Below are 71442 nucleotides of genomic sequence, written 5' to 3'. Positions count from 1 at the left end.
TGCTAAGAGCTCAGAGCCTGGAGGCTGCTTCAGATTCTGTATCTGTCTCTCTCCCCCTCCCCTGCTCATGCTCTGCCTCTCTCTGTCTCTCAAAAATAAATAAATGTTAAAAAAATTAAAAAGAAAAAAGGATCAGCCAAACACAGCCCAGATGAGGTGAACTGCTTTAATGCACAGATTAATTAAATGGTTGTTGCTATATGCCCCTGAGCTTTCTGCGTCAGCTTTCTGAGACAACACACTCACAATAGGCAACTAACACATTGTCACAATAGGCAACTAACACATAGTTATCAATATTTCTACTGCTAAACAACAAACTGCCAAAGAGAAACCTTGGGAGTCTCTGCAGTCCCCACATCCCCCTCCAACTCCTGTCTCCAAAGTTCCTCACTCAGTTAAGTCTACTTTCCTAACCTCTCTGACGCGGGAAACCCCTCTTCTATCTCATTGCCCCTATGTGAATTCAGACACCTCCCCACCCCATAACTACATGTTTGTTCTAGGTTTGCTCACCTTGCATATACCTTCCCTTAGAGCAGTCAAAGCAAAACTCTTACCCAAAACACCTCCTTCCACTGCTCTGTTGAAAATTTCCTCAGCTCTGCATCCAAACTCCATGAAACAGAACACAAAGCCTTGGGAGGTCTGCCATTGCCCTCGCAAACCGTCTTCTTTAATATTTAGTTACAACTAGCAGTTGGGGGATCACCAGACCTTTCCTACAGCCAGGGCCTCCACCAATAACCATCTGTCCTGATGGAGACACAGCAGGGCTCCCAGAGGCTCTTGCCCACCCAAGGGAGATGCAGGAAGGGGGATGGGGACACACTTACCTGCAGACCCCCCAGCAGGCAACTGGAAGAAGAGAAGCAGGGAGGTGAGACAGGAGAGCAAAGAGCCTCTGCGGCAATCCTCCATTTCCTCAGGGCTGGGAAGACACAGGGCAGGAGGCAGGAGAACACCTACAGAGATGAGGAGGGCCAGTCCACAGCTCTGGGCTTCAGAACAGACAGAGGGGCTCAGAGCTGATAATAATCCCCAGAACAAGAAGAGTTTTTGCTACTAGTCATTATGCTGATGGGGCTGGGGGCCCCAGGAGGAAGGCTGCTCAGGACAAAGGATCTGGCCTTACTCCCAACAGAGGGCTCCATCAATTCCCCATGAAAAGTTGATCCTCATCCTCTACATCTCTGAGGAGTTTCTGCCTCAGGACAAAGGAATCCAGGAGGGGGCTGCCTGGGTAGCTTAGCTGGTTAAATATCTGACCCTTAATTCCAGCTCAGGACTTGATCTCAAGTCATGAGTTCAAGCCCCACTTTGGCATGGGGTTGAAGCCTACTTAAAAAAAAAAAATAAGAGGATCCCAGGAGAGAGAGAGCAGAGAAATGATAAAATGTGTCCTGGTCAGACAAAAAAGGGCTTCAAACCACCTAGTGCTGGGTGGAGTGGGGATCCGGCAGCAAATAGTACTGAGAAGAACAGATGCTGGAGGTGACTGCTGACTTCTCTAGTGTCCAGATTCAGCCACTCTCTAGGCAACCACCTTAGGCTAGTTTCTTGACCTGTTCTGCCCCAGTTTCCTCAATGTCAAGTGGGGATAGTAACGGGATCTCACCCCAACATGCAGGGATGTAGTGCTACACAAATGTCAATAAGTGAATGAAGTGCAGGCATCACTGTATTTGTCCTGGGTCTTCTCAGAGCCTCATTATTACCCAGCACCACCACCCTCACCACAAGCTCAGCCACTTCCTCAAAGCCAGCTGCTCCCACCTTTCCTTTTATTGGCCAAAAGCATCTTCAGAAGCAACTTACCTGCTTAGAAAGCTGAGACTTCTGGAATGTCTCTAACTCAGTAGTGTGAGATCTCAGCAGACCCCATATCTGCTCTCAGAGATTGCACTTGCATTTAGCTGCTCTGAGCCCCAAACCCTGCTTCCAAATCCAACGTTGGGTGCCATAGGGTCTTCTTGCCTGAGAGGCAGGTGGTTCCCAGGTGAGTGGGGAAGCAGAACCTGAACGGGTTACAGGAGTCTGAGCCAAAACAGGGTCCTGGGCCCCCAGAGAGCACTCCCAGACAGGAGAGTCCACCCTTCTCTGACTCCTGCACCATTTGAAAGTGAAAGCTTACAAAAAACAATCCCAGCAGACTCTGCCCTATCTTCTGGATATGCACCACCATTATCAGGAATGAAACAGCATGACCAGAACCAGAAATACAGGACAAACCCACCGTGCATGAGGACAAACAGAGGCCCAGATTCAGCATTCCTTTGTTGAAGCACTGCTACTCTCCACTTTGGCTAACTTCTAGACCAAAAGCAGGGAGTGTGTGTGGCAGAGCCAAGATTAATACCTATCCCTGTGCATGGGGCTCTCTGTCCTGGCTCTTCACTACCTAGATGATTACATGTCTATTTGTGAATCACATGTGGCCAGAGCCATTGAGGAGTCCCAGTGTAGTTGCTATGTGTATTTTTCACCAGGAGACCACCAAGGTGCTCTTCACAACTTGGCAGCAGAGAGGTTAAGACTGAGCAACAGGAGCTTCCAGAATCAACTCCAGGACCCTGGCCCTGACCAAATGAATCGACACTGACCTATCGCTTGTTAGTATTTTGTTCTCACACAAGGCTTCGGTACAACAATTCAGCCCTCTCCCTGCCAGGCCACAGTGTGCACAAAAAAAGGCAGATTCTATGGTCTCCGAAAGAAACCCAGGGAGCACCGGGGCTTCCTCACCAGCCCCTCCCAACCTGCAGGTTCCCATCTCAATAAAGGATAACTGGGTGAACCCAGTTATCTCTGCCAGAAACTGGAGGGACATTCCACTACACACTCCATTTTAAACACGCTTAAACACGCTTTTAAACTATTAAACACGCTTTTTAAAAACCCGTAATAAAGTAAAGCTTAACTTATGTTATTTTAATTTTTTATTAATTTTTTTATTTGAGTATAGTAGCCACACTATGTTACATGAGTTTCAGATGTACAACCTAGTGACTCAGCAAGTTTAAACATTATGCTAGTTGTGCTCTGTGTTTACAGGTCTGATTCTGCTTTTTTGCTCGCTTGTTTATTCATTTCTTTCTTTTTTTTTTTTTTTTTTTTAGATTCCACATAGGAGTTAACTCATATGGCATTTGTCTTTCTCAGTCTGACTTATTTCGCTTAGCATAATACCCTCTAGGTCCATTCATATTATCACAAATAGCACAATCTCATCCTTTTTTATATCTGGGTAATATTCGATTATGTATATAAACCAACTTTTCCTTATCCATTCCTCAATCAGTGAACTCTGAAGTTGCTTCATACTTGGCTTTTGTAAATAATGCTCCAACAAACATAGGGATGCATACATCACTTCAAATTAGTGTTTTCATTTTCTTTGTGTAAATACCTAATAGTGATATTAATCAATCATTCATTTATTACTATTACTATTTTGCAATACTATTTTTACTTTTTTGAGGAAACTCTATACTGTTTTCCACAGTGGCTGCACCAGGTTGCATTCCCACCAGCAGTGCAAGAAGGTTCCCCTTTCTCCACATCCTCACCAACTTCTTATTTCTTGTCTTTTTGATTTTAGCCATTCTGACAGGGGTCAAGTAATATCTCATTGTGGTTTTGATTTGCATTTCCCTGATGATGAGTGAGGTCAAGCATCTTTTCATGTGTCTATTGGTGATCTGTATGTCTTCTTTGGAAAAATATCTATTAGGTCCTCTTCCCCTCCCCCATTTTTTTAATGTTTATTTATATTTGAGAGAGAGAGAGACAGAGCATGAGCAGGGAGGGGCAGAGAGAGGGAGACACAGAATCTGAAGCAGGCTCCAGGCTCTGAGCTGTCAGCACATAGCCTGATGTGTGGCTTGAACCCACGAACTGTGAGATCATGACCTGAGCTGAAGTTGGACGCTTAACCCACTGAGCCACTCAGGCACTCCACCTTTGGACTTGGAAGTAATGAGAGGCAGTACACAGATTCTGGAAACCGTGCTCATAGTCAAAGCTTTCTGAAATTCACCCAGCGTCTGAAAATTCTCTTCCTCATTCGTATCTTTATTCTGGTAGTAGTTCTCTTCTTTCCAACTGGAGTTGACACACAAGAAGAACCAGATCCTTCTTCTTAATTCCTGAATTAACAAAGCACTGGTATTTCACGGAATAACAGACATTGATTAAGGTTGGTAAGATAAGTGTGCTTCCACCATCCCAGAATAGGAGGTATACAGTAGAATATTAGACTGCTTTCCTCTTGAACATCAATCAGCCATTCATTTCTCCAGAAATTTTTGGATGGCCAGTGTCTCTAATCAGAGTGCACATTTCCCAAAATAGAACTGGTGACCCACCCATAGCCTCTGGGTTCATCTGCACAAATCAAGTTGGATAAAATATACACCTTTTAATTCTGCAGTCATTCAGCCCTCATCTCCTTCATATCCAAGCAGAATAAAGACTGAAATAATTTTCATTACCAAAAGAAACATTACTTCCAATAGTTAAATTCAGCCTACCCCAAACAAGCTCAGTCAACTATTATCTTCTGCTGCCTGAGTATAAGGCATGAACTGACTGTTCTCATAGCCATACCCCAGGAGACTGCATCCAAAGCAAGAGGGCAAGACACCAAGTCATCCAGGACTAACCTCAGAGGCTTTTGTCTCAAGGAATGTGAAGCTCCAGAAAGAGCCACCATAAGGAGTCTGGGGTCCTATGGTCACATAGCCTCAGGGCCATCAGGGAGTAATGGAGAGCCGGCCCCTGGGAGAGCACCATCAACAGCACAGCCTGAGCTGAACTCATCCCCTGAGAGGCTTACAGGTTCCTCCAAAGAAGAAGGAGGATTGTTAAGGGGCACAGGGGTCTCTGTAGGCACACCCACCACAGAGCAGATGGTCAGGGACACATCCCCTGACTTAATCATGAAGTATGGAAACAGAGTCCCAGTGGAGGAAGTTAGAGGGAAGGAAAAAATGTGAGATCCATGAGTCATGTTATAGAAGGAAACATCCCCTTCTTTGAGGTCTAAGAAAACACCCACCCTGTGGGGAACTTCATCACGGATTTCCTGAAGCTCAGGGAGGAGAAGGGCACAGAATTTACCTCCGTACCACCCCAGAACCCAGAACCCGTTTTCTGGGTGTTCTCTGTACCAGTCTTTCCTCTCCACATCTCCCCTACAGACCCCCAGACCCCACTCGCTTCTGTTTCCATTCCTGATCTCCACCTCCCAGTAACAGCGCCCTGATGTGATGGCCTCCTGGCCCAAGATGCTACAGGGTCCTCCTGGGTCCACAGTTGTGTCCTCCAAGGTCACACTAGTCTGTCCACCAGAGACAGCAAGGTGGTGATGTGCAGACGCTGGATCCAGAGTGACAGACACTGCAGAGAGAGTTGCCAATCATGCAAGACCTTCCCCTGCCCCATAACAAGGGCACACAACCACCACCGCCAGCACCACCCTCAGACACCTAGTTGCATATGGGAAGGGCTAAGCCTCCTGAGATGAGAGTCTTCTGACTCAAGTACACAGCTCTCCAAGCAGGAGAAGTAAGCGTAAGACTGATCTGAGGGTTAGATGCGTCACAGGGAACTTGAGGACTAGTCTGGACTCTAGGACTGAAAGATATCTATTTAGAATCCAACATCAGTCACATCCACTAAGCTCAGCTATGTGACTTTCACTGCCCATCCCACTGCACAACCGTTGATGGTGCCAGCATTTGTATCACCACAGCAAGCTAAAGGAGACATCAGAAGCCATGGGGCAGCAGTAGGAGTACCCAGAAAGAATGTGAAGTAACTCACAGGCCTGGAACTTCTCCTTCCGCCAGTCTACAAGAGAACCATATTTCACAAGTGTAACAACAAATCAGAGATTTGAGGAGACTGTACATATCAGTGTCGATATCTTTTGGAAAATCATTTGGAAACATTCAGCTGAAGCATTTATTTCTTTACACACACACACACACACACACACACACACACACACAGCCATCATGCTACAGCCTTCCCATGAAAGCCAAGCTATAAAACTTAACCACTGAGAGGCTGGATAACAACCTGAAAAGAAAGCTCTAGACCCAGATTTCACCATCATATTATGCTTTCTCAAGAATCCTTAGCCACACATCTATCCTGAAAGCTAGGTTTTCTTGAGAAGAATTGGGGAGATAAAAAATTCTGAGGCCTCCATTTATTTCTAAACAATTGATTAAACTGAACTTGGAGGTTGAATCTAAGCCATGGTAGAGACCATACAACCTGGCAGAGCTGAACTTGGAAGACAACTACAAGCCCTGGGCGAGGAGAATTCAGGACACAGCATCAGAGAAATTGTCCCTAGTCAGAAGGCAATGGAGAGGTTTCAAGGAAAGGAGAGACAGAAGTTCAAGCAGGAAAGACATACATCCAGTGAAAGGACAGACACTATGAACTTGTTTCCCCTTTTCGTGGGTTATTGGGAGGAAAAATATCCTTATATGTAAGGGGAAATCAAAAATATCGGGTCTAGTCATCTGCTTCCCCCCTTAATTCCTCAGAGAGATCGAAATCACCAGGAGAAACCCCACGTGGTAGGTACCCAAATATGGTCATGTCCTAGACCCCTTATTCATGACACTGAAAAATTATTTTTCAATTTTTAAATATGATGCTTTCAGACATTAGTTCACCTCACGCTATGAGCCAATCAATATGCAAATATTTATTCTACTGTGATGGTATCTGTCCTTACAAAATAAAAAGGTATACAAGGTTATACATTAAAACACATGCACTTCAATCCATCAGAGAAGGGGGAATGCTAAAAGAAGACTATTTGATCCTTATTTTTAATAACTAAATCCCAAGAATCAGTGAGACTCTCTAAGGGGGTTTCCTCACACATCTAGCCCCAGGTCTCCTGCATCCCTGGCTCCCCCTTCTCTGCTCTCATAGTCCATGTCCATGATCATGAACAAAACAGCTGGGACAAACACCCGTGCATGCACACACACACATACACACCTCACACAGGTTCAAAGGACCCAGATTCTTAACTCACACTGGTGCTAAGTGGTGTTCTGGATAACCTTTCACTGCTTTAGGATCCCCCTCACCACACTCTTGCCCCAACTGCTACTGGAAGGTTGAGATGGTCTCAGATCAGAAGCAAACTCAGTCAGAAAAGTACTTCAAAACTGCTCAAAATACTGTAAGTCTTTTCAGAAATCTCTCAAAGAGGTATCAGGGAGTTTATTACTTCTTGTGCACCCAAAAACTTTGCACACCCTCCGTGTACTTTACACTCAAACCACCGTGATTATGATTTGTGGTCTCTCTTCCACCACTCTGACCTACCCAAAATCTCTCCAAGAGGAATCACAGGATTTCTACTCCCTTCTCATCTCCTCTCTTCCTCACTGCTTTTCTTTCCCTGATTTGTTCCCAACCTTTCTGATAAACAATTTTCACTCCTCTAACTTTCTCCTATCATATCTTCACACATTGCCCTGATAAATCAAACCAGTAACAAGCCCATCAGGTAAACATGCAATTCTCCTAAAGGAGAGATAATGGTTGTGAACAATTATAAGTTACAGTTCTTTCAAAAAAAAAATCTTTTTAAGTTCTTCCTCTGTTACACAAACATACACATAGGATTTTGTATATAATTGCAGGTAGCTCTCAGACCCACCACCAGGAGTCCATAAATATCCTGGAAGCTCTGGATCTCAGATTCAGAACAGGCAATTTAAAGCAATTACTTTCACAGCAAGCAGGGAAGTTTAGAGGAAGAAACCCAACTTGGACAAGGAGCATGAGGAAACAAATGATGACCACCATTCCAGGGGACCAAGACAAAAACAGGAAAATCAAAAGTAGATCTGCAAGATGTAGGAATTTCAGGATAAAATGGATTCAGAACCAAGGATCCCCTTAGGAATACCTGAATCGTAAGCAAGCAAGAATGATATCTGAAATCTTCTAGAGACAGCAATTTCTGGTCTACAAAGCCATTACTGTGTTCCAACTGTCCTTATAAATGAGCACTCTTTCGTCACTGCTCCAGCAAAAGCATCAGTTGAACAAGGTGTGTTCAGATGAAGTTGCTAAGCCTAATAGTGACCTACAGTAGAAGACATGTCAGAATAGAGGCAGATCTGTGTTTCCCAGAAGAGTCCCTGAAGTCTTCACAAGGAAACGACAAACATGACAAGGAGAACAGGGACACCCACCCTGTCCTGGTATGAGGTCCACTGACAGAGAAGGGGGAAGAGTTGAGGCTGAAGGGCTAAGGGCACAGAAAACTGAGTTACTCACCTGCATACAACTGCGCCTTCCTCCAGCCTGAAAAGGGACACACTCTAGTGAAATATGAGCCAGAACAAGAATGCTTAGCATTGATCTACTGGCCTGGCCTCCTCTCTGTACTACAGGTGACACTCCCAACAGAGTAGGGAGGCTGGAGAGGAGATATCCTCCTGCAATGTGCAGACAACAGGGTATTGGGGGAAATTCCCTGGATCACAGGTCAGGAAGCCTGAATTGCAGGCTGAGTTCCACCCCAGCCTGCTGCAGCTGTGTGACCTTTTGCAAAGCCATTTAGTATCCTGTGCCTTAAAAACCTCAAATATTCTTATTCTATCTCCATTCAGTTTTGCTTCTATGAAAATATTTTAGGGAATAAAATATAAATTACTCCATAATTATAAACAGAAATCATTATTACATCCAATGTTTTCCAGCAAAGAGATATTTGGGAAAGAACACAAAAGGGGACATGAATTAAGGACAGGGATTAGGTGGGATCTGGGGTAAAAAGGGCCAAACTTTCTCAGAAAACACATCACTGTTCTGGAGCATTGACAGCTAACCCCACCACATTCCCACCCATGGTCTGCCCAGTCCTCTACCCATCACTTTGTGACCAGCACCTCCAGGAACTGGAGAGAAAAGACTCTCCCTGGATGGTGTTATATGGAGGGGACACACTCCTAAACTTAATGACCCCATTTATTTACATGGCTTCTTTACCAAAATCTCAGAGCATCCAGTTTGAATGAGAACTAGTTGCATTGAAGGCTAAAAAGTTAGCAAGATGGTGGGAAGATGGGCACTGGAATAAACCCAAGATGCGTGACAGACTCCAGGGACCACCATCACCCCAGGTTCCCAAGCACTGGGTGGGAAATAGCACCCCAGATAGGGAAAGTCCATGGAGCAGGGTCCTGCCCCCCACCAGCTTCCACTTCTGTCCCAGGGAAGGGTCCATATGTCTGTGCCTGAAACAAGGAGAAGGGACACCTTAGCTTAGGTAGGACAGGAGACCCAAAGACAACTGGAGAGTCACTCACCACCCAGGTAAATGGATTTCCTCCTGCCTGAAAGACAACACAGGAAACTGGTGAGCTAATAACCAGAGTGACTGGGGACTCAGGAACTTCTGGGGAAAGAACAGAATTTACCGAGATCTTCTTGGAGTTCATCTGAAAGAGAGCGAAAAATAAGTCTGAACTCCCATCCTTAAGAAAGGAAAGACTGCACCTAAAGAACCCATAAAAGGACTTCTCGGTATCCTGAAGATCTAACTCCAGACCCGCCTCCACAGCTCCAGCTGTCCTCTCTGGACCTGTTCAGCCACCTGCTTCCAGCCAAGCCCCTTGCTGTCAGCTTGTCCTCTGCACCACCTTCCACACTTGCCTGCCTTGGCTCCTGACCTGCCTTACCTCTGGCCTTCAATGCCTCCTCCTTTGTCCGCCGGGCCTCCTCCTTGCCCCTTCGCAGTCTCTCCCATTCCTGCATCTCCTGCCTCTTTACAGTATGTTCTGTCTTGATGTAATAGGCAGCCCCAAGGAGTGAGAGCATCAGCACCACGAGGCTCACTATGAAAGCTGGCTTCCAGGGAGAGGCCTGGGGGAAGAAGGGCTCTGTGGCCAGCCAGGGACCCCATCAGCGGCACAGACCAGAGCAGCCCAGCCCAAACTCACAGAAACCCTAGGCCACTCCCTCTGGCCCTGCTGGGAATGTGAAGTAGTGCTGACCTGGGATGAAAATGGCCATCGCCTTCTTCTGGTCCAGGACGGGGTTGAGGACTGAGCAGGTCATGTTCCCTGAAGAGCTGTCCCTCACCACCAGAGCAGACTCCACGCTGAACAGCCCTTCAGTGTCTTGGGCATGGGTCTCAGAGAATGTCAGGAACTTTTCCCCATTAGCAGCTCTCCACTGTATCTGGGGCTTTGGGAACCATCCCGAGGCCGTGCACACCACTCGGACCCCATCCTCCTCTGGCCCTGTGATGTGCACTTGAGGGACAGAGCCCACACCTGTGAGAGAGAAGCTGGAGAGCTCAAGGAGGCCTTCCAGAATCCAGGGATGCCAGCAGAGCCTTCCTCTGCACAACTCTGGTGTAGCATTGCATTCCAGGGCTCCCTGGGGAGTGGTCTCTGCAAGGATTAGAGCAGGGGTCCTGCCACAGGGAACAGAAGGAAGGAGCATGGGGACCTGCAGAGGGCAGGGCTCTTCTCCCATCCATGAAGCTGGGAAGTCCATCACCCAGAGTAACACAAAGGAATTTCATCCCAAGTTCTATCCTTCTCTGCTCTTCTCAGCTCACACACTCTCCAGGGCATCGGCTAGCACACTCACTGCCCTGTGGTAAATCATTTCCATCCTTGACAACCTTACCTACTTCCTGAGCTCCCCCTGCTAATATCCACATGTTAGCTCTGCCAGGATTCCTCACAGATGCTTCAAACTCAAACCCTGAACTGATTCATATTTGGCTTCTCTGTGATAGGCTGATGATGAAAATATTCCCAATCCTTAAGCCTGTTTCACATCCAGCTCACCTTCTGCCTATGAAGGCATATATTTAACGCCTTCACACTCTGCTTCCGGGTTCCATCATGGGACTTATCTGGGCCACTGAGAGTTCAGGGAATGTGACTCCAGCAGAGTTGGAAAGTACTTGTGCCATTGCCTTGCCCTCTGCCACAGGAAGGACATGCTTGGGCTAGAGCAGTCCTTCCAGCCAAAGCTGTCCTAGATCAGCCAACAGCCCAATGAACTTCACCCGTGTGAGTAAACCCAGTCAAGGTCGACTGTCAGGACAAAATATATTAAAAGGGAGAGGCTTCTTGTCCCTGTTGAAAGTAAGGTCCCTTCCCATCCTTTTCTTATGCCATTTACTTGAGGAAATTTGTGATTGTGGGGGCTTTCTCTCCTCTTTGAAATGTATATACGTCATCTGCGAAAACTACATAGGCCTTTTGTCAGGGTTGTGATCCAGGAATGTGTTTCTCAAGACCTTGGGAGCCCTCTTTCTGCACTGTTAACACCAAGGTGGACAGCACCCCTCTCTCCCAGTTACTGGGGGAGTGTAGGAGCCTAACCTCATTGGGGACCAGGGCCCAAGTGCAAAACCACTTCCTGTCATAAAGATGGGAGAAGCGGTAAAAACAAACTGTTTTAACTTTTATTTGTCTGGAAAACTCTTCATCTTTCCTTCCATTCTGAATGACAGCCTTGCTGCATGTTTTTTCCTTTAGGTACTCTGAATATATCCTGCCACTCCCTCCTGGCCTGACAAGTTTCTGTTGAAATCTCTACTGAGTAACAGGAGGAAGTGTTGAACCACTATATTGCACTATATTGAGCCACTATATAAAACTACATGTTAACTACACTGGAATTTAAAAAGCTTTTTTTTGGGGGGGCGCCTGGGTGGCGCAGTCGGTTAAGCATCCGACTTCAGCCAGGTCACCATCTCGCGGTCCGTGAGTTCGAGCCCCGCATCAGGCTCTGGGCTGATGGCTCGGAGCCTGGAGCCTGTTTCTGATTCTGTGTCTCCCTCTCTCTCTGCCGCTCCCCCGTTCATGCTCTGTCTCCCTCTGTCCCAAAAATAAAATAAAACGTTGAAAAAAAATTTTTAAAAAAATAAAAAGCTTTTTTTTTAACTTTTAAGATTGGGGAATTTGTTTTTCCTTGGGATAAAGCCAATCAGCTAACATAGATGGTCGCCCCAATTACCAAGTACATTTAGGGTGTGCTGCCCATGACAAATGATACTGTCAAGTCCATTTACTTGAGGGCTAGTAACTGTCTATCCAGAGAACATGTATGTAACAAGTTGCGTCTGCATGGCTATGTAAAAAGGTGAGATTTCTTCTGTCTTTGCAACCCCTTGGTAGATTCTCTGGGATGCACATCACTTACTGGTTAATGCTAATGACATAATAATAATAAACATAATAAAAATGTTTTCTTTCCCTACTACCTTTGTGAAGACGATTTCTGGATTCGGAGACTTTGTGTTTAATTATATTTCCCCTACACTTAAGATGTATGAGTAAGCACCATTAAGATTTGTCAAACACAGCTCAGGTGAGCTGAACTCCCCTAATGCTCAACAGTAAATAAAAGGTTGTTACTATGTGCAACTGAGATTTCTGTCTGTGTTGCACAGCATTATGACAGCAATCAACAACTAACACAAAATAGCACTACTTCTAAATACTACTACTAAACAACAAATTGCCAAAAAACATGCAAACAAACAACAATTAAAACAAAACAAAACAAAAAAAAACCTTGGGAGTCTCCAGTCCCTTCTCTCCAACCCCCAAACTCTTTGCTTCCCCAAATCCACCCACTCAGTTGGGTCTACTTTCCAAACATCTCTGACACTGGAACCCCTTCTCTTCTCCCACCCCACTGCTCTGACATCAATTCAGGGAACCATCGTCCCCACCCTGTAACTACATGTCTTTCTCCAGTCTTGCTCACCTTCTATGTACCCTCTCTCACAGCTGTCAAAGCAAACCTCCTCCCAAAAACACCTCCCTTCACTGCTCTGTTTAAAATTTCCTCAGCTCTTCTTCCCAACTCGGTAATACACCACACAAAGCCTTCTATGGTCTGGCATCGCCCCTAACCTCAAAACCCCTCACCACTTCTTCCCAAGTTCTCCCACCCGGGCCACTCCAGCCCCAGGACTATTTGGTTAGCTGTTGAACTGCTCATAACCACAATCACCATGCTCTCTGTGCCCTTCATCAACCACCAGGGCTCTTTGGAACACTTTCTGGATTCACTCAAGTACCTGCTCAAGTGTGTACTCCTCATGCACTGTTCAAGATCAATCCCTTCTCTCTGCCCGTGGACCAGGATTGTCACTTCTCACCAACCTCCCATCCACCTGTCTCACCAACCACATGGCTTCCTTGTCTGCCCAGACACACCAGCCACACTCCAACCTTGGTTGTTTCACATGAGTATTCCTCTGCTTGGAACTCTCACCCCCAGATACCCACTTAGCTAAGTCTCTACTCACCACCATCTAACATCCTCTATAACCCATCTGTCTGTCTAGTTACTGTCTTTAACATAAACTCTGCAGGACAGGGATCTCTATTTGGTTCACTGATGTATTCAGGTGCCCAGAAGGGGACCTGGCACTTAGTAGGGATTCTATATATCTTAAAAGGGTATAAAGAATTAAGTAGGTTGGGAATGCAAGCCGGTGCAGCCACTCTGGAAAATACTATGAAGGTTCCCCAAAAAAACTACAAATAGAACTACCTTACGACCCAGCAATTGAACTACTAGGCATTTATCCAAGGGATACAGTTGTGCTGTTTCAAAGGGACACATGCACCCCCATGTTTATAGCAGCACTTACAACATTAGCCAAAGTATGGAAAGAGCCCAACTGTTCATCGATGGATGAATGGATAAAAAAGAGGTGGTATATATATACAATAGAGTATTACTCGGCAATCAAAAAGAATGAAATCTTGCCATCTGCAAGTACGTGGATGGAACTAGAGGGTATTATGCTAAGTGAAATTAGTCAGTCAGAGAAAGACAAAAATCATATGACTTCACTCATATGAGGATTTTAAGAGACAAAACAGATGAACATAAAGGAAGGGAAACAAAAATAATATAAAAACAGGGAGGGGGACAAAACAGAAGAGACTCATAAACATGGAGAACAAACTGAGGGTTACTGGAAGGGTTGAGGGAGGGGGATGGGCTAAATGCGTAAGAGGCACTAAAGAATCTACTCCTGAAATCATTGTTGTACTATATGCTAACTAATTTGGATGTAAATTTTTAAAAATTAAAAAAATAATTAAATACATAAATAAATAAAGTTCAGTGTGGGGAAAAAAAGATACTGGTATATTGTTAGGACAGACAAATTAATGCAAAAATGGGGGCAAGGGGTGTTGAGTAACAGATAATTAGCCAGTCCTTAGAGGAAAAATTTTAAAAGAATGTACTCATGAACTTGCATGCATTGATGACAGAGTTGTAAATCAAAAGAAATACTTCTGATTTACTTTTCATCAATTTAACAAAAATGTGATATTATACTCGAGTCGTAATACTTTCTTTTATGAAAGAAAACTTAAAAATAAACTGATGATTGGGGCACCTGGGTGGCTCAGTCGGTTGAGCGTCTGACTTCAGGTCACGTCATGATCTCGCAGCTCGTGAGTTGGAGCCCCGTGTCGGGCTCTTTGCTGACAGCTCAGAGCCTGGAGCCTGCTTCAGATTCTGTGTCTCCCTCTCTCTCTGCCCCAACCCACTCGCATTCTGTCTCTTTCTCTCTCAAAAATAAATAAACATTTAAAAAAAGAAATAAACTGATGATGTTTCTAACAACAAAAAAAAAGAATTAAGTGAGTGATGGGCATTGAGGAGGGCACCTGTTGGGATGAGCACTGGGTGTTGTATGGAAACCAATTAGACAATAAATTATATAATAAATAAATAAATAAACATTAAAAAATAAAAAAAAGAATTATAAGGATTCCTATTGAACTAAGCAATAAGTGAAAATCACTCCTTTCTTCATTTCTAAAATGAGGGGACTGATTCACTTGGCCCCTGAGGTCGCTCCCAACTCCAACACTCAGGACACTAAATATAGATCAACCACTCACCTGCCACCATCAGCTCCAAACTGGCCTCTTCATAGAAACTTCCCTTTCTGAAGAAGCAGGTATACAGCCCGTTGTCGGAAGCCTGGACCTTGTGGATACGCACAGTGGCCTCCCCCTGGCTGAGGAAGTCCTTCACCAGCGAGGTCCGCCCTGTGTACTGAGCCAGCTGCTCTTCTTTCTGTTCCTGCTGGTTTTCATAGATGAACACTGCTTCTGAGAACTTGGAGCGGAACCACCGCAGCTCCATGTTTTCCACATCCATGGCTGGGGACACATGACAGGGCAGCGTGACGTTCCCACCCAGCACTGCCACGATGGGGTCCGAGGGGCCAATCACCACAAACTCCTCTGTGGACACAGACACAGGAGTGAGAAAGTGGAGAGACACAGGTAGGGAGGCATGGAACACATACTGTCAGGTGGGGGACCCAGGCAGGCAGGGGTGAGTAGCAGGTGGGAGGCTCTGACCTGACAGACTGAGCTGTGACCACTCTGAATTGGGACAAGATCATCTTACCACACCTTTGAAACCCGGAAATGATATCAAAGAGACTCCCTCAGCAGCCTGTGTTCCTGGTTTCCAGCCCTCCATGAAGGACTCTCTAACTCAGGGGTTCTAACCTTCCACAAGCATTACAATCACCAGGAAGGCTTGTAAAACACTGACAGCTGGGCTCCACCCCCAGAGCTTCTGGCTCAGTATATCTGGGGTGGATCCAACGATGCACATTGCTAAGGGGTTCCCAGGGATGCTGAGACTGATGTTCCAGGGACCATACTCTGAGATCACAGCTCCAGCTTGGCTCCTCTTAGAACAGGACTGAAAACTGGTTGAAGTTTATTATTTCTGCCCATGTGTTTCTCCTCTGCTGAATTACGTGTGCATTAAAAACTACAGCCCACAGTTATTTCCATTAAAACCTGCCCTCACTCCATCACACAAGCACCCAAATCACCACCACTTTTCACAGGCCTTGGTCTTCTGAGACGTGGTGGACACGTCATGACATGACACTTCTGCAGAAAGAACCCTGTTGGATCTCCAAAGAGTGACTTCTCATCTCCTGTGCTACTCGACTTTGGCTGAGTCACTATCTGTCTCACCTGAGGAATGACAGTGACTAGTGTCCCTGGGACTATCCTCTTCCCGGCCCCATTTGTGTGACCCTTTTAACCTGCAAGTAAAACCATGTCCCCTTTCTATCCAAGCCCTCCAATGCCTCTCTGGTTCCCGAAGTGACCTGCAAGCCCAATAAGGATGATCCCTCAGTGCTCTCTGACATCCAACTCTTGTTTCTCTTTCTTGCTCACTCTGTTCCACCCAACACGTGCCTCCTCTGCTCCTTCAACACCCAGGCACACTGCCTGCTTTGCTCTGGCTGCTCCCCACTCTGGACCCTCTTTCCTTGGCGATCTGGACAGGATGGTACTCCACATGTTCATTCCCATCTCACTGCCTACACCGACCACCTTATGGAGCACTGCTGCCCGCCCACACACCCTCCTGCACTGCTGACTGCCCACCTTGCTCTACTTCCTTCTCCCATACTGTCCACTCCTCTAACAGACATAGATTCCATGGAGTGGAGGTAGTTAGTACTCGCTGTCTCCTGCCAGAATGTAAGCTCTGTGGAGACAGGGACTCTGGTTTGTACATAGATCAGCACCTTACACAAACTTCATATCCTGTAAATATTTATGGAATGTAATGAATTAATAACCGAATAACTACTTAGATACCAATAGAGCCAGCAAACAAAAAATAAAAGAAATTTATTTTCACACTTTTCATAGTGAAATTCACATTTTTTTTTACTTTGTAAGACATAAACTCCTCATTAGACAACTGTCTTGGTCCCCTTCCTTATTTTATGGTCCTGGGACTTTTACCTTTTTTAAAAAATTTATTTTATTTACATTCAAATTAGTTAACATACAGTGTAGTATTGGTTTCAAGTGTAGGACCCAGTGATTCATCACTTGTATATGACACCCAGTGCTCATCCCAACAAGTGCCCTCCTTAATGCCCATCACACATTTAGCCCATCCCCTACCCACCTCTCCTCTAGCAGTCCTCAGTTTGTTCTCTGTATTTAAGAGTCTCTAATGGTTTGCCTCCCTCTCTGTTTTTATCTTACTTTTCCTTTCCCTCCGCTGTTTTGTTTCTTAAATTCTACAGATGAGTGAAATCATATGGTATTCATCTCTCTCTGACTCATCTCGCTTAGCATAACACCCTCAGGTTCCATCCACATTGTTGCAAATGGCAAGATTTCATTCTTTTTGCTCACCGAGTAGTATTCCATTGTACGTCTATACTGCTTCTTATTTATCCATTAATCAGTCAATGGACATTTGGGCTCTTTCCAATACTTTGGCTATTCTTGATAGTGCTATTATAAACATTGGGGTGCATGTGCCCCTTTAATAAGCACTTTGTTTCCTTTGGATAAATACCTAGCAGTGCAACTGTTGAGTTGTCGGGTGGTTTTACTGTTAATGTTTCGAGGAACCTCCATACTGTCTTCTAGAGTGGCTGCACCAGGTTGCATTTGGTTCTGGGACTCTTCTTAAATGTTTAATTATAACTAGCGGCTGGGGGATCACCAGACCTTTCCTACAGCCAGGGCCTCCACCAATTACCATGTCCTGATGGAGACACAGGAGGGCTCCCAGAGGCTCTCACACGCCCATGGGAGATGCAGGAAGGGGAATGAGGACACACTTACCTGCAGACCCCCCAGCAGGCAACTGGAAGAAGAGAAGCAGGGAGGTGAGAGGGGAGAGCAAAGAGCCTCTGCAGCAATCGTCCATTTCCTCAGGGCTGGGGAGACACAGGGCAGGAGGCAGGAGAACACCTACAGAGATGAGGAGAGCCAGCCCACAGCTCTGGGCCTCAGAACACACAGAAGGGCTCAAGACTGATAATAATCCCCAGAACAAGAAGACTCATTATGCTGATGGGGCTGGGGGCCCCCACAAGCCTGGTACCAAGAAAGCCCTCCCAGTCCCTCGGAAAGCTTTCGCAGACTGCTCTGCTCATAGGACCAGAACCCTCCTGCCTTAGCACAGGGCCTCCTCCAAGTCTGTATGAGTCGCAGACCACCAGAGATGCCCAGGGACACGGGCCCAGACTCAGGCCCCTGCCCATGAAGGACCCGCCAGGTCCTGTGTGCTGTTCTTCTGCTGCCCCCTAATTATGACCAGGGAACCACTCAGAAGCATGAGAGTCAGACGACATCTTCCTCAAGGACATTGAGGTTCTCACCACACGCATCCTGTATTGAAGCCCTTTGCTTATTGAGTTCACCCAAATTTCAGCTCTCACCTCCCCCCACATGTTGTTGCTCAGGACAAAGGACCTGGCCTTACTCCCAATAGAGGGCTCCATCAATTCCCTATGAAAAGTTGATCCTCATCCTCTATAACTCTGAGGAGTTTCTGCCTCAGGACAAAGGAATCCAGGAGGAGGCTGCCTGGGTAGCTTAGTCGGTTAAATATCTGACCCTTAATTGCAGCTCAGGTCTTGATCACAAGTCATGAGTTCAAGCCCCACGTTGGCACAGGGTGTGAAGCCTACTAAAAAAAAAAAAAAAAAAAAAAAAAAAGAGGCTCCCAGGAGAGAGAGAGCACAGAAACGATAAAATGCATCCTGGTCAGACAAAAAAGGGCTTCAAACCACCTACTGCTGGGTGGAGTGGGGATCCGGCAGCAAATAGTACTGAGAAGAACAGATTCTGGAGGTGACTGCTGACTTCTCCAGATTCAGCCACTCTCTAGGCAACCAGCTTAGGCTAGTTTATTGACCTGTTCTGCCTCAGTTTCCTCAATGTCAAATGGGGATAGTAACAGGATCTCACCCCAACATGCAGGGATGTAGTGCTACACAAATGTCAGTAAGTGAATGAAGTGCAGGCATCACTGTATTTGTCCTGGGTCTTCTCAGAGCCTCATTATTACCCAGCACCACCACCCTCACCACAAGCTCAGCCACTTCCTCAAAGCCAGCTGCTCCCACCTTTCCTTTTATTGGCCAAAAGCATCTTCAGAACCAACTTACCTGCTTAGAAAGCTGAGACTTCTGGAATGTCTCTAACTCAGTAGTGTGAGATCTCAGCAGACCCCAAATCTGCTCTCAGAGATTGCACTTGCAGTTAGCTGCTCTGAGCCCCAAAACCTGCTTCCAATTCCAACGTTGGGTGCCATAGGGTCTTCTTGCCTGAGAGGCAGGTGGTTCCCAGATGAGTGGGGAAGCAGAACCTGAACAGGTTACAGGAGTCTGAGCCCAAACAGGGTCCTGGGCCCCCAGAGAGCACTCCCAAACAGGAGAATCGACCCTTCTCTGTCTCCTGCACCATTTGAAAGTGAAAGCTTACAAAAAACAATCCCAGCAGACTCTGCCCTGCCCTCTGGATGGTGTACCCCAGTTATCAGTAAGGAAGCAACATGATCAGAGCCACAGAAACAGGGCAGGTCCAGGTACAGTGACCCACCCTGCAGGGAGTCACACAGAGGTACAGACTCAGCATTAGTATGATGAACAACTGCTACTCTCCAGGTTGGCTAACTTCTAAACCATAAGCAGAGAGTGTGTATGGCACAGCCAAGACTAATACCTAGCCCTATGCATGGCTGTTCACTACTGAGACTACTCATGACAGTTGGTGAATACCAACAGGCAAGAGTCTTTGAAAAGCCCCTGGTGTAGCTGCTTTGCTTTTCTTCACCCGGAGACCACATAGGTGTGGCAACAGAGAGGTTACTACTGGGCATCAGGAGCTTCCAGGACCAGTTCCAGGACTCTGGCCCTGCCCAAGCTGAATGGGCAGCACCCTGTGGCTTGTTAGTATTTTACAAGTATGCATGGCCTGGATACACCATTCAGTCCCCTCCCTGCCAGGCTGCAGTGTGCCCTAGGAAAGATGGATGTTATGGTCTCTGAAGGAAAACCCTGGAGCACTGGGGCTTCCTCCAGCCCCTCCCTACCTGTATGTTCCCATCTCAGCAGGACACCTTGGTTCACTCAGTTACATCTGCCAGAAACTGGAGGGTCATTCCACTACACAGTCCATGTTCCCACCCAGTCTACCTCCAATGCACCAGAAATGTTCAAGACTTTTCTCAAATCCATATCTGTGGCCAGGACCTAGTTCCTGGCCACCCCCATTTCTCCCCTGGCCCAAGCAGGGTGTCCCTGCTTCCCCATGAGTGTCCCCTGCCCACCTCCAGCCTGACCTCCTCAAGTTCATTTTCCTTCCAAGGTCATGATCCTCTCAAGTCAGATCTGCCTTATCTGTTCAAGGGATCCCCCTATAAACCTCTTGTCTGTGATTCCCAGGGCACAGCTTCCTCTCCGACCTCTTTCCATCACTCTGCCAGTTGTCCCTCACTGGCCTGAGTTAGTTCCTCCAGTGACTTCCTCCGTTCCGAAGCCTCGGGCCTTCTCACAAGTCATTGTATGATCTTGCTCTCTCATTCTCTCTCTCTCTCTTTCTCATCCCCCAAACCCCTTAACGACTCATTCTTGCCTAATGTGACCTTCCCCAGAGGAACCCTAGCCCACCTGCTCATCCCCATACGTGCCCCATCCACGTACTTGTTGGAGTTTTACTGGCACCCTGTCCTCCAGCACAGCTCTGACATTGGTTCTTCTGTGGAATGTCTGTGGCATCCACAAAGGGAGGCACTGTGTGCCCTGCTCACATGCCCAGGACACAGTAAACAATAAACTTTGCTTGAGCTCATTTGCAGAGGACTCACTGCAGCAGCCCATTGGCTACTCAGCCTTGTCCAAATTTGGAAAACATTTCATTCCACTGAGAAACACAAAGACGGTTAACTCTGACCAAAACAAGTCAGCCCAGCCCCTTGGTGGATACAACCCCACCATCTTTCCTGCTCGTTTTTTCTTCCTGTCCCAAATATATATGCTTCACCGAAACATCCCCAGGCTAGAAACTCAGATTCAACCACTTTTGCTTACTCCCTCAAGCCTGCCCAGTGCTCAGGTGTTCATGAGTTAAGTGACTGGTGTTAAGACACTAGCTTGGGCTACAGCTTCCCTGGTCACATTTCTGCCAGGTTGTTGTCATTTATCTTCATTCTACAGGAGAGGAAACCAAATCTATCAAAGTTTTGCAACCACACACCCAGCAAAGCCTCACCCAGCCTTCATTCACTCTTGATTGTTCTGAATAATTCACTGGATTTTCCTTTGTTTTCATGAAACAAGGCCTGACTGGCTCATGATGCATGGGCTTGATAGGTTTCTGCCTGCATTTCTGGTCTGAGATATTAAAACCTTGCACAAATCCAAGACCTCTGAGTATATCTGAACACATCCCAGGTTGTCATCCGCAAAGGTCTATTCTGCCAATATCCACTTAGACTTGGGACTATTGGGAAAATGTATCTTAACGGAAAAATAACAAATGAGGGGAGGCTGGGTGACTCAGTCCATTAAGCATTTGACTCTTGATTTTGGCTCAGGTCACGATCTCACAGTTTGTGGGATCAAGTCCCTTGTTGGGCTCTGTGCTGAGAGAGGAGCCTGCTTGGGATTCTTTCTCTCCCTCTCTTTTTGTCCCTCGCCCACTCACGTGGGTGCGCACACTCACTCTCTCTCAAAAATAAATAAACTTTTTAAAAAGTCAATATTTTTTTAAAAAAAAGAAAGAAAAATAACAAATGAGATAAGAACCAATATCAGCTTCCAGGTCCACCCCCCCCCACCCATGCCACCACCAATCCCTGCCCAACGGGGAGACTCCTCAATGCCTAAGACACATTAGGGAAATTTGATGAAAAGACTGTGGGAAGAATTTGACTGAGTTCCTACTAAGTGCCGGGAACTGGGCTACACAAGTTGTATTTATGACACTTCATTTTCACACATGCACACAGAGATGAAGGAAGACATGAGCCCTGCCCTCTATTAACCTTTAATCCAGGAACTTTCTAGAGGAGGGAAGGCTGGACCTGCAAGGTGCACCCCTCCTTACTGCCCCACATGACCCAGTCCACGAGCCCAGCCCAGCCCCTAGCTCCACACAGCTCTGGGTGAAACAGGAGCAGGAAGAGGACCTTGAACTCAGCAACGGACCAGGATGATATGGCCAGAAAGCTTATCTCCCTTGAAGGCCAGTCCTTCGATCCCACGATGGGAGGAAGGGGAGAGGAAGGAATGACAAAGCACAGGGAAGATGTTCCTGAAGGACACTGGAAGGACACCTGGGGACACTGCAGGAAGGACACCACACAGCAAACTTCACCGTCCTCCCCCAGCTCTCAGACTCATGTTCCAGCTGTTCGTCAACAAATACTGTCCACTGGCCATGAATGATTTTTCTTGCTCAATATAAGTGATCCCGATGCTAGTGTGTTAATATTATACTTTCTCCTTTAACAGCCATGTAATGCCTCTTATCTTTAGTTGTTTCAAGTACTTTTGAAACACTTTTCAGATAAATATTAAGCCATAAATCAATGGCTAATATAAAAAGAAGTGTAATTTTAAAATGTGACATTTGGTGGAAAGGACTAAACCTCATCTTTAAAAATCTGCAATCTGGTGAATCTTAATTTATTTTGACGCTGTGAAGGTGAAGGTTCACTGGGTTATCTTCCACTGAAGGAAAAAAGTTTATACAAGTGTTTCCTGCTTGTTTGGTATCTGGAAAAACTGAAAAATAACAGGAAACACACACACACATACACACATGCGCATACACACACACACAAGGCGATAGTTTCCGTGTAGACTTCTAAATGTTCCTTCCTTTTCTAACCAGCATGACCCTGCTGGTGGGCTGAGCTCTGCCCTGGGAGTCTGCTGAGGACAAGACCAAGGGCTCAGTGGGGATGATCAGTATCCCCTGAGTCTGCACACCTGCCCCTCTGGTGAGCACAGCCCTTCCTAATGGAGGCTGTCTTCCCATATCTGAACCATCCAACCAAAGATGCCACAGAAAATTCCTTAGACCCTTACTCATTCCAAGGAGTGGGGCCTGCCCAGGCCTCTCAGAGGTCGACGGCAAAGCCCAACTGGCCAGGGCACCTGCCCCGGCACCCTCTGCATGGGCAAGTCCCTTTGCTTCCAAAGTCTGAGATTCCTGGGGACATGAAGAGGCATCACTCCCACCCCTCTGAGCTATATAAAGGCAAAGGACTGAGACCAGGGAGAAAGACATTCTCATAGAAATTTTAATAAATTTTATTACGCCATCAATTAGCAAAAGATAAATAAGAAATTGAAAGAAAGCCAAGAGAAAAATGGGGTAAGAATGGAAAGAACAGGGGAAAAAAAGACTGGAAAGAGCAAGAAGAAAGAAGTGAAGGAGGGAGAGGAAAAGGGAGAACAGAATCATGGAGGGAGGGAAGGGCAAGCAGGGAGGAAAGGAAAGGGAAAAGAGAAGGTGCAAGCCCCACCTTGCTTTCAGCCCTGATATATCTGGGGACAAGACACCTGAATGGGACACAGGTATGCCCACAGTGTCTCAAGTACATTCACTAGTCACTGAGATGTCAGTGAATGTTTTGCAGTGAGTGAATACAAGTACCGCCCACATATAGGTGACCCAGTCATAACCTGGGAAGCATTTACTCACTCTCCCAATCCCATGTAGATCAGGCCCATCCACAGTCAAGGCTGAAACAGTTAAGTCCTTGTAGCAGGGTGAGTGCCAAGTTATGGGAAAAGGGCCTGGAGATCTGCTACTTTAGCCTCTGACCTTGAAAGAATCAGAGGAGAGAGGCCCGAGGCAGAAAAGTCTGGAGGGGCCTGGCCAAGCTTGAGAGGCTGATTCTAACAGTCCCCAGCATGCCCAACACCCTGTTCCTCCATGTCAGGGAGACTTGCCTCCACAGGCTGAGCTGTAGGCTGAAGCCCTGAGGCCAGGCCCCACCTCACTACTGACTTTCACCAAATACTCAGGCCCACCATTTATCTAGTGCTATTTCACTCTGGTCTTTATGTACTTTGTTTCAATAAATGACTTACTCTAATCCTCAGAGGAGAGTCTTTCCTCACTTTAAAGCTGAGAGACAGAAGCTGAAGAATACACGGGGACACGGAGACCTGACCAGGGCCAAACCCTACTTGAGGCAGGTCCACCCCAAAACTCAGGGGAGCCCTAAACAGAGGGCACCAGATTGGAGGCCCTGGGCCCAGAAATCCTCTCTAAAGTAGCAGGTCTCAGAGACAGAAGCAGGAGGACTATGCTGCAGCAGCTGCCTGGGAGGCAGCCAGACAGAGGGTGCTGTGAGGGGAGAGTAACCCTGGAGACCCTACCAAGTCTCCCAGATTCCATCAGGCTTTGCTGCCCCCTTGTGGCCAGCACGCACAGCACCGAAGGAGCGCTTCCCTGAGGGAGGACAGAGGGACAGAATACAATCTTATAAATGTGGATGGGAGCACAGGAATCCAGGCACAAAAGACCGCAGGCTACAGGACTCCTGATAGATGAAATTAGAGAACAGGCAAAACGGAAGGTAAAACGGATCCGCGGTGGCAGAAAGCCGATGTCCTCATAGGGGGTAGAGGGTTCCGGGGCACTAAGGGGTAGTTAGGACAGGAAAGGACCCCACATAGTTATCCTGGGGTGGTAGGGCTTAACTGATACTTATCGACTTACTGAAGGTAGCTTATTCATTTTATTTATTATTTTTATTTTATGTATATATTGTACTTAAATATTATTCATTTTTAAAGAACAAAACTGAGTTCCCACAGGAAAGTGCTGGGACAGATGTCAGCATCTCTGTCCAGCTAAGTCTCCACACATTGGTTTGGCTCCCCATTCTCACTGTTCCTCTAAAGCCTTGTAGGGTGAGGATCCCCTTTCACAGACACCCCCATACACACACACACACACACACACACACACACACACACACATCACTACATCCTGTCTTTGCAAAAGGTCCACACTGCCAGACCTTGGTTCTGCCATTTCCCCAAACCAAAAGCTGTCTTCTCCACCTGCCCCCTCCCCTTTCACCCCTCACTGTGCCCCTAGTGAAAGGTCATAGGACACAATCTCTACACTCACTTGTTCAGTGGGCATCTATTGACAGCTGGCTTCAAGCATCTGGGGGAGACAAAGAAAGTCTCTTGCCCCAGACATTCTCACAACCTGGCCACTTAATATGACACATGGCAAAGCAGAGAAACCGCAAGGCAATGTGAGCAAGAAGCGTGGACCCTCAGATACACTAAAGATACGATACACCTAAGGGAGGCCCTGGGCAGACTTGCTGGAGAAGTGCCCTAGGTTTGCAATGTTGACTCCCCTTGAGAAACTCCAAATTCCCTGGAACAAAGCTGGAAGTGGCTAGTCCAAGTGTGACACCTCTGAGAAGACAGCTTCCTTGCTGAGGAGACACTGACTCAGAGTTGGAAACAGAGATTCAAGGTAGAGGGAGGGAGTTAAAGACTGAATCCCAAGAGGGTGAGCGATGGAAAGGAAGCTGAAGATTCTGCCTTACACTTTGTGGTGAGAAAAGCACAGCGCTGAGTGAGGAGAGAGGGTCTCCCACCACATGGAAACTCAGTTCTTAGCCAGCCCACCTGAGGCCAGAGTGTGAGAGAAGAGAGGTGGAGGGCCCCAGAAGGAAGCAGAATTCCATTAGATGGTTCAGTTACAAAGTTGTAAAGAAGTAATTTATCTGGGGGTAGGTGGGACAGGGGAACAGCAGGGGCTTCTGAGGCACCTGAGAGCCTTTATTCCCCCTCCCAGCCTTAAAGGGACAGGGAAGAGGAGCCCAGATACTGGCAGGGAGGGAGGGAGAATACCCCACCTACTCTCCCTCCACCAAAGCCTCCCTCTAGTCCTTCCCATTGGCTGTACCCAGTGAGAAGCCACCAGCAAGTCCCTAAGCCCTCGCTCCCTGTGATCAATCCAGGGAGTCAGTGTCCCCAGTTACAGAGTGAGGCAGGGAAAGGTGAGAAAAGACAAGGAAGAGGGGGCAGACAAGGAGTAACACAACAAAGGACAAAGGGACCCAGGGGAAGAGGTTAACATGAGAATCCCCACCTGATCCATCTCTGCCACAAGCACCTTCCCAAGTGATCCAACTACTGCTTCTGCCAGATGACAACACTCCCCCCAACAAAGATAAGGACACCAGTGACAAGCCCACTGAGTGGGGAATCTGGGTGCATATACAGGTGGGAGAGGTAGGGAGGCCTGCCAGGCAGCTCTGGAGTGGACAAAACACAATTCTTGATGTCTCCAGGCCCAAAGTCATAGCCCAGACTAGGAACGGTGGGGAGCCTCCCAGCAGGTGTTGAAAAAGACCTGAGGACTAGGTTCTATGTAGGTTTACCCCCAGGAGCCTTCCCCAGGGACAGCCCCCATCCACTTCTGCCACGACCACCACCACAGAGGCCAGGAAGAATCACCCCCTGCATCCTTTTAGTTCACACTCAAAAGGTAGAGATTCATTTTTAGAGAACTTTGCATAGGAAATGCAAAAGGAAACATAAGGACACAGAAAAGAAGGATTGTCAAAATACAAGGCTCTCACAGGCCTATACAATGACAGCTGGCCAGGAGGCCAAGAACAGTATCTGAGTGGGACCAGCCTCAGGCTATTCCAGAACCACCTCCTCTCCCCAAGTCTCTCACCCATTGAGCTCTGAGGCTGTTCCCCATGCCCCAGATTTACTCTGCAGATGTCTCTCCATCCCCTCAGGACTCTCCTGTCACACCTGTCTGCTCTGGGAAGCCCAGTGCCTTAACCCCATGATCCCAGCTCCCCCTCTCCCACCTTGCCTTCCTGCACTCACCAGCCCTATTCTCGTGCACCACCCTCACCCACACAGACTAGCTTCTGTGGGCAACAACCATCCTCAATTTCCTTTGACCGGCCCCTCCACGTCTTCCCTGCCACTCAGTTCTTCTCAGTCCCTCCTCAAATTACTCACTGCCATCAGGTGTCAGATAGGAGACCCAAAGGAGCCCTGGAAACTTCTAGTTCAAACCCTTGGGTTCAAGTTATCCACTGACCTTGCTCACCATTTCCCACTCTAACTTCTCTACCTCTAAAGTGATACCTTCTCCTTGGCTAAAAATACAGATGGGCAGAGGGAGTGGCTCCCAATGATTGTGGCTGGCTGCCTCTCCCTGAGGCAACCTGGCCTTCCCTGGCCCTGGGCCTTCCCCCATTGCAGGGTAAGAGTCCTGTCATGCCCTAGACCTGCACCCAGCACATGTACACTGCCCCTCTTCCAGAGTGCCAAGCCTGGCCACTGGCTTCTGAAGAGGTCTGCAGGGCACAGGCCACACCTGCACCTGCTGGGAGACAGGGGTCAGCCTGCTCCTCCCCCTTTCCACAGCCAAGAGTTGGACACCCTCAGTGGGCAGAAGCCCAGCACCCACACTTCAAGGAGGCCTTCCCCCTAGGGAGCAGGTGACAGGTCACATGCACCAAAGGATATGCTTTGGGGGTATGGGGGTGAAAAGTCTTCCAGTACCTTTCTAAGGGCCTCCCCTTTTCCCAAGTCCCAGAAGTCACAGAAGGGGAGAGTCTTCAGGCCTCAACTGCACCCAAGGAGCTCCTGTGCCCAGAGGGGCAGAATCCACAGTGCCTCTGCCCACATCCAGCCCAGAGCACTCCATTTCGGGGAAGGGAATCAAGAGTTTGGGGTTAGATGGGTTTCTGTTGACTTTTTTGTTAGACATCATGGTGGGGAGTGGAAGACACAGTTGAACATGTAGGTCTTAAGCCCAAGAAAAGTTCTGGAGCGCCTGGGTGGCTCAGTCAGTTGAGCATCTGACTTTGACTGAGGTCATGATCTTGCAGTTTGTGAGTTCAAAGCCTGCATCGGGCTCTGTGCTGACAGCTCAGAGCCTGGAGCCTGCTTTGATTCTGTGTCTCCCTCTCTCTCTGCCCATCCCCTGCTCATGCTCTCTCTCTCTCTCTCTCTCTCAAAAAATAAATAAGCATTATTAAAAAAAGAAAAGTTCTGGGCTGGAAACATCCTTTGTGTGGCTACAGGACCATTTGATGGTGGTTAGAGCAGTGGGGATGGAGAACAGCTGGCTTCTCTCTGAGCTTCTACGGGGGTGTGCATACCACCTCCCTTCACATCCACAGTTTTACTTATAACTGTCCGGGTCTCCCGCATAGTTTGGGAACCTCTGGAGGGCAGTGGAAGGTCAAAGATCCTTTAGTGCAGACAGATCCTCCCAACACCTAAAGCTGGGTCAGGCCCAGAGAACCCATGAGGAAGGTACCATGCTGGGCAGCTCTTGCCCCGTGACTGTGCCAGTTGGGGCCCAGGACCCAGGAGAGCCATTCCCAGCCTTTCCATCAACATAGGCCATGGACCAGAGACTTTACGTCTTGTCCCAAACACCGAGGGAGGGTGGGTTGTGAGTAGACCAGACAAGCCCACGCAGGTAGCTAGCTGCCAATCTCAACACCTCTGGCTACCTTCGCTGCACGATGACCTCTCTGCCCCCACATCATGCATCTTGGGACCCTCTGCATCCTCACTGAGTCTGCCCTCTAAACAGTTCCCCCCAGGACAAGTCCTAAAGCCCCAGCCTGCTGCCCCCACCCCAGTCACACCCCACCCCCATTACCTCCCCAACTCCACCTCTCCCCATCCTAACCTCAACTCTCCCACCACCCCCACCCCAGCCACGTCCCCTCCCCACTCCAGACCCTCCACCACCCCACTCCCAGCTACTGCCTAAGGGCTTCTTCCTCCTACCACTGAGAAAGCACTACCCTTCCACGGAAAACACATCCAACAGTCCTCTCTCTTCACCAAGAATTCAGTAAACTTTGGCAAAAGAGGTAGAAAAAAAAGGAGAAAACACACAGATTCACAAACCCTTTGGGTCCCTGGGGCTTAGGACGTAGAGACATTTACTAGAGGTCAAGTAGTAGTTTTGCTTCTCTTACTTATCCTGCCAATTGTTTTAATACTTATCAACTTGTGGACTTAAATTTCCTTAATATTTAAATAAATTTGTTCCTCATACTAGGCCCCAGTACAAGACTGCTTCTCTTCAGGAAAAGAATAAATAAGTCGTTGTGCTATCTTTAACTTTTGTCTGCTTATGCAATAGTTTGTAATTTTATTTTAAAAAAATTGTTTTCAACGTTTATTTATTTTTGGGACAGAGAGAGACAGAGCATGAACGGGGGTGGGGCAGAGAGAGAGGGAGACACAGAATCGGAAACAGGCTCCAGGCTCTGAGCCATCAGCCCAGAGCCTGACGCGGGGCTCCAGCTCACGGACCCCGAGATCGTGACCTGGCTGAAGTCAGACACTTAACCGACTGCGCCACCCAGGCGCCCCAGTAGTTTGTAATTTTAAAATGGAGAATTTTCTGAATCAGTCTATGATAATGTGTGTCCAGTAAAAATGTTAATCTAATTTACGGGTTTAATTGCCAATCTTTCTGCCAAAGGGATAACCCGTAATGTCGCACCACCCAGCAGCTCCAGTTTAGGGTCTTCTAGGACAGTATCTGATGATCAAGTACCCATGTACCTCCCTGTGCACCTCCCATGCTCCTAATCCAGCACCTACTGATTGACCCACACTAGTCCCAACCTCCACGGCCAAGGTCTGAGTGCCCAGGGCCAGTAGTGTGCTGAGGAAAAGGGACAGGCACAGTTCACTGACTTAGGAAGAGCACACTTTGTCCTATGTCAGGAGCCGCTTTCAGCCCCTTCTGGATCCCAGACCTAGAGAGGCAACCATTTCCCCAGCCCACCCCTCCTCCCAGGTCAGACTTTCCAGAAGGTACTACTCTGGGCTCCCACATCATGAAAGGATGTCAGCATCTTCAGGGTCAGCTTCAGAGCCACTGTCCAGAAGCCCCAAGGGCCCTATCTATACCTTCCATGAGCACAGAGAGGTCACTCGATGTAATAAATTCTCCAGAATATCCAAGAACCAAGAACCGCATAATGGTCATCTGTGGGGAGAGGGCCAGGGCAGCTGAGAGATGCATGTGGGGAGAGCAGTCCCTATAAGAAAGGCAATTAGCCTGATTCACAAGATCCCAGGATCCAGGAAATGGAAAAGCTTCTCTGAAGCTGGAAGGAGGTCATTTAGGAAATACTGAAAAATTTTAAGTATCCCACACTGTGCTCAACACCTCCTGTTTTTGCAAGTCACTCTTCTGCTCCACCCCCATAATTTATCCTCTTCCCAGACTTCCAACCGCTTCTGCCCGATTTTAACAATATCCCACTTAGATTTCCAGACCCATTATTATAACTACCTTGCACACTCAACTCCCATTTTCCGCATTCTCTCCATCATACCACCCTGGAAAAATCCAGCTTTGCCTAAATCCAACTTCCCACCTACTCCATGTCTAAATACAAGCAGCTAAGTGATTGGATAAAAATACTCAAACATACCTATGGAATATTTATAATCACAAACTTCAAGCTCGTCGATAAAAGGACACAGAATTTTCCCGTTTACTCACTCACAAACTTTCAAGGCAATTATTTCACATTTTCTTCTTCATTACACACCCTCCCTCCCCTCCACTTTCAACTGATAACCAACTCCTCCACTTGGTCAATGAACCCCAGCCCCTCCCACCTATTCAAGGACATTCCTCCTGCAACCCTCCCTCTTCTGCAATGCTGCCTTTCCCTCTGAAAAATCACACCCACAAGAAAACAAACATGGTATACTTCCTATCTTAAAACGCAAATGGCAGGGAGCCAAGATGGCAGAACAGAATGGAAGGTGTTTTTGTGTCTTGCGTCCATGAAATACATCCAGATCAACACTAAACCATCCTGCATACCTAGAAAACTGATCTGAGGATTAACACAACAATCTGCATAACCTGAACCACAAAATTCAGCAGGTACATGGCACGGAGAGGTGAACTGGGGGAGACAGAAGCCACGGAGGGCAAGGAGCTGTTTTTGCATGCAGAGAAAGGATGGAGACGGGGGGCGGGGGAGAATATGGGAAAAGCAACCCCCCAAACCAGCTGGAGAGAAAGGGGAAAAGTGGAAACAGTCACAGGGATTAAACTAAAAAGGGAGAAAGGAGAAACGAGAGGGTTTAAATTCCATTAAAACTCTATAAACAGGGGGAGTACAGAATCTGAAACTCCACAGCCCGACACCTGGTGGTGCTCTGGTGTGAAGGGCAATTCCCCAGGAGCAGAGTGAAGTCCGGGGATCTTCAGGCCACACAAGGAGAGGAGGTTCCCCTGCTGGGAGGACATCTGGTAGAAGCTGTGTGCCCCCCCCCCCCAAGGCAAAGGCTCCAGTGGATACGGGAGAACAATCATATTTACTGGTGCTGGAACAACGTTGTTGGGGGTGAAGCCTGGTGCCAGATGCATGTTGTGAGTTGCCATAATCCCTGACACAGTGCTACTACACTATCGTGTGAACTCTTTCTGGAGCAGGCTGGCACCCAGCCATAGTCTCTGGGCATTGGCAGCAGCACAGTCCCACGAACGTTTCTGGGTGCAGCCGGCACCTGTCCTTTGCTCTGTGAGACCCTCCCACAGAGGGACAGAATGGGTCAAAGAAACAGGCCCTCAGAATTAAGGGGTCAGGAAACACAGCTGCATCTGAGATGAAACTCAGGAGGGAAGTGCTGCCTGGGCCTTGGTCATGGACAGTGTAAAATTGGGGAGTGGACAGAAGCCAAAGACAAAGGATAGGTGAGTGATTGCTGATCAGGGAAAACAGGGTTCCGATACTAGAGACTGGGTAGCTGGGTGACACCACTTTCACCACTCTGGCGCATGCACATACACCCCTAAAAGCGCCACAACAATCCACCCCAGGAAGCGAAGCAGAGCCATCTAGTGGAGAACAAGGCCATTACATTAAGCCCCACCCAACTGGGCCAACTTCACTCTCCAGGAACACAAGTCTCTCTGCCTGCTTAGTTTACAGACTATAAAGCACTTCATAGTTTGACTTGGAGGGGAAAACAAACTAATTTCAATCATATTTCAGTCTGTTCCCTGGTCCATCTGTTCAATTTCTTTCTTTTTCCTTTTTATTTTTACTCTTTTCGTTTCTTTTCTTTTTCTTGAATGCACAAACAGAAAAAAATTTATTTTAATTTCAATTTTTAATAAAAGTATTTTTAATTTTTTTCTACTATATTTTTTACTTTTGGGTAAATGGAAGAATGGATAAATAAGATGTGATATATATATACAATGGAGTATTACTCGGCAATCAAAAACAATGAAATCTTGCCATGTGCAACTACGTGGATGGAACTGGAGGGTATTACGCTAAGTGAAAAGTCAGTCAGAGAAAGACAAAGCCATATGACTTCACTCATATGAGGATTTTAAGATACAAAACAGATGAACATAAGGGAAGGGAAACAAAAATAACATAAAAACAGGGAGGGGGACAAAACAGAAGAGACTCTATGGAGAACCAACTGAGGGTTACAGGAGGGGCGGTGGGAGGGGAGATGGACTAAATGGGTAAGGGGCACTAAGGAATCTACTCCTGAACTCATTGTGGCACTATATGCTAACTAATTTGGATGTAAATTTTAAAAAAATAAAAAATCGGAGCACCTGGGTGGCTCAGTCGGTTAAGTGTCCCATTCGCCTTAGGTCATGATCTCACAATCTGTGAGTTTGAGCCCCGCGTAGGGCTCTGTGCTGACAGCTCAGAGAGTGGAGCCCGTTTCAGATTCTGTGTCTCCCTCTCTCTCTGCCTCTCCCTTGTTCATGCTCTGTCTCTCTCTGTCTCAAAAATAAATAAACGTTAAAAAAATTAAATTAATTAAGTTAAATTAAATTAAATTAAATTAATAAATAAAAATAAATAAAGCAATAAATAAATAAATAAATGTATGTCTCAATTTTTACCTGGGGGAGAAAAAGGAAAAAAAAAAAAAAAAAGAAGCTGAGTGAATCCCAAACAGCATATTTCCATGTGTTAATTAGCCATTGGTACATCTTCTTGGGGGAAAAGCTGTTCAAATATTTTGCCCATTTCTGAGTCTCATGATTGACTTATGAATTTTTCATACATTCTGGATACAAGTCCCCTATCTGATATATGATTTGCAAATATTTGCTCTCATTCTGTTGCTTGTCTTTTCATTTTCTTAAGGCTCCTTTCAGAGCACAAAAATTTTTAATTTTGATAAAGTCCAATTTATCAAAATTTTATTTTGTTGCCTAGGCATCGGTATCACATGTTAAAACCATTGTCCAATCCAAAATCATGATATTCACTCTTAGGGTTTCTTTTAACATTTTTATACTTTAGCTATTATGTTTAGGTCTATGATTGATTTTGAGTTAAATTTTGTGTATTTTGTGAGATAAGTGTCCAAACTCATTCTTTGGATATAGAGAACCAATCGTCCCAGTACTATTTGGTGTTTCTTTGTTTGTTTGTTTTTAAATTTTTTTAACATTTTTTCCTTTTTAAGAGTGAGAGAGACAGAGCAAGAGCGGGGGAGGGGCAGAGAGAGAGGTAGACACAGAATGTGAAGCAGGCCCTAGGCTCTGAGCTGTAAGCACAGGGCCTGATGTGGGGCTTGAACTCACGAAGTGAGAGATTATGACCTGAGCCGAAGTCGGACACTTAACTGACTGAGCCACCCAGGCGTCCCTATTTGGTTGTGGGTTTTTTTAATGTTAAAATATTTATTTTAGGACAGAGAGTGAGTAGGACAGGGGCAGAGACAGACAGAGACAGACAGAGTCAGAGAGAATTCCAAGCAGGCTCCACATTCAGCGCTCAGTGCAGGACTTGATCTCATAACTGTGAGATCATGAGCTGAGCCAAAAGCAAGAGTCTGGTGCTTAACTGACCAAGCCACCCAGGTGCCCCCCACTACCATTTGTTGAAAACACTTTTCTTCCTCCCTCTGAATTCTCTCGGCACCTTGGTTGAAAATCAATTGACCATAAATCAATTCTATCGCATTGAGCTTAATGTCTAAACTTATGTCCATACCACACTGCCTTGATTACCAAAGCTTTGTCGTAACTTTTGAAATTGGGAAATATAAATCTATTGTTTTGGCTATTCTGAGTCCTTCATATTTCCTATGAATTTTATGAAAGTTTTTTGAGTTGAGGGAGCAAGCCATACGGGTAGCTGGGGGGAAAAAGCAGTCCAGGGAGTGGGAAGAACAAGTACAAAGGTCCTCAGGTGTGAGTGTGCCTGTTTACAGAACAGTTAGGAGGCCAGTGTGGCACAGTGGAGGGGAGGAGTAATAGGAGATGAGGTCAGAGAGGTAAACAAGGCAGGAGAGGAAAGGAGCCAATATGTAGGGCCTTGCCCGCCCTTTAAGAAATTTGGCTTTACTATCAGTGAATGCAGAAGTGATTGGAGAGTTTTGGGCATAGGAGCGACATGGTCTGACTCATATTTTAGCGGATTCACTGTGACTACTGTATAGACAAATAGCCAAGGGAGCAATGACAATAGCAAGGAGGCAAGTTAGGAGATGCAAGAGATGATGGTTGTTTGGACTAGGGTGCTACCAGTGGGGATGAGAAGAGATGAGAAGTGGTCAGATTCTGGAAAGATTGTGAGTGTAGGCCAGTAGGATTTAAGACAGATTGGATATACAGTATGAGAGAGAGGAGTCAGCAATGTCTCCAAAGATCTGGGCCTGAACGACTAAAAGAATAGGCAAAGGCCAAGTCCATTGAGAGGAAGGAGAAGGTTTGGAGAGGAAGATTGATCAGTTCTGGACATGACCAGTCTGAAGGACTCATGAGACCCTGGAAGTGTACATTAAGAGTTTAAGAGAGTAGTCTGATCTAGAAACACTAATTTGGGAGTCATCAACACAAAGGTAGTCTTCCTAGGTGATATTTAAATCTGGCAAAGACATGAGACTGGATGGGATCACTCAGGGACAGATGAAAAATAGAACAGGCCCAGAGAGTGCACCATGGACACCACTGTGGTACAAAGTTGAGGAGACGAGAAGTCACCAGCAGGGAAGGGAGGTCTGAGGGAACAAGAGAGGCTCCAAGTCTCCTGAGCTATATAATCACAAGTAATCTCTCAGGGTGGGCCAACTGTTGTGCATTTCTACATCTACCGTGAGCATCTTCTCTGTGTTTGGTCACATTATCAAGGCCCAGCTCAGAGATGGATCCTATCTTAAAGTCAAAAGTCCCCAGGACTAAAGTGTGAATGATTGACAAGTTTATTCTCCTCAGGGATATACAATATAAGAAGAGTCAGTTGAGTACAACAAACCTCTATTTGATGGGATGTTGTAAGGAATGAGGTCACTTTACACCAGAAAGAACTTTCTGTGTCTCCTGGGACAGAGAAACAAGCTCTTAGGAAAGCATCAATACTCTTTTAGACAGTAAGATCCTAGAGGCCAGGGAGAGTATCTGTGACCCAAGCACAGCTCATAACACCTGAACAGGTGCATGCTGTCTTCCTTAGGCAGGGATAAGGCAAGAAGTGGCCTGTGCACTTTCTTGACAATGTCTTCTTTTTTAATGTTTATTTATTTTTGAGAGAGAATGACAGACAGAGTGCAAGTGGGGGAGAGGCAGAGAGAGCGGGAGACACAGAACCCAAAGAAGGCTCCAGGCTCCGAGCTGTAAGCACAGAGCCCAACTCACGGCTCGAACTCACAAACCACAAGATCATGACCTGAGCCAAAGTCGGGTGCTCAACTGACTGAGCCATCCAGGTGCCCCATCTTTTTTTTTTTATGTTTACTTATTTTTGTGTGTGAGAGAGAGAGAGAGCGAGCAGGGGAGGGGCAGAGAGAAAAGGAGACAGAGAATCCCAAGCAGGCTTCAAGCCACCAGTGCAGAGCCTGACACAGTACTTGGGCTCATGAACCACGAGATCATGACCTGAGCTGAAATCAAGATTTGGACACTTAACTAACTGAGCCACCCATACACCCCACTGACACTGTCTTTAAACTCAGCTTCTGCCCTATCACACCCCAGGTCCCCCTTCTACCCAACAACTCCCTTTCTGTCTCTGTTATCCTTTCATTGTCTCAAGCTGAAGCCTAGTGCACTAGCCTCCTTTTCCACACACACACACAAAAAACGTGGGGTCAAGAATATGGAAGAAATGGAGAGTTTCATTTTTTCCACTCAGGTCTTCATAGTTCCGTAAGAAGCGCAGTGTCCCTTCTTATTTTCCTTTCCCTTCTCACAAACATCAAATCCCACCCCGTCCACCAGTCAACAAACCAGAAGGTAGCAAAAGGAGAGACTTTTCACACTAGGTTTCTTCTGCCCAAGACTCCATCCTCAGAGCTGCCACCAACTAACAAAGATGATGGGAAAGTGGCAATGACGTAAACAGGACAACGGGACAGAACCACACACAGGAAACTCACGAAGAAGAAACAAGAATAGCCACTAAAGAGATGTAAATAATGTCAGCTCTCCAACAAGCACACTGAAAACAATGAGACACCATTTCACCTGTCAAAGTGGTAGGTATTCCGATTCTGATCAGCAGGGTCGGCGAGAATAAGGGCATGCACAGACACTACGGCCCAGGTGCGGTCCTGTGCTGCTTTCTGGAGAATGACTCGGCAACACTTAGATACCAAAAGCTTTCAAAATGAGCCTAACCTATGACGCTTTGACTCAGTGGTTTCACTTCTAGGAATTCGGCCGATGGAATCACTTAGGCAACCATGCAAATATGTATGTTCAAGAATATTTACTGCAGCAAATATTCTTAATTTTAAGAATTGAGATTTTAAATCATAATTTTAAGGATTGAGATCCAACTAAATGCCCCCACAATGGGAAACTGGATTCAATGAACGAGGGTTCATCAAGCAGTGGGATACTTGCCAACCATTAAGAATGATGTTAGCCCGTGTGTCTTCTGGTGTGCTGCGTTGAGAAGGCTATAGCCTCACGTTGGTGGTATTCCTGGCCCAAAATGAATAAACTGAACAAACATCAGACATACCTAAATTTAGAAACCACCTACAAAATAGCTGACCTGTATTCTTCAAACCTGTTAATATAATAAAAGGCAAAGTTCGTCTAAGGAATTGTATCCATATGAAAGGATACTGAAAAGACATGATGATTAAGTGCAAGGCATGATCCTGGACCAAGAAAAAAAATTCAGTATGAAGGACATTATGGGGCAATTGGCAGATTTGGAACATGGACAGTAGATTAGATAATACTATTGTCTCAACTTAAGTTTCCCAATTTTGATAGTTGTACTGTAGTTACATAAAACATGTTCTTGTTCTTAAGACATTCATACCCGTGTTTTTATAAGTAAACGAATACCTTGTGTACAACGTACTCTCAAGTGGTTCAGAAAAAAATACTGTGTATTTAGAGAAATAATGATAAAGCAGATGTGGTCATGATGCCAGTTGGTGAATCTGAGTGAAGTGTATCCTAGAATTATATTCTTGCCCCTTTGCTGTGAGCTTTAAATTATTTCCAAATAAAAGTTTTATTTTTTTAATATATGAAATTTATTGTCAAATTGGTTTCCATACAACACCCAGTGCTCATCCCAAAAGATGCCCTCTTCAATACCCATCACCTACCCTTCCCTCCCTCCCACCCCCCACCCCCCTCAACCCTCAGTTTGTTCTCAGTTTTTAAGAGTCTCTTATGCTAATAAAAAAGAGTTTTAAAAAGGGAAGGTACTCCGGGCACACCAGGCTGAGCTTTGGGTACCACAGTGCTGGGGCTGTGCATGGCTATTGATAACACCTCCAGCCACCCCAGACTCTCAGCTCTCTGTGCTACTAAGGAAACTCAGTGTGTGACTGACCCTGGAGCTGTCCTGGGTTGACTCGAAAAAGGTAGGATGAGTCAGGGAAATGAATTCTCTTTTGTCGTTTTATTTACTCCAGTTCTGAACTCAGAAACTGACATTCCGTACATCTCAGAGATCTCTGTGGTAGAGAAAGGGAAGGGAACTTACCTAAATATAGAGTTTGCGCTGGATAATCCAGACTGCACATTTCAGTACCAACAACGTCCATTTATCATTGATATTGGTTTTATACGTTTGCCAACAAAGGAAGGCCAAGATTTCCCCCAGAACCAGCCCAGGAACTTGCCCATTCCCCCAAGGGAGAAAACTAAGTCCCCAGCAAGGGCCAAGGTAATGGCTAGGAGTGCCCTGCATTCCCACTGCCAAGGTTAGTGGTTTCGACTTATAGAAAGTTGCAGATTGACCAAGAAGCACGGATACTAACCTGGAACAGAAGATGCCTCAACACCCCACACCTCTGTTCCAGGCCCTGACCCTCCCAGGGCAAGGGTAGGCCACCTTGTCATTCTCATCTCTAGAAAGGGGAGACCACACAACAATAGAAGGGCTGGGACTGAACCCAGAACCCCCCCCCCCCCCAGCCCGGTGCTCCCGTCCTGTTCACCTGCCACACCATCCCACTCCCCCTCTCCCCAGGGGTTGTCAGGGACAGAAGGCCCCTCCCTCATCCCCCTCAATGTTGTTCCACTCCTCCCCCTCCCATCACTAGGGTGTCCAGGACATTGTGTGACTCAGGAAACAGCTCAGACGTGAGGCTTGCAGTGGGCAGAGGAGGAGGAAGGGGCCGTGGGAGCAGAGGAGGTGGCTCCTGCCTCAGTGAGGGCTCTGAGGGTCCTTGCCTGAGGAGGCAGAGGATCTGGGTGTGGGGCGGTGCTCTGGAATGCAGCCCCCTTCACTGCTGCTGCTGCTGCTGTGTCACTCAGTCGTCAAGACCAGAGGTGAGGCATGGGGTCGGAGAGGTGACGGGACCCATCTTCCTTAAGAGGGTGTTGATGGGTGGGGGGCGGAGGGCCAAGCCCCATGCTTTGAGAGGACACTGGGTGGAAGAGAATCTCACCACCATCACCCCCCAAATGCAGGGAGAAAAGACTCTGCTGCTGCAGCTGCACAAACCAAGGCTTTGGGGCCTGTGCCAGGGGCGGTGACTGTCTGGGGAATGGGTGGGAGGGTGCCTGCCTCAGGGAGACCCAGTTGGCCTTAGTGCTGGCGGACAGCAGGCTCTTGCAATCACATTTAGGAGGTAAAGAGGGGAAAAGACTGGCCTCCTGCTAGGGAAGGCGATGAGAACAAAGCAGGAGATGGAGACATGGGAAGGTCAAGGGCTGACCAAGTCCCTTTCCCGGTCCAGCTGTCCCCACCCCCGGATGGCTCAATGCTGGGCCCTTCCGGGAGGAAATCCCTTCAATGTCTCAGCCATTCCCCTTCCAGGAGTCCCCTGGGCCCCCCTCCTGAGCCCTGTTGTCTCCATTCCAAGGGATGGAGCCTGAGGCTGGACTTGGAAGGCTGGCTAATAAACAGGAAAGGGGGTGGGGATTAGGAGCTGAGAGGATCCCCAGGCCTGGGATGGGGGCGGGGCGATGCCAGGGCAAGGGCACCACTCTGAGGGCAAGAGCACCACTCCGGTAGGGATCAGGCAAGTGCAGAAGTGGTGGTGGCTGAGAGCACGTGTGGGGCTGCTGCAGGCAGCAAAGCACCCAGAGAAATCTGGGAACACAGCGCTCCCCACTCCTATGCCTTACTCATCTCCACCCCTAGTGCTTCGGTGTGGGGACTTCCCAGAACCCTGTGCCAACGGAGGCACCTGCCTGAGCCTATCTCAAGGACAAGGGAGCTGCCAGTGAGTTCTCCTGGGAGTGGGATACCAGAAATGGGGAGGGAGAGCTGGGGAGGAGGAGGGACTGGGAAGGAAGGAGAAAGGGAGGAGGTAAAGGCACTAAAGGGAAACAAATGAAGGCAAAGGAAGGGAGGTGGGAGAGAAGGCAAAGAGGACCCAGTGATTTAAGTTTTCCACTCCCCTCCCCTGCTCAGGTGTGCCCCTGGCTTCCTGGGTGAGACATGCCAGTTTCCTGACCCCTGCCAGGATGCCCAGCTCTGCCAGAATGGGGGCAGCTGCCAAGCTCTGCTTCCCGCCCTCCCAGGCTCCCCCAGCCTTCCCTCTCCCTTGGCCCCCAGCTTCTCCTGCACCTGCCCCTCTGGCTTCACTGGCCAGAGGTGCCAGGCCCAACTCAAGGACCCCTGTTCTTCCTTCTGTTCCAAAATGGGCCGCTGCCATATCCAGGCCTCAGGCCGCCCACGATGTTCCTGTCTGCCTGGATGGACAGGTGAGCACTGCAGTGGTGGGGAGGACGGGACAGGCAGGAACACTGGACTGGGAAATGGGGTGGGAAAGATGGAACTGGAGTCTGCAAAACAGCCAGCTCCTTTGAGGACAGAGGCTGTGAGAATCAACAAGCCCTCTTGCTGACCATTGACCCGAGACACATTCACCAGCATGGCTGTACCAATGCTTAAAATGTTGAAATGTTTTCCAACCCGTTAGTAAATGGCTACTGCCATAGCCCCCTTAGTGCCCCAGCCTGGCCCCTCGACCCAGTAGCTAGAGGGTTAATGCCTAGCACAAGGCAGGGAGAGGGGAACCTCCTAGATTCTGCATAATGGGCATCTGGCTTTTATTCTTCCAAGTAGGAGCCCATAACAACACCTGGAAAGACTGTGGTGGTGGGAGGTGGAATGGGGGTGGAAGGGATCTGACCCAGAGAGAGGAACGGGTATCAAGGCAATGAAGAGGGGTGCAACCCTGGGGCGAGGGTGTGGGACCCCTGGTGGTCAGGGTGTCCTAGCCTGGGGAAGCAGTCAGGGGTATGGGACAGAAGTGAGAGCCCCTGGAGAGGAAGGCTCCCCTGATCTACCAGGAGGGAGGGGACTGGACAGGGCAGTGAAGACCACACGGGGAGGAAAGTGATCTGTGAGGGGTGGACTAGAAGAGCAAGGCTTCTCAAACGTGGCAAGGCACAGCAATCACCTGGAAAGCCTGCAACATACTGGTGCCCACGTCCCAGAAAGGCTGCTTTAGTGGGTCTGGGGTGGGCCCAGGCATGGAGATATTTTGAGTGCCTGGGTAATTCTGAGGATTTGGGGGTGGGAGACCAGCCTCTCGTGGTATGACAACAAGGAGGACTGTCAATGGCAACTTGCCAGGCCTTGTGCTTCAGAGCAGCGGCCCACGTGTCCAGTGCCAGCTCTGCCACCGATGAGACGCGCGCCCTTGCATCAGGTAGTTAAGCTCTCTGCATCCTCAGTTGCCAGCTGATGTCCACACTTCATAACACTGTCGAGAGGAGGAAAGGGAGTGATGTTCAGGAGGTGGTCACTTAGCCCAGTGCCAGCTGCCACCACCGCCGTTGCCACTGTGGGGAACAGATGAGACGTCTGTCTCCTTATCATTATCTGCAACACTGTACCCACCTAAAGATTAGGAAATCCAGACAAGAGAGGCCAGACACACCTGAGGGCACACAGCGGTGGTGGCACAGCAAGGTGCCGAGTCTGGAGGCCAGCTGCTTTTCTCCTCCCCACCAAGGAAAGGCCACCAAATTTGGAAGGACACTGTGTCTCAGGTCTGCTCAGCAGGGCCAGCCTGCAATACTCCCACCAACAACGACAGCTCCCATTTTCCAGAACGCCAAAACTGAGGCAAGGGGTGGTGGAGCAGGGCAAAAAGCATATGGGAACAAAGAGAAGGCAACATGAAAATCAGACACAGATAATCCAGAGTGAGAGCTGGATTCTCCCAGCGGAGCAGGGGACGGGGATTGAACAGCGCCCTCTGTCCTCTGCCTCAGGTGAGCAGTGCCAGCTTCGGGACTTCTGCTCAGCCAATCCCTGCGTCAATGGAGGGGTGTGTCTGGCCACATACCCCCAGATCCAGTGCCGCTGCCCACCTGGCTTCGAGGGTCATGCCTGCGAACATGATATCAATGAGTGTTTCCTGGACCCAGGGCCCTGCCCCAAAGGCACTTCCTGCCATAACACCTTGGGATCTTTCTGGTGTCACTGCCCCACTGGGCAGGAGGGTCCACGCTGTGAGCTCCAGCCAGGACCCTGCCCCCCTACGGGCTGTCCCAATGGGGGCACCTGTCAGCTGGTTCCAGGGAGAGACTCCACCCTCCACCTTGCCTCTGCCCCCAAGGTGCGTCCTCACGTCTGCCACCCCTCTCTCGGGGCAGGGAGGTCCCCTTCCCTTCGCTAATCCCATGACCCTGTCAGGTTTCAGAGGCCCGAGCTGTGAGGTGAATCCAGATGACTGTGCTGGGCACCAGTGTCAGAACGGGGGCACTTGCCTGGATGGGCTGAGCACCTACACGTGCCTCTGCCCAGAGGCCTGGACAGGTGAGTCGTTTAAGCTAAGTCCATGGCACCCGTGGCCCATATGATCAGCCCCTAGCCTCCCCTCCTCACAGGGCTCCCAACTCCAGCCTTTGTCCCCTTCCCATCCCATCCCCCACAGGCTGGGATTGCTCCGAAGATGTGGATGAATGTGAGGCTCAGGGTCCCCCTCGCTGCCAAAATGGGGGTACCTGCCAGAACTCAGCTGGCAGCTTCCATTGTGTGTGTGTGAGCGGCTGGGGAGGCACAGGCTGTGAAGAGAACCTGGACGACTGTGTTGCTGCCACCTGTGCCCCGGGATCCTTCTCCTGCCTTTGCCCACCTGGCCGCACAGGTGTGACAGAGGGCTCGGGGAGGTGGCCGTGAGGATGGCAAGTGACAGAAGCATAAGGGGGGCAGCTGGGATCCTCAAGCGGCCCAAGTGCCTCATGCCCATCCTGCCCTCCAGGACTCCTGTGCCACATGGAGGACATGTGCCTGAGCCAGCCATGCCACGGGGAAGCCCAGTGCAGCACCAATCCCCTGACAGGCTCTCCACTCTGCCTGTGTCAGCCTGGCTACTCGGGGCCCACCTGCCACCAGGACCTGGACGAGTGTCAGATGGGTAAGGCACCCCCACATCAGATCCTCTCTGAGTCCCAAACAGCCTCTGCAAATTGTTTTTCAAATTAAAAATACAATCATCTCTTTTTTCCCAATTTTGTCCAGATTTGGCAATTCTTCCCTACACGGTCTTCTCACCAGTGCTTAGCCCTCCGGGCCCCACTTAGTCCTCGTCTGTGTTAAAGACACCAGCCCTTTCTCCGATGTGTTCATTCTGCCACAAGCAGGCCCTCACGCCTTCCCTGGCAGTCTGGCCTCCTTGCCCTTCTGCCCTGGGCCCCTGTGAACTTCTGACTCCTCTCCTCCTAGCCCAGCAAGGCCCCAGTCCCTGTGAACACGGCGGCTCTTGCCTCAACACCCCTGGCTCCTTTGACTGCCTCTGTCCCCCTGGCTACACGGGCTCCCGCTGCGAGGCTGATCACAATGAGTGCCTGTCCCAGCCCTGCCATCTAGGCAGCACCTGCCTGGACCTGCTTGCCACCTTCCACTGCCTCTGCCCACCAGGTACTAGATGGATGGGGCCCTGAGTAGAGGACACAGGGGACTAATCCTGAACCCACTAGGCATGACCCCTCCAGAACATAGATAGCCCCAGGCCAGTTGGGATCAGCTATCAAAGAATACCTCTTTCTCATCTCCCCACCCAAGATGAACACTCTGGGAAACCCATGGCCTCTAGGAGAAGGGCAGCCACAGATGGTACTGAGGTTGTACACTGCTCAACTCTGGGGGTGAGAGGAAAGCATTCACTTCATAGTCATTGTAAAGTGCGCAGCCTGGTCCACTGTACACAGAGGCCCATCAAGGAAGAGCAGAACAACAGCAGCCTCGGCTCATGCCAACTCAGAATGTTCCTGCTAATCACAGAAACTCTCCCCTGTAGAGATTGAGTAAATCCTTAAAACCCCAAAGGGCCTGTATGCTTGAATTTGGTACAATAGAAAAAAAAAAGTGCCACAAGGCTGCACCTACCTCCAAGTTACTTTTAAGGGAGACAGGTCTCCCCAGGGGTATAGTGACCAACCCGATATCAGGAAGCTGAATGAAACCAAAAAAATAATAGCTTACTTTATGCCAAGTACCACTGAACATCTTACATGTATTTTGTCATCTTGGCAATAACCCTCTAAGGTCAGTATTGTTACTGTGTCCATTTTACAAGAAACGGGCACAGAGAGATTAAGTGAGTTGTCCAGCCAGTAAGTGGCATGGCCGGGATTCAAACCCAGGGCTTCAGTAGATTTAACCACTACACCAAACAGCCTTCCTAAACTGAGCAGCATCCAAGGAAAAAAGCTGAGAAAACCATGCAGTCATCCAAGGGACAAGGTCATAGATACCAAGGAAATTCAGAAGCAGAATCCCCAGGCAAGAAGTGGGAGGCACCGAGGTCTAGAGGCTGATCCAGCTTCAGTTCAGGGTGACACTGCGGATACCAGGACAAGCCCAAAGATACAGGACAAATATGTGACCAACAAGCTACCCAAATGCCCTTCAAATACCCCCCCTTGGGGACTCCTGGTCTCCCTGGCACAGAAGCCTGCTGGGGTAGAACAAGAGGCATGACTCACCTCCAAGCAGATGCCCATTTGTTTCATTTGACCTTGAGGACCTCCAGGCTCATTAGCCCAGCCCAGTGAGCCTGCCGTCTGGGCACAGAGAATGGCCCCCAAAGGTACTTCCTTGCTGCCCCCTCGGGTCCCAGCAGGTGCCTTGCTCCCTGAGCTTTCACATTTAAAGGGGGCAGAGCCACACACAGCAGAGCAGCAGGACCGCGGGCTCGTCGCCCCAACCTTCAGGCACACAGCACCCTGGGACGGTTCTAGAACCCTGGTTCTCCTGGGCAGAAGGGGTGAGCAGCCCAGGCAGGGCTCAGCCTGCACCACATCTCCATGTCCCAGGCTTAGAAGGGCAGCTCTGTGAGGTGGAGACAGACGAGTGTGCCTCTGCTCCTTGCCTGAACCAGGCTGACTGCCAGGACCTCCTCAACGGCTTCCTGTGTGTCTGCCTGCCTGGTGAGTACAGATTCCACTCCAGTCCTTCAGCCCAGGCCCCTGAACCACAGTGCAGGCCCGGCAATCCCAACCTTTTGAAGTTCACCCTGGCTTGGCCAACGAGGCTCCCATTTCTCCCAACTCCTCTGCCCCCCCAACTCTCTTCTGTTACATCCCAAACCTTCCTCGCGCACTCATCCACCTTTATCTCTGTCCTGCCAATTACCCAAATCGTCCTTTCTGGCCCTCCTCCAGAGTCTGCTCGTGGGGATCCCAGGCTGGTCTTGGCACTGCTCACCCTGGATGCAGGGAAAACTGCCCCCGGCCTTCCTTCTCCACCATTATCGATCCCTCTGTTCCCTGATGTGATGATAACAGATGTTTCTTGACTATTTGCTCCAGGCCAGGAACTTGGCTGTGTACTTTTCAGGCATTACCTCATTTAATCCTTTCAATGACACCATAAATTAGGTTCTATTATTCCCCTTTTACAGAAGAGGACACTGCAGCCTAGAGAGCTTGAGTAACTTGCCCAAAGTCACACAACTGGCAGGTGTTGAACATCATCCTCCTGTCACCTCCACCTGCCCCAGGTGTCTTGTCTGGGAAGCCACCCAGGTTCACTTTTCCTGGTGAGGGGAGGGGCCACGACTTGCATTTATGCTTTTGATACATAGTATTTTCACCATTCACACACACAGCCAGTTATACCTTCTTTATATAAAGAATGAAGTTACTAAAATATGCTGTTATGTTCTGAAATTCAAATCACTCTTTGAGAAGCCCCCAGATTGGTACCTTCATTATATAATGATACATGCAGATGAACCTCCAAACCAAGCCATTTGAAACAAGATTCTCTTCACTGCAATTCATAGCAATGATATTTCTGTCTGTGTAAATAGAAGGTTAAATATCGGCATTAACTCTAAATTTCTTGTTTGAATCCATGAAATCATACCTGTACATCTCAGTCACAAATATTTGTAACAAACTCCCTGATGAATCCAAAGTCACAAAAGAAAGAAAAAGAAGGAGAGGAGAGGAGAGGAGAGGAGAGGAGAGGAGAGGAGAGGAGAGGAAAGGAAAGATAACCTTTACCATCTCTCCCCACTTACTCCCTGCCCCCCAGGATTCACTGGCTCCCGGTGTGAGGAGGACATCGATGAGTGTGGAAGCTCTCCCTGTGCCAACGGTGGGCAGTGCCAGGACCAGCCTGGATCATTCCATTGCGAGTGTCTTCCAGGTAGACCAGTGCTCAGACACTGCAGGGAAGAGTGGGGGCCAAGGGCAGACTCCCCTGCAGGTCCCTGACCCTCCTGCTGTGCCATAGGCTTTGAAGGCCCTCGCTGTCAGGCCGAGGTGGATGAGTGTCTGAGTGGCCCATGCCCCACTGGAGCAAGCTGCCTGGATCTCCCAGGAGCCTTCTTTGCCTCTGCCCCTCTGGCTTCACAGGTAAGCAGGGGAGGTGTTAGAAAGGACTGGCAGGATAGTTGAGTCCATTAGGGGTGGAGCAGAGGTCACTGCTGGATATACAAGGGTTGGAATGTAAAAAGAGAATGAGAATGGAACCCCTTCAAATTATTCAATGCAAAACTTGCACAACCTCAGGCTGACAGCAGGTGTTATTTACAGGGCCCACACTGGGCCCAACATGAATGGTGTGATTAGGGCTCAGAAACAGGATGGGGTTCAAGAGGAAGCCATTCATTTGCTTATTTAGAATGTATTAAGTGCCTACTATGCACAGCCAGACACAGACACAAGTTGGTAAGAGACCTGCTCTCCTCAAGTGGCTTTAAATCTAGTGCAGAGAGACCAAGACGTCTCCTGTTGGTTATGGCCACAGGTGCTCTGAGAGAGACTGCACAGGATTCTATAAGAGCACAAAGGACCAGCCAACCAGACTAGAGATGAGAAGGCTTCATGAGGACGTAATGGCTGAGCTAGTCTGGAAGAATGAGTAGGAGTTTGTCAAGACAGAATGATTACATGTTTTAGCTGCAGGTAACTGCATTGCGAAATGATGCCATGCAGGACCCTGTGTGCCATTCTGAGGAAGTTAGACAGTATCCTGAGGCAACAGGGAGCCACTGAAGGACAGGTTCGTGGGGAGTGAGCAAGTCATAGATAAAAAGTGGCTTTGGCCCCATCAAGGACATAGAGGGACTCTGTTTTCCCTGTGACCCATCTCCCCACCCCAGGTCATCTCTGTGAGGTTCCCCTGTGTGCCCCCAACCTGTGCCAGCCCAAGCAAAAATGCCAAGATCAGGAAGACAAGGCCCAATGCCTCTACCCTGATGGAAGTCCTGGCTGTGCCCCCGTTGAGGACAACTGCACCTGCCACCACGGACACTGCCAGAGGTAACCTTCCACTGTCCTCTGGGTCCTCCTCAGCTAGGCCAGGGGGAGACAACCACGGAGGGGTGAGTCTGCAAGAAATGACCAATAGGGAAGAAGAAGGAAATGGCCAAGTTCTGAGGTCAAAGCCAAGGTGAGGGATCCACTAGTGAGTGCTATCCTGTGAGGGGAGAGTTCATAAATAACAGGAGAAACGGAGGGCTAGAGGGTCAGAACAGGAAGAAAAACATGGAATCCCAGGGCCAATTAACTATACATTAGAGGGGTACCTGGGTGGTTCAGTGAGTTGAGCGTCCAACTTCGGCTCAGGTCATGATCCCACAGTTCATGAGTTTAGGCCCCGCGTCCAAGCTGTGCTGACAGCTCGGAGCCTGGAGCCTGCTTCAGATTCTGTGTCTCCCTCTCTCTCTCTGCCCTTTTCCCACTCTCACTCTGTCTCTCTCTCTCTCTCTCAAAAATAAAAAATTGAAAAATCTGAAAAAAAATCATACATTAGACAAATATTGAACATCTACTATGTGTGGATACTTTTCCAGGCACTGGAGGAATGGCACAAAACAAAAGAGACAAAGTGTCTGTTCTCATGGAGCTCTCATTCTAATGAGGAAAGACAGATAATAAACAAATTACAGAAGAAATGTATATACATATCCATACATATAGTTGCAGAAAACAAGCAGGAGGCAGGTATGGAAGGGGGACAATGCTGAGAACAGAGCCACTGAAGAAGGGGACCAGAGTCTCAGGGCCAAAAAAAAGAAGAGATCAGGGGGCTGGGTGGCTCAGTTGGTTCAATGTCCAACTCTTGACCTCAGCTCAGGATGTGATCTCAGGGTGGTGAGCTCAGGTCCCACGTTGGGCTCCAGGCTGGATTGGACTGTGGAATGGGCGTGAAGCCTACTTAAAAACAGAAGAGGTGCCTGGATGGCTCAGTCAGTTAAGCATCTGACTTCGGCTCAAGTTGTGATCTCGCGGCTGACAGCTCAGAGCCTGGAGCCTGCCTCAAATCTGTGTCTTTTCTCTCTCTGCCCCTCCCCACTCCCACCCTGTCTCTCTCTCTCTCTCTCTCTCTCTCTCTCTCTCTCTCAAAAATGAAAATGAAAAACAAAAAAAAAAAGAAAGCCATAGGGGTCTAACCAATGATGAGGGGTGGGGAGGGGAGAAGAAAATATCACCAGAAGAAGAAAAACACCCTTCTTTTTCTCATTATGACCAGATCCTCATGTGTGTGTGATGTGGGATGGACAGGACCAGAATGTGAAGCAGAGCTGGGGGGCTGCATCTCCACGCCCTGTGCGCATGGCGGGACCTGCCACCCCCAGCCCTCGGGCTACAACTGTACCTGCCCCACAGGCTACACAGGTGAGGCCCTTCCCAAACCACAGACATTCTGGGCTGGCCACCTCTAATCAAGAGCAAGACCAGTAGAGTCATGTGTCCAAGGCCTCTGGATCTTAGTCACCACCAAGGAGAACTGAGCATGTGCTGCAGGGACCACAGGCGATATGCAGGAGGTGATAAGAAAAGAAAAGAGGTTGGATGGAAGACAAAAGGGATGGGGATGAGGAAAAGGAAGGGGAGATAAGTGGAGGAAGACAGAGAGAAGAGGATGCCCTTTCTCAGACCCCACTCATTTCCCTCAGGCCCCACCTGCAGCGAGGAGCTAACGGCTTGTCACTCAGGGCCCTGTCTCAACGGTGGCTCCTGTAGCCCCAGCCCTGGGGGCTATTCCTGCACCTGCCCTCGGAGCCACACTGGGCCCCACTGACAGACGAGCACTGACCACTGTGCCTCTGGTGAGTACCTACCAGGTTCTGGGGCTGGGCCACAGGTGGATGGAGGAACTGGTCAGGGTGTGTTGGTGCCGTCTGATAAAAATCCACTGGCCACCACGAGCTGCAGTTTTGATGGGGGCAGCAGGGAGTGCGTGTATGTCCTGTGCGGGGTGTGACTAAGGTCACAGCCCACGTATGGGTAAGGAACCGAACCCCTCACAGCCTCCTCTCTCCAGCCCCGTGCCTCAATGGGGGTACCTGTGTGAACAGGCCTGGCACCTCCTCCTGCCTCTGTGCTGCGGGCTTCCAAGGCCCACGCTGTGAGGGAAGGACCCGTCCTAGCTGTGCAGACAAGTGAGCAAAGACCCCTAGAGGAAGGGAAGGGGCCCCTCAGCCTTCCCACCCTTCCTGTCCATCTCCTCTGGGGCTCCAGGCTGCCTTGAATTCCACATCCCACATCCTTTCACTATGACTCCCTTTCTGGTTTCCTATCTCATCACCACGTCACACACTCCCTCCCCTTTGGTTGCCGGGACTGCCTCCCACCATGCCTTGTCTCTGTCCTGTCCAGCCCCTGTAGGAACAGGGCAACCTGCCAAGATGGCCCTCAGGGTCCCCACTGCCTCTGCCCCCCTGGCTACACAGGAGACAGCTGCCAGGTGAGGGGTGCTGAGCCAAGTGTGTGGAGGAGGGCGGTGGCTGAAGGGCTCTAGTGGGAGGGTCTCAGGGACTAGAAGAGCAGGGAGATTGGGAAGGTAACCACATGAAAGGGGGTGTGGCATCTGGGAGGTGAGCTCTAGCTTGAGGTTTGCATGGAGTAGAAGTGAGGAAAGGATTTCTGATCCCAGGAACTGTTCTGGGATGTGGGGGTGGGGGAGGGAGGCTATCACCTGGCCCCAGACCATTCAGGAGAGAGCTTGACAGGTAAGGATTTTGAGCAGCTGGCAGAAGACCATCTCTGGGCCTGAACACATGACACTCAGTCTTGCCCCATGCTCTCTCCTAAACCTCAGACTCTGGTGGACATCTGTGCCCAGAAGCCCTGTCCACACAATTCCCACTGCCTCCAGACTGGGCCCTCCTTCCAGTGCCTGTGCCTCCAGGGATGGACCGGGCCTCTCTGCAACCTTCCGCTGTCCTCCTGCCAGAAGGCCGCTTTGAGCCAAGGTACTAACCCAAGGACCAACTGGGGAACAGATGAAGAGAGAACGGGTGTCCCTCTCTACCCGATCGCTAAGGGCATCCACATACAACCTTTGACCAAAACAACCAACTAAGAGTCAAAGTAACACAAACCAACCACTACTGCTGATTCTATAGCTCAGCCCTCCTATCACCATGCTCAAAGCAACTCAAACAACACCAACCAACCCGGACAACAAGACTCCAGTTTATCACAACCACTGAGACATAACTCCATGTGAAGCAACTCAACTCTGTCACCATCATCATAACTCAGCTAGAATGGATCACACTTAACCCAACTTCACTCAACTGCTGCTCCCAATCATTTTCATGTTATGCCAACCCCCTTGTGAAAAAATACCCCCCGCCTCATTCCAATGAGGTTTAATATGAGCAGAACTCAGGAAAGAGACTACTGTGGAGTTAGGGGATGGGAATCACAGTGAGAGAACATCACAGGATGCCAATTCAGGGGACAGACTTAGGCACCTAAAGTTTCCGCTGAGTTCTTTCTTCCTTGAGACTTGTTTAAAGCCAAGAATACAGTTGCTTATAATGCTCTAATAAGTTTAACAAGCGGTATCTCTCTCCATTCTGGCAGAACAGGCAGGAGGGGGATCTGGATGTCTTAACCTCTTCAGCACCAGAATTTATTGACTCCTCAGGCTCCAAGTGGCCTCCACCCACCCCAGGAATGTCAGTGATCTCCATGAGCCTCTCTGCTCTGTGTCTGGGACCTCTGAGAACCTAACTTAGCTTTGTCTATCCCTGTTTGCCTTTCTTCTCAGGCACAGAAGTTTCTTCCCTGTGCCAGTATGGAGGTCTCTGCATCGACAGTGGCTCCTCCTATTTCTGCCACTGCCCCCCTGGATTCCAAGGCAGCGTATGTCAGGACAGGGTGAACCCATGTGAGTCCAGGCCCTGCCAACATGGGGCCACGTGCATGGCCCAGCCCACTGGGTACCTCTGCCAGGTAAGCCGGTCTAGAGGAGAGCAGTAGGGGAGACAAGCGTGGGTGGATGTGGGAAAAGTAGTTGAGGGGGCGTGTAGTGATGTATTCATTTCCCTTTCCTTTACCCACATACCCAACCAACCACCAAGTCATGCCATTTTGCCTCCTAAATCTTTCTCAATTCTGTCCTTCCTCCTTCACCCTTTGTCCCACTGCCTCAGTCTAAGCCTTTGCTGCCTTCCACCCTCCTCCGCACATGGAGCACCCTCCTATTGTCCCTGCCTCCCCACTTGTCCACCTATAGGCTCAACCTTTACTCCACTACCAGGGTGCTCTGTTGAAAATGTTAAGCTGACCTGTCACTCCCCTGCTTAAAACCCTTCAGTGGCTGCCCACCTCTTTTTTTAAAAAAAAAAAAAAAAATTTTTTTCTTAATGTTTATTTATTTTTGACAGAGAGAGACAGAGAATGAGCGGGGGAGGGGCAGAGAGCGAGGGAGACAGGGAATCCAAAGCAGGCTCCAGGCTCTGAGCTGTCAGCACAGAGCCCGACCCGGGGCTCGAAATCACAGACCGCGAGATCATGTCCTGACCCTAAGTCGGACGCCCAACTGACTGAGCCACCCAGGCGCCCCATTGTGGCTCTTTGATAGTGAAATCTAAGGCCAGCGTGACCCAGCCTTGCCGGCTTCTTAGGTCTCATGTCCCCACATCCCCGCCCTCCTACTCTCTGCTCCAGCTGCTGTTGGCTTCCCTACACACCCCTTATACTGGCTCTCCACTGTCCTTCCCCACCCACTTCCACTGGATGGTGCTCAAGAGGTGCCTTCCTCAGGGAAATGTCCCTAACTTCTCTCCAGACTGGGTGTGGGCCTCTCCCTCGTGGTTCAGATCACTGAGCAGAAGAGGCAAAGCTGGGATTCAAGTCCAAGCAGCCTGATGCCTGTACTCAGAAGGCTGACTTTCGATAAAAGGTGTGATGCAAATCCCCCAACCATCCTCTTTAACTTTTTAATTTTACTCTTTAACTTTTTATTATGACCATTTTCAAACATACACAAAAGCAGTGTACTAATCAGTAGCAAACACCCCTTCACCCAACACTCAGCTTTACCTCCCCTTTCCTGAGACTCCTTCCCTCCGATATCTCCAAGATACCCCCTCACCCGCTTCTCCCAGCCCTCCAGCCACTCCTCACACTCTCTGTAATTCCCTTTTGCTCCACCTTTCTGAAGCCTGGTACTGCATTCTTACATGCTCTCCTTCCTCTTGCAAGAACTCAGCACATGGTACAGACCTCATCGATGACCCTTCTCCCACTAGCAGAAAGGTAAACAATTGGAAAATGGCTAAGGGTACTGGTTATGAAGTCACAGACTTGCACTGAATCCCAGCTCTGCCACCTGCTAGCCGAGTCATGCAGTCTTTCCAGGAATCATTTGCCTTTTCTGTAAAGTGAGAATCAAATGAGATAATTCACATACAAGTTTGTTGGGAGGGTTTTATGAGCTTATGTATAGAAATCATGCAATAAAGGCTAGCTGTCTCTCTGGTTTACTGAGAACGTCATGGAAGCAGGGATGAGTTCTAATTTTCTTCATGTTCCTAGTGCCTACAACAGTGCCTGGCACGAAGCAGGCATTCAATAAACACTTACAAATTAATTAAGAAAGCATAACAGAGCCTGGGGGTGAGGCATGTGATTGAGGGAGGGAGGTCCTACCCAAAACAGAACTATGTTTAATAGCATTGCATCATAAGATGGTTTGGGACTGCTGGAGCAGTTAAATTGCCCACTATTGAACAAGGGTATAGCATGGAGTTGAGATACAAGGGTGAAGCTATGCAGGGCTGTGATGGATGATCAGTTGAGTGATACTCTGAACTGGAAGGTAGGGAAGGGATTGGGCAGACTGTCTTGAGCTGGCTCCCCCGTACTGTTGAGATGGGCTGGATTATTGGTTCCCTGTCTGACCCTCTTTGCCCGCAGTGTGCCCCAGGCTACAATGGACAGAACTGCTCAAAGGAATCCAACGCTTGTCAATCCCAGCCCTGTCACAACCATGGGACCTGCACCCCCAAACCTGGAGGCTTCTACTGCACCTGCCCTCCAGGTTTTGTGGGGCTGCGCTGTGAAGGGGACGTAGATGAGTGTCTGGACCAGCCCTGCCACCCCCCAGGCACTGCAGCCTGCCACTCTCTGGCCAATGCTTTCTACTGCCAATGTCTGCCTGGATACACGGGTGAGGCCTGGGAGGGTGTGTGGAGGCATCTCTGTGGCACAGCTGAGTTGACAACCCCCACCCACAAGGAAGCCTAATCATCATGTCCATCCCCCTTCCTCCCCACCCCAGGGAATATGCCCCAGGATCCCTTCCTGTGCAGGTAGTACTGGGTCAATTCCCAGTAATGAGCTAGGAAGGGGGCAATGACTGAAGTAGCGTATGACATCTAACCCCACCCACCACAGGCCAGTGGTGTGAAGTGGAGACAGACCCTTGCCAGAGCCAGCCCTGCTCCAACGGAGGGTCTTGTGAGACAACAGCAGGACCACCCCTGGGTTTCACCTGCCACTGCCTCCAGATAAGTAACCACAAAGCAGTCTTCTCTGTTTCCCCCAACACTGGTGCCAAGTGAGAATGCCTGAGTGGGATCCTAGAGGGGAGTCTAGGGAGCACTGGAGTGGGAATTATTGATGAGAACCAGCCCATGTTAATGGCGATGAGTGGCTCTCAGAAGCAGTTCAGGGGGGCAGGCAGGATCAGGTGTTAGCATGAATGGATTTTCAGATATCATGGCACTGCCTAAGGTATGGGGCGACCTTGGGTAAGTTCTTTTACGTGTGTGTGTGTGTGCGCGTGGACCTCAGATGCATGAAATCAGGTTAATCATAAGCCTTTGTTCATGATACACTATCATCATTGGTTTGTGCATGGCCTTCTTTTTATTATTCTTACAACATAATACCCAGGAACCTAACCTAAGAATTACAACAGTAACGATGACTCACATGTACTTATGTCTTCCTCTATCCTCTTCCGCTTCCAGAGAAAGAGAGTTTATCACCCTATGTCCAAGGATTAAGATAATATTCATTTACTACCACTCTATTAAGTGTTTAGTCTTCCAGGTTGTTGCACACAGCGGTGGTTTGTCCGTTTTCACTGTGTAATATGTCATTATGTGAAAAAACCATGGACCATGGTTTCTACATCTATAAAATGATTGATATAATCCTGATGTTCTCTGAGGCCCCTTCCAGATATGAGATTCTAAGACCATCTGAGTTATCTTAACCCGAGAGTTTGCTTGGGGGGGGGGGGAGTGGGAAGAATAATACAAGGGCCTTCCCCAACATCTCTCTCCTCTCCACAGGGTTTTGAGGGCCCCATCTGCAACCACAGAGCCCCCTCCTGTGGCCGCCACCACTGCCACCACGGTGGCCTGTGTCTGCCCTCCCCCAAGCTTGGCTTCCCACCCCGCTGTGCCTGCCTCAATGGCTACGGGGGCCCTGACTGCTTGACCCCACCTGCTCCTCATGGCTGTGGCCCTCCTTCTCCATGCCTACACAATGGCAGTTGCTCAGAGATCCCTGGGCTGGGGTCCCCAGCCTTCTGATGCTCCTGCCCTCCCAGCTCTCCAGGGCCCCGGTGTCAGAGGCCTGGAGCAAAGGGATTTGAGGGCAGAGGTGGAGATGGGGCCTGTGATGCTGGCTGCAGCAGCCTTGGAGGAAATTGGGATGGGGGAGACTTCTCCCTGGGGGTCCCGGACCCCTGGAAGGGCTGCCCTTCCCACTCCCGGTGTTGGCTTCTCTTCCGGGATGGGCAGTGCCACCCACAGTGTGACTCTGCAGAGTGTCCGTTTGATGGCTACGGCTGTGAGACTCCTCCAGCCTGCACGTGACCCTAAAACCCTGACTTCAGGTTGGGGGTGGGGAGCCTCTAAGTTACAGTGTGACCACAGCCTCAGGCTCCAGGCAGTTTCCACCCTTGATAACCCTTGCCAAGTAGGGGTGGAAGACACTAGGCTCCAGCCCAGGGGACTAGGGCAGCATCAATATTTAACATGGGGACCAGGAAGGAGGGCACTGCCTCTGTCTGGGCTCCTAAGAGTTGTGAGACCTCTGGCCTCAAGCCTCTCTAAGACCTGTTGCCATGGAGTATCTCCCCTAACAACCAGCACCCCTGAGGGAAAAGGTCTTTGGACTCTCCTTCAGGGAGACAAGAGAGCTTGGGAGGGTAGGGAGAAGGGACAGTCTTAGGAAACAAGGGTGTCATAGACATTAGAGTGTCTCAACTACCTACCACCCAGGGCCTGACTAAGCCCATTGCTCTGGAGCTGTACCCACTTAGCAACCTGTGCCCTAGAGGCAGTGGAATATCAGGAATCTCTCTGAAATGAAGAAGGGGGTCAAGTTTCTTTGGGGATCCTGAGTCCCACTCACTCAGGCAAGGAGAGAATCATGAAAGCAAAAAGGGGAAAAATGTTCCTAACCTACAGGGAAGACAGATCAGGTTTGCAGCAGATCTATCCACAGAAACTTGGGAGGCCAGAAAGGAATGGCAGGATATATTCAGTGTGCTGAATCAGAAAAATATGCAGCCAAGAATTCTTTATCCAACAAGGCTGTCATTCAAAATAGAAGGAGAGATAAAAAGTTTCTCAGACAAACAAAAATTAGAGGAGTTTGTGACCACTCAACCAGCACTGCAAGAAATTTTGAGGGGAGAAAAGATGAAAAAAAATTATATATATATATATATATATATATATATATATATATATATATATGTGTGTGTGTGTGTGTGTGTGTGTGTGTGTGTGTGTGTATAAATACCAAAAGCAACAAAGATTAGAAAAGACAAGAGAACACCACCAGAAACTCCAACTCTACAAGCATCATAATGGCAATAAATTCATAACTTTCAGTATTCACTCTAAACGTCAATGGACTCAATGCTCCAAACAAAAGATATGGGGTAACAGAATGGTTAAGAAAACAAGATCCGTTGATATGCTGTTTAGAAGAGACCCATTTTAGACATAAAGACACCTTCAGATTGAAAATAAGGGGATGGAGAACCATCCATCATGCTAATGGTCAACCAAAGAAAGCCAGAGTAACCATACTTAATCAGACAATCTAGACTAAAATAAAGTCTGTATCAAGAGATGGAGAAGGGCATTATATCATAATCAAGGGGTCTATCCACCAAGAAGACCTAACAATTGTAAACATTTATGCGCCAAACTATAGAAAGCTTATGACAGAAATTGAAGAAGACACAAAAAAAAAAAAAAAAAAGGAAAAAAATTCCATGCTCCTGGATAGGAAGAACAAATATTGTTAAAATGTCGATACCACCCAAAGCAATCTACATATTCAATGCAATCCCTATCAAAGTAACACCAGCATTCTTCACAGAGCTAGAACAAATAATCCTAAAATTTGTATGGAACCAGAAAAGACCCCGAATAGCCGAAGCAATCTTGAAAAAGAAAACCAAAGCAGGAGGCATCACAATCCCAGACTTCAAGCTGTTACAAAGCTGTAAGCATCAAGACAATATGGTTCTGGCACAAGAACAGACACCCATATCAATGGAACAGAATAGAGAACCCAGAAATGCACCCATAAACGTATGGCCACCTAATCTTTGACAAAGCAGGAAAGAATATCCCATGGAATAAAGACAGTCTCTTCACCAAGTGATGCTGGGGAAACTGGACAACAACATGCAGAAGAATGAACCTGGACCACTTTCTTACACCATACACAAAAATAAACTCAAAATGGATGAAAGACCTCAATGTAAGACAGGAAGCCATCAAAATCCTCGAGGAGAAAGCAGGCAAAAACCTCTTTGATCTTGGCCGCAGCAACTTCTTACCCAACACATCTCCAAAGGCAAGGGAAACAAAAGCAAAAATGAACTACTGGGACCTCTTCAAAATAAAAGCTTCTGCACAGCAAAGGAAACAATCAGCAAAACTAAAAGGCAACCGACAGAATGGGAAAAGATATTTGCAAATGACATATCAGGTAAAGGGTTAGCATTTAAAATCTACAAAGAACTTATCAAACTCAACAGCCAAAAAACAAATAATCCAGTGAAGAAATGGGCAAAAGACATGAATAGACACTTCTCCAAAGAAGACATCCAGATGGCCAACCGATGCATGAAAAAATGCTCAACATCACTCATCATCAGGGAAATACAAATCAAAACCACCATGAGATACCACCTGACTGACACCTGTCAGAATGGCTCACATTAACAACTCAGGCAACAACAGATGTTGGCGAGGATGCAGAGAAAGAGGATCTCTTTTGCATTGTTGGTAGCAATGCAAGCTGGTGCAGCTACTCACCAGGTTGGAGGTTCCTCAAAAAACTAAAAATGGGGCGCCTGGGTGGCTCAGTCGATTGAGCGACCGACTTCGGCTCAGGTCATGATCTCGCAGTTCGTGAGTTTGAGCCCTGCGTCGGGCTCTGTGCAGACAGCTCAGAGCCTGCAGCCTGCTTCTGATTCTGTCTCTCCCTCTCTCTCTGCCCCTCCCCCGCTCATGTTCTGTCTCAGAAATAAATAAACATTAAAAAAAAATTTTTTTAACCAAAACTAAACTAAAAATAGAACTACCCGACGACCCAGCAATTGCACTACTAGGCATTTATCCAAGGGATACAGGTGTGCTGTTTTGAAGGGGCACATGGACCCCAATGTTTATCGCAGCACTATGAACAATAGCCAAAATATGGAAGAGCCCAAATTTCCATCAATGGAAGAATGGGTAAAGAAGTGGTATATATATATATATATATATATATATATATATATATATACACAATGGAGTAGTACTTGGCAATGAAAAAAGAATGAAATCTTGCCATTTGCAACTCCGTGGATGGAACTGGAGGGTATTATGCTAAGTGAAATTAGTCAGAGAAGTACAAAACTCATATGACTTCACTCATATGAGGACTTTAAGAGAAAAAAAAAGATGAACGTAAGGGAAGAAAAGCAAAAACTAATAGAAAAACAGGAAGAGGGACAAAACATAAGAGACAAATATAGAGATCAAACAGAGGGCTGTTGGAGGCGCTGTGGGTGGGGGGATGGGCTAAATGGGTAAGGGACATTAAGGAATCTACTTCTGAAATCACTGTTGCACTATATGCTAACTAAATTGGATGTAAATTTAAAACCATAAAAAATAGTATTATTATTAGTTTATATCTTTTGACCCCTTTTACCTACTTTGCCTACTTCTTGCCCCTCACCTTGGCAATCATCTATATCTTCTCTGTATTTATGAGTTTGGGTTATTATGTTGAGGGGGTGGTATTTTTTTTTCTTGTTTTTTGTTTCAGATTCCACATATACGTGAGATAATTTGGTATATGTGTTTCTCTTTCTGATTTATTTCCCTTAGCATAATGCCCTCCTGGCTATTATAAATAATGCGACAATAATACAGGTGTGCAGGTATCTTTATGAGTTTATTAATTTCATTTTCTTTGATTAATCCCTAGGAGGGGAATTGCTGGGTGATAATGGTTGCTCTATTTGAATTTTTTGAGAAACCTTTATATTGTTTTCCATAGTCACTGCACCAATTTACAATCACACCAACAGAGCACATTGTTGCCCTTTCCTCCCCATTTTTGCCAACCTTGTTATTTCTTGTCTTTTTTTTTTTTTTTTTTTTTAATTTTTTTTTTTCAACGTTTTCATTTTCATTTTTGGGACAGAGAGAGACAGAGCATGAACGGGGGAGGGGCAGAGAGAGAGGGAGACACAGAATCGGAAACAGGCTCCAGGCTCTGAGCCATCAGCCCAGAGCCCGACCCGGGGCTCGAACTCACGGACCGCGAGATCGTGACCTGGCTGAAGTCGGACGCTTAACCGATTGCGCCACCCAGGCGCCCCTCTTGTCTTTTTTATTACAGCCATTCTGACAGGTGATAGGTGATATCTCTTTGGGTTTTGATTTGCATTTCTCTAACGATGAGTGATCTTGAACATCTCTTCCTGTATTTCTTGGCCATCTGTATATCTCCTTTGGAAAAATATCTATGCAGAACTCTGCCCATTTTGTAATTGCTATTTGCTTTTGTGTCATTGAGTTGTATGAGTTCTTTATATATTTTGGATATTAACCCCTCACCAGATATGTAGCTTGCAGATGTTTTCTCCCATTCAGTATGTTGCCTTTTCATTCTGTTGATGATTTCCTTTGTTGTGCAGACGCTTTTTGGTTCGATGTAGTCCCACTTGTTTGTTTTTACTTTGTAGCTTTACTTCTGGTGTCAAATCCAAAAACTCAGTGTCAAGACGGAGATCAAAAACGTTCTGCCCCCAGTTTCACCCAGGAGTTTTATGGTTTTAGCTCTTATGTTTAAGTCTGGAATACATCTTGACTTAGTTTTTGTGTATGGTGTTAGATAGGTGTCCGGTTGCATTCCTTTGCTTGTGGCTGCCCACTGTTTCCAACACCACCAGTTGAGGAGACTGCTTTTTGCCCATGTTACATCCTTGGCTCTTTTGTTGTAAATTAACTGGCTACATATGTGTGGGTTTCTTTTTGGGCTTTCTGTTTCTGTTCCATTGATCTAGGTGTCTACTTTTATACCAATGCCATACTGTTTTGATTACTGTAGCTTTGTGATACAGTTTGAAAGCAGAAAACATGATGCCTCCAGCTTTGTTCTTCCTTCTCAAGATGGCTTTGGCTAGTCGGGGCCATTTGTGGTTCTATTCACATTTAAGGAATATTCTTTTCACATTTTTTTTTTGTAAATGTGCTTAAATTTTGATAGGGATTGCACTGAATGTGCAGAGTGCTTTAAGCACTGTGGGCATTTTGACAATATTAATTCTTGGGATCCATTAGCATGGAACGTCTTTCCACTTATTTCTGCTTCTTGTAATTCGTTCACAAATGAGTTATGGTTTTCGGTATACAGGTCTTTCATCTTCTGGTTTAAATTTATTCCTAAGTATTTTATTCTTTTTGAGAGACTGTACATTATTTTCTTGATTTCTCTCTCTGCTAGTTTGTTATTCATGTATAGAAATTCAACACATTTTTATGTATTGAATATTTGTTCTTAAACTTTGCTGAATTCATTTACTAGCTCTAAGAGCATTTTTGTGGGGTTATTTAGGTTTCTATATGGCATATCATGCACTCCTAACAAGTGAAAAGGTAACTGGGAATATAGGATGATGTCATCAAACTTGGATGAGAGTATGCAGACATATGGAGTGATAGTTTTCAAATTTTCTAAAATGTTTTGTTCTTAATATAATCAAACAAGTCCATAAATATGGTTTGTTTTGATATACTGTTTTCCTTAAACCAGACATATAGAGCTGTGACATAGACCGGTTCTTCCCAACACTTTCCCACCCCACACTCTGTGCGTCTTGGGAGATAGCCACCCTGTCTCTTTTTTCTGTCCTGGAACCCAGTGCCTGACTCAACTCTTCAATGAATACTTCTCGAAATAATGCACTTGGGAAGAGGCTTATTTTCTCATAGATTTCCTGCAACGCACCACCCCCCCCCCCTACCCCCCCCCCCCCCCCCCCGCAAAACACTGAATTTTACAGAAGTGTTTCTGACCTACCTGGAATCCTGTGAGGATATCTTAATTTTGCATGTGGCTTCCTTTGCAGATAGATCAGACAGCCCAGCAGTATTCCGGCAATGTCTCTTGTGACCACCAGAGGGCGGTGTTTGGCTGCTCTTGACAAGAACACTGCTCCACTTCAACAGAAGATCCAAATTAACCTCCTTCAGGACTTAGTTCACAGTCTTCGCCAGTTGCTTTAAGGACTACTTATTCGCCTTTATGCTCTAGTTTCCTTGGGATCTATTGAAAATGCTATGCAAGTAACAACTTAAAGTAATACGCTGACTAGAAGATGTCCCTTCTTACACAGACACATAAAATTATGAATGACTGAATGAAGGTGGACGTTCACCTAACATAATGAACCCACAGTGATCAAAGACCTAAATTTAAGAGATAAAACTAAAACTCTGAGAAGAAAGCATAGGAACAAGTCTTCCTGACCTTATTTTGGCATCTGTTTCTTAAGGATGATGCCAAAATCAACAAGAGGAAAAACACATATGTGGATAAATGGTCACCAACATGATTGCCTTTCCACTTGGCTCTTCATGTGCTCCAGGCACCAGGCAAGAATCGTACAAATCATTTCTCAAGTGATTCGTCTGACAACCCACTTAGCAACATCAGTTCTTTCTCCATTTCAGAGATGGGGTCATGAGGCTCATAGGAACCCCTGGGGTCACTCAACTACAAAGAGGCTGAGCAGGGGCTAGAACTGCTGTCTCTCTGCCTTTGGAACTTGTGCTCCATCCACACTGCTCCACCCAGGAACCCAGAGGTCTGCAAATCTTCCATATCGAACCTCTAGGCCTGAAGACCTCACTGAACTGAGGGGGCAGTGTTGCCTGCCCTTATGACTGGGGCTTGGCTTGTTGGCCAGGAATGGCAGCCAGCCTTTATCTGAGAAAGAGGAGGTTTCTCCCTGGGCACCAGGAACAAAGGTTCATGTAGCTTCAGGGCTGAGATGTCTCTTCTGCAGCATCTGATTGCAGCCTTCTTGTCAGGTAGGCCCCACAGGGGTGACAAGCACCGAATTCGAATCCTGCCTCTGCCTCTCTGTGGGGCATAGAAGGGGAGAGTTCCCTCATTAGTCAAACAGGGACAGCATTTCTACCTTCCTCATGGAATTGTTATGGTGACTTAGTGACATGATTCATGTCCCAAAAAGACACTCAGTAATCCTTAGCTGTACCTGTACATGTTACTCCACTGTGAGCCCACTGCTGCCATGGACTCAGCCTCTGCATTCTCTGTCCCCTCTGCCTGGCACGCCCTGCTCCCTCTGACATAACTGTCCCTCCAGAAAGCCTTTTATCACCTCCAGTGTGGGTGGAGTGTCCCTCAATTGGGCTCCCACAGCACTGTTGCTCACCCATCACACCCAAGCCAGCCCTAGGACTGGACATCACCCACAGCTTGTGTCTCTGGACATAGTCCCAAGTGTTGAGATCTGTGCTCTGGAGTTCCCTGAACTGTCAGCTCCTCCTTGGGCCAAATGTTGTAGTGCTCACTGAAGGAGCTCTTTCCCTCCAAAGCAGCCAAAGCGAGCTGCCCTCAGCCCCATGGCACCTGCCTTCCCCACCCCTTCTGTGCAATCAGTGGTGCACAGCATCTTGGGCCTCATTGGATGCCAGGATCCCAGTGCCTTTTGGTGCTTAGTATTGAAAATATTTTCTGGAGGTGAATTTGGGTTTTGATGGAAACATCAGTAGGATGAAGCCTGGCCACTTCCAACAAACCAACACAGAGCCTGTGCCCCTGACCAATATGGCAGTAACCCAGCTCATGGCAGCCTTTCCCCCTTAGTCCTCACGACTCTCTTCTCTTACCTGCTCCCCATTCAATGGTGTTTCTCTCTCTTCCTGCAGGGAGAGCCCCAAGTTTCCTCCTTCTGAGGATCTATCTTCTCTGTATGGGGAGCCCAATCTTGTAGCAGAGAAGACATAGGTTGCTGCCCATGGCCTCTCTTACTGCTTCAGATCAAGTGGACTCACCCTGAGTTGACTTTATGGGAGGAGAGGAACCCCCCCTTCTCCTCACATGGTATCTTGAACAGGAAGCACAGCCCCCTCTCTCACAAAAATTGAACTTGAGGGATACCAAGGTTGGGGCTAGCAGGTGCAGGGGGTCACTGCCGGAGGAGTCTGAGGGGTGTTGAGGGGTATACCCAGTGCCAAAACCCCTGGCTGAGGCTCTATCTATCCTGCAGTTTCCATGAGCACTTAATGTGATTTGTAAAGGTCTCCCTTGCTCACAGAAGTTCAAGTGGTTCTTGCTGTTGCCAATAAAACTACATCCGGATGAATACATGCAAATACATTTCCTACTGATGGTCTATAACTCGTTGACCTGACCTGCATTTACAGGTTCTTTCCTGAGAGGAACAGGCCCAGCCAGGGTGGAGGGCCAGCAAACAGACAGCAGTGGCCCAGGCTGCATCTTCCACTAGCCTGAAAGCAGGGCCCAGCTGCTCTACTTAGAAGCTGAGTTATGGAACAGGAGGGAAGAAGTGGCTGGGGTGCATCACAGGACGGGGCCTGGATGAGGTGTGCTCCAGGACATAGGATAGGGATGCTGTCAGGGTGGTCATATGAGGGGGATTTGGGCTCTTCCCTGCTCTATGGGTCACTCCTAGGTACTCTCATGGGCTCAATCCTGGCTTGTCCTCCTAATTCTTCAGGTATCCACTCAGTCTCTGGGGTCCCTCCTTTCCCAAATAAGGCCCCAACTTAATAAAGAGACTGTACAATGGAATACTACGTGGCAATGAGAAAGAATGAAATATGGCCCTTTGTAGCAACATAGATGGAACTGGAAAGTGTGATGCGAAGTGAAATAAGCCATACAGAGAAAGACAGATACCATATGGTTTCACTCTTATGTGGATCCTGAGAAACTTAACAGAAACCCATGGGAGAGGGGAAGGAAAAAAAAAAGAGGTTAGAGTGGAAGAGAGCCAAAGCATAAGAGACTCTTAAAAACTGAGAACAAACTGAGGGTTAATGGGGGGTGGGAGGGGAGGTGGGCGATGGGTATTGAGGAGGGCACCTTTTGGAATGAGCACTGGGTGTTGTATGGAAACCAATTTGACAATAAATTTCATATATTGAAAATAAAAAAGAGAGACTGTAACTATTGGAAACTGTAACCAATACCTCAAGAAAGTATATACATTATATTGCAGGAATTGTGCTTATAGGGATCAGTCCTAAAGAAAGAGAGATTTATGGCACAGATATACCATTCACTACAATTATGCGAGTCAAAAAACTGGAATTGCCCAATTATTCAACACCTGCAGACAATGAATAAATGATGATGTGTGGCCACTGAGAATGCACAAGGGGACAGGAATGACTGTGCCTGTACACCTGTGGAGACATTAGGTAGTATAAGAGCATAGTCCTGGAACCCTCCACTCCCCAACCCAACACACACTCACAGACATGCACACACACACACACACACACACACACACACACACACACACATGCTACAAAGAGAAAGGACTGGAAACAGGGAAACCATTTTTTATGGGCAATTATTTGTTGTTAGGAGTGTATCTTTTTTCTTCCTATTCATTTATTTCTTATTTTTTAATGTTTATTTTGAGAGAAAGAAAGAGACAAAGAAAAAGAGTAAACACCAGTGGGGAAAGGGCAGAAAGAGGGAGAGAGAATCCTGTGCAGGGCTCCAAACTGTCAGCACAGACCCTGACTGGGGGCTCAGTCCCACGAACTGTGAGATCATGACCTGAGCCGAAATCGAGAATTGGACGCTCAACTGAGTCACCCTGCACCTATCTTCATTACTTAAATTATTATTTTACTAAATAAACAACTCATCTAAAACCTTCCATAATATACTTTATTACCTAAAATATTGGTAATAAATGGGAAGATTAAATATTTTATTGTGGTATTTTTATACTATGCCCGTTAGCCTAATTTAAACATGGCCTGTCCGGGAAAATAAAAGATTTTACAGGTATTTTACTGGTCCAGACATTTCTCTTGTGGTTTGTGGCTCTCGAGTCAAACTTACTTACAAAAGGTGTCTCTATCCCACATAATGAAGATAGTTCATTTTGGGGCTTCACATAACCTATGTTCTTTGGGGGATATTCCTTTGTAATAAAAATGTTATTTTCATTAAAAATTTCAAGAATTATTAATCACCGTCATGTTACGTAGCCAGACACAAAAGGCCATGTTGAATGATTCCATGCACATGAAAATCCCAGAAGAGGTAAAGCAACAGAAACAGAGAGATCAGAGGTTCCAGGGATTGGGGTGAGGGAATGAGCAATGACCGATCAGTAGCACAGGTGTCTCTGTGATGGAAGTGTTCTAGCAGCACCTAGTGGTCATGGTTGTACAACATTGTCAAAGTACCTGGGGCGCCTGGGTGGCGCAGTCGGTTAAGCGTCCGACTTCAGCCAGGTCACGATCTCGCGGTCCGGGAGTTCGAGCCCCGCGTCAGGCTCTGGGCTGATGGCTCAGAGCCTGGAGCCTGTTTCCGATTCTGTGTCTTCCTCTCTCTCTGCCCCTCCCCTGTTCATGCTCTGTCTCTCTCTGTCCCAAAAATAAATAAACGTTGGAAAAAAAAAATTTAAAAAAAAAAAAAAAAAAAAAAAAGTACCTAATGACACTTCAACATCCGACTGAAAAGGATCAGAGTCAAACTTTACTTGAAGTCAATTTATACTTTACTTATAAAACAAAACACACTAAGCCATTCCATATCTGAATAAAAAACACAAAAATCTCAAAAAAAAAAAAAAAAGCAACGACAGGGGAGGGGAAGCCATCCTTTGGGGCTGCAGCCGACATGAGCCACTGATTGGGAGCTGATGCTGGTTGTTCAGCTGTAGCAAGTGGTTGTTCTAGTCCTTCTGTAACCCCAGTAGCTGGGGCTGGGGCCTGCTCATGCTCCAGGGCTGCCAAAGGTGCAGGTGGTTCTTCCAGCTCCTGACAGTGAATCAGAGCTATAACTACCACCTGCACTGGCTCTGACACTGCAGGGAGGGTCACTGCTTTTCCTAATTGCTGAGCTCCAGCGGGAGTGATGGCTTCAGCCACCTCGGGCTCTGAAGCTGCAGCAGGCACCACAGTGGGAGCTGGGGCTAGCTCTTGAGTTGGTTCTGGATCCTGCTCCGGAACGGGTGCTATAGCTTCAAGAAGAGAAAGTATCATCACCATGATTGCCTTTCCATGTCTCTTCCAAATAAAGGAAACCTCTCCCACCAGTCAATGTCTTCTGAGTCCAAGAACCCACCCCCAGGAAGTCTCCCCGGATGGCAGACCTTGGGGACAGTTATCTGAGGCTACTCACGGCTCCTGATCCAAACACAGCTTAAGGATACTTGTTCTGTGTGGCCTACCCTGTGCCCTCCACATGCTCACATCGCCCACCCTGAGTTCTCCTCACCCTCCACCTCTGGCTCATTGGGCTCCATGTGTCCTAGCTATGAGAGGAAAACATAGGTATGGTGCTCCAGGTGTGAGCCCAGCATGTTAAGCCCCACATATGCCAGCAGCATCTTCAGGCAGGGAAATTCTGCAGGTTGGAAAAAATCCTCAGGGGAGTGGTCCATCCAGGTGCCCAGAATGGAGAAGATGGCCCTGGAGATACAGAAGTGGGCAGAAGAATCAAGACTGATGTCTCAGGGCACCCAGTGGGAACCTGGGCTCCTATGCCTCCAGCTGTCCAGAGGCTGGTCCTACTCCTTGTCCACCTCTGATTTGGCACTCCTGCTAAGATAGTCCTGGTCACTGAGGAGAGCCTGGCAAAAAGCCATTTTGAATGGGAGCCCTTAACCAATGATGGGGCCATCTCTGTCCTTCTTGGAGAAGGACTCTTTGCTCTGTCTCCCTGCCTACTTCCTGCTGGAATTCAACTCCAGGTGGGCAGGGAGGGGTGGTGTCTGGTCGGTTCATTGTCCTCACTGCATACACCAGTGCTCCATGAATATCGGAACAAATAGGAAACAAAGGAACCCGTCTCTCAGCAGGGCTTCTCAAGACCCTCCTAATACCTCAAACTTTACCTCCTCTGCCTACATGTTGCTTTATTCACTTCGCATCCATGTGGGTGTCCCCCCACTGACCCTAACCTCCCACAAGGTGGGGGACATCTGGTCCCTGAGCCCTCACTGGGTCTCCGAAGCACTTGCTGAGCACCCACCGTTGAAGTGCCACCAGATTGGTGAGTGTGATGCTCCCCACACCCTTTGTTCTGGGTCGCAGGATGGGGGTGGAGGCAGGACTGGGAGTGGGAAGGGATGGGGTTGGACTCTCTTAGGAGGTGACTCTGTCCTCTCGCCCCCTCTGCTGTCCCACTGTGCCCACACCTCATCTACGGTTCTCTAGAACCCCTTTCTCCTCTTCCAGAAGCCCTCAGACCTTTGCCCGCTCAAAGGAATCGCAGATGTGTGGGATGCAGGGTCCAGAGCCCTTCCAACTCACCGCCCCCCCCCCCCACTGCCCTCTTGGAAGGGGAAGACCCTCCTGCATTGTCTAAAGCCCACTCACATTTTCTGTTGCTCCAGGGGTCTGCCATCTTCATCCCATTTCAGGAAGGATGCATCCATACCTAGAGGAGGCCAGGAGGGCATCATATCACCTGTCCTGTGTATGCTACCTCTTGTCATACCTAGTGTCACTGACCCCTGTGTAGAATGGAGCCCTAAAGGGCAGGGTGTTGTCTGCTCTGTGCCTTTGATGACAGTCAGCTCCTAAAGAAGCGCCTGCATCTGGTGGAGCTTCCTGTATGTTTGATGAATGAATGGACCTCCCCACATGTCCCTCTTTCCCTGAAACTGAAGAGGAGGGAATGGGGCTGCCCAGGGATGGCTCGAAGAGGTGGCCTGAACTGAACTGGCCTTCCCTAGGCTGCTCTGTATTACTTTACGGGGCTTTCAGAAAAACAGCCTGAGGCATTGGGAACGAGGGTTGAGCCAACATCCACAGCATCTGAAACATCTTCCCCACTGGAGTCTCTGGACCAGAGCTCCAGAAAGAAAGAACAGCAAGAAAACATTTTTTACTATCAAGTGTCTCCAGCCAAGTGAGCCTGGTGTGGGACTATACGAGAATATGGGTGCCTGGTTATGGGGATTCCAAGTTCTCTTGGGGTCTGTTGTCAAGGCAGTAACTTCACTGCCTAGGATCACCTACCCGAGTCCCCTCCAGGGATAACACCTATGCAAATAGGGCCCTGGGCTGCTGGCTTCTCACCCCCTTTCTCCATGAAATGTCTCATCTGCACACAGTTACACCAATGCACTACTCTCTACAGTCCCCTGGGAAGGTCTGGGTGCATCCAGGTCCTACCTTTGAGACACATCTAGGTTCAGACACAAGTCTTCATTCTTACCTGATTTTGACCCTGGATAAGCCATTGTGCCTCTTGGGGATGGTCTGTGTCCTTCCTGTGCAATGGAGATTATTCTAGCATGTACTTCCTCGGGATGTCCTCAGGCATATTTGCGATGATACCTATGAAATTGGAGGAGTAGTGTCACACATAGGAAATGCTTCCAACCGTATTTTCGTCGTCTCTTCACCACCTCTGAACCTGCAGCTCCTCAGATCCCACCCCACCGTCCTTACTGGTGTGTGTGTGTGTGTGTGTGTGTGTGTGTGTGTGTGTGTACCAGTGTTCACATTCTGGAGGCCCAGAAGATGGGAAGGATGGGCAAAAGCTTCCCAAGATCATAGGCTAATTTCCAAAGCAAACCAGACAGAATGGATTGGAGCCTTGGCCTAGAAGGTCAGAACCCACCCTCACCTCTAGGCTCTGCCATTCTCTCCCTCTCCACTGGGTGCAATGTGGACAGGGGTGCACTCAGTGGGTTGCCCTGACCTGGGGTCCTCCTCAGACAAGAATGTGCTGGAATGCCTCCTGTCACCCTCCTGTTCACCCTCACCCCCACACCATCTCCATGTCTGTACAGGTACAATAACACAACCTTTTCCAGAGCCCCCCTCATAAAGCCTGGGTGCAGCCAGAACCCCAACTTTAAGGACATGGAGCTAGATTCATGCTTGGTTCTGCCTTTTGACCAGTCCCTGTGATTCTGGAAAAGGCACTGACCCTGTCAGGGTCCTCATCTTTTCCCCTCAGTGGCTCCTTGAGATCCCCACCTCTTGTATACATGTCCTTGTGTAACTCCCTCCTCTGGAGTGTGGCCTAGACTTAGTGATTCACTTCTATTCTACAGAAGATGGCAACAGGACCCAAAGCCCCTTCCAAGGTTTGGTTATAAAATCTCAGTGCCCAGCCACGTGCTCACTCTGACCTGTGTTCTCTCTCAGATCCTCACACTGGGGAACAGACCTCTATGTTGAGTCATGACACAGACACATGCATGTGGTCTAGCACTGAGAGACAACAACAGAAGAGAAGAACTCAAGCCTTTGATGTGGACTGAACCCTGCTAACACCCCTAAGTGAGCTCAGGTTCTGAGTGAAGCAAGTCCTGCCTCGGTGCTGACAACAGCCCCAAACTCCTGAGAGACTCTGGTAGGAGCCCCCAGCTGAGTGCTGCTGGATTCCTGGTTCCCTGGGACTGTGAGACAGTAAGTGTTTGTGGGTCAAGCCACTAAGTGTGGGGAAATAAGGTCATACAGCCCTAGTAGCAGAGTGCTGAAAATGTCATCCTGCCCCAGACCCTGGCCCTCCTCCTTCTCCCTCTCTGCTCTCCTCCCCAACTCTCTCCAGCCTTCCTAGCCTCCTTTCTAACCTCCACTCTGACAACACCAACTTCTGCCTCCCAGCATCTGCACTCCTGTGCCCTTTGCCAGGCTGCATATGCTCAGATTTGTGTAGGACTGACTCCTTCCTGTCCTGCTGAAGAAAATATTAATGTCAGCTCAGCACAACCTCATCGGACCCTCACCTGGTGGAGCTCGGGACCCAGTTTAATTTACAAAAAAAAAAGAAAGAAAGAAAGAAATGAAAAAGAAAAAAGAGGAAAGAAATAAAGCTGAATCTCAAGGGTAGTCAACAAATAATAAAAATACTATAATTAACAGAGAAATCAAGAAACATGATCTAGATATTATTAAAGCCAACAGAGGAGAAAATGGCATAACTAAAAATAATTAAAACAAAAAGCAGAAAGGGGGAATGAAGCTGCAAAGAGCAGAATGGTGAAGTACAACGGCAAGGTTTCAACATAAGTATACCTGGTTTGTGGCTTCCAGGTGCTCACTGAGAACTAGTTGCATTGAAGACAAAACATCTGACAATATGGTGGGCAGGTCAGATGAGGCTAAGCACTGAGCAGGTCATATTGCCTGGAGACCTGTCACTCACCACCAGGCAGCCTCCACACTGAACAGCCCTTTAGCATCTTGGGCATGGGTCTCTGAGAATGCCAGGAACTTCTCCCTACTGAGGGACCTCCACTGCACGTGGGACTTTGGGAGCCACTCCAAGGCTGTGCACTGAAACCCTGTCCCTCTCTGGCCTGGTGACGTATACTTTGGGGACAGAACCCACGCCTGCAAGAGAGAAGTTGGAGAGCACAGGGAGGCCTCCCCAAACCCGGGGATGCCATCAGAGTCTTCCTGTGCATAACTCCAGGGGCAGCATGCATTCTGGGGGCTCCCTAGGGAGCAAAGCAGTGGCCCTGCTATAGAGAACAGAAGGAAGGAGCATGGGGTCCTGCATTGGGCACAGAGGGCAGGGCTCTTCTCTCCAACCATGAGAGTGGCATGTCCATTACCCCTAGTGACAGGAAGAGGAATTTGGTCCCAGGTTACATCCTTCTCTGCTCTTCCCACCTCACACACGCTCCGGGGCATCTGCTTCCACCATCGAAAACCCTACCTACTTCCTGAGCTATCTCCCTAATATCCATATCCCTGGGGGTTACTCTGCCAGAATTCCTCACAGATGTTTCAAACTCAAATCCTGAACTAATTCATATTTGGCCCCATCTGTGATAGTCTGACGATGAACATATCCCTAATCCTTCAGCCTCCTTTACATCTATCTCAGCTTCTGCCACATATGTTTAGTGCCTTCACACTCTGCCTCTGGGTTCCATCATGCACCTTGACTCAGCCACTGAGAGTTCAGGGAATGTGACTCTAGCAGAGGCTGGAAACTGCTTGTGCCTTTGCCTTGGCCTCTGACACAGGAAGGACATGCTCGGTCTAGCAAAGCCTTTCCAGCTAAAACTCTCCTAGATCAATCAGCCAACAGCCAGCTGAACAACACCCATGGGAGCAAACACAACCAAAGTCCACTGTAAGGACAAAAAAAAGGTAAGAAGTTTATTGTCCCTGTTGAAAATAGAGGAAGAAAGTCCCTTCCCATCCTCTTACTTACAGCATTTACTTTAGGAAATTTGTGATTTCAGAGGCTTTCTCCCCGCTTTGAAATGTATATAAGTCCTTTGTGAAAACTAGATAGGTCTTTTGCCAGCTTCCAGGTCCAAGAATGTCTTTCTTAAGAACCAGGGAGCCCTCTCTCTGAACTGTTAACATCAAGAAGGACAGCACCCCTCTGTCCCCATTCCTGTGACCCAAATCTCAGTGGGTACCATGATTCCAGTGTAACATCATCTCCTGTCATTAAGATACGAAACTTGGGGTTTTTTTTTTCTGGATGAAGCCAAGAGTTGGTCACCACAATTACCAAGCAAACTTGGAATGAACTGTGACAAACATTGCTGTCACATCCACTTACTTGAGGGTTAATACCTGTTTATCCAGAGAACATGTGTGTAATGAGTTGTGTCTGCATGGCTATGTAAAAGGGTGAGATTTCTTCTGTCTTTGCAATCCCTTGGTAGATTCTCTGTGAT

General features: G+C 48.0%; 1 protein-coding gene and 1 pseudogene across 2 annotated transcripts; one reads left to right on the top strand and one right to left on the bottom strand.

Annotated features, from left to right (window-relative positions):
* Window positions 1–4735: 4735 nt before the first annotated feature.
* Window positions 4736–20758, bottom strand: LOC147580863 (butyrophilin-like protein 1). Its single transcript, XM_086706510.1, has 11 exons — window positions 20555–20758; window positions 19019–19218; window positions 17688–17816; window positions 14958–15305; window positions 10047–10328; window positions 9732–9932; window positions 9471–9491; window positions 9360–9386; window positions 8326–8352; window positions 5827–5853; window positions 4736–5400 (listed from the first exon to the last, which is right to left on the bottom strand). The coding sequence occupies exons 3-11, from the start codon at window positions 17770–17772 to the stop codon at window positions 4736–4738; spliced, it is 1683 nt and encodes a 560-aa protein (XP_086562636.1). The 5' UTR covers window positions 17773–17816; window positions 19019–19218; window positions 20555–20758.
* A 17728-nt stretch (window positions 20759–38486) lies between these two features.
* LOC147580862 (neurogenic locus notch homolog protein 4-like) lies at window positions 38487–54883 on the top strand (annotated as a pseudogene). Its single transcript, XR_015251755.1, has 21 exons — window positions 38487–38663; window positions 39481–39562; window positions 39754–40046; window positions 41568–41914; window positions 41992–42114; window positions 42233–42445; window positions 42560–42715; window positions 43024–43218; window positions 44616–44729; window positions 45841–45954; window positions 46042–46163; window positions 46913–47072; window positions 48286–48431; window positions 48713–48865; window positions 49081–49198; window positions 49416–49503; window positions 49858–50011; window positions 50818–51002; window positions 52971–53223; window positions 53451–53556; window positions 54349–54883. The product of XR_015251755.1 is annotated as a neurogenic locus notch homolog protein 4-like (transcript).
* Window positions 54884–71442: the final 16559 nt, after the last annotated feature.

This window comes from Puma concolor, chromosome B2 (genome assembly GCF_028749965.1).
Source record: "Puma concolor isolate L17-30 chromosome B2, mPumCon1.1.hap2, whole genome shotgun sequence".
Classification (NCBI taxonomy): domain Eukaryota; kingdom Metazoa; phylum Chordata; class Mammalia; order Carnivora; family Felidae; genus Puma; species Puma concolor.
Note: the sequence above shows the minus strand (reverse complement) of the source record. Positions and strands in the feature narration are given on the sequence as shown.

What these genes read in the sequence shown, in the direction of transcription:
- LOC147580863 (XM_086706510.1), bottom strand. Translation starts at nt 17,772, where the DNA reads ATGGACGATTGCTGCAGAGGCTCTTTGCTCTCCCCTCTCACCTCCCTG. An exon ending in GGAGGCATTGAAGGCCAGAG is followed by an intron (nt 9,492 to 9,731) that starts GTAAGGCAGGTC and finishes GCTCTCTTTCAG; the next exon opens with ATGAACTCCAAGAAGATCTC. An exon ending in GAAGGCGCAGTTGTATGCAG is followed by an intron (nt 5,854 to 8,325) that starts GTGAGTAACTCA and finishes GTTCTCTTGTAG; the next exon opens with ACTGGCGGAAGGAGAAGTTC.